At 42.8% G+C, this 72,089-nt stretch overlaps 5 non-coding genes across 5 annotated transcripts; 4 read left to right on the forward strand and 1 right to left on the reverse strand.

Moving 5' to 3' along the window:
* The first annotated feature begins 9,648 nt into the window (after window positions 1-9,648).
* On the forward strand, window positions 9,649-9,720 carry Trnap-agg (transfer RNA proline (anticodon AGG)). The gene has a single exon. It is a non-coding gene; the product is annotated as a tRNA-Pro (tRNA).
* Window positions 9,721-20,921: 11,201 nt separating this feature from the next.
* On the forward strand, window positions 20,922-20,993 carry Trnap-cgg (transfer RNA proline (anticodon CGG)). The gene has a single exon. It is a non-coding gene; the product is annotated as a tRNA-Pro (tRNA).
* Window positions 20,994-42,740: 21,747 nt separating this feature from the next.
* Trnap-agg (transfer RNA proline (anticodon AGG)) lies at window positions 42,741-42,812 on the forward strand. The gene has a single exon. It is a non-coding gene; the product is annotated as a tRNA-Pro (tRNA).
* A 16,320-nt stretch (window positions 42,813-59,132) lies between these two features.
* Trnay-gua (transfer RNA tyrosine (anticodon GUA)) lies at window positions 59,133-59,223 on the reverse strand. The gene is given in 2 exon segments: window positions 59,133-59,168; window positions 59,187-59,223. It is a non-coding gene; the product is annotated as a tRNA-Tyr (tRNA).
* Window positions 59,224-62,889: 3,666 nt separating this feature from the next.
* Trnap-agg (transfer RNA proline (anticodon AGG)) lies at window positions 62,890-62,961 on the forward strand. Its single transcript has one exon. It is a non-coding gene; the product is annotated as a tRNA-Pro (tRNA).
* Window positions 62,962-72,089: the final 9,128 nt, after the last annotated feature.

Here is a 72,089-nt window from a genome sequence, read left to right on the forward strand (position 1 = left end):
GGTGTTGGACGTTCACTAGGGTGTCCCTTACTTTGGCCCAAATTTTCTTTTAAGTTTCTGCTCATCCCCCTAAATGTTTTCTATTCGGTTTGATTTATTCGGCAAAAAAAAAAGTCATCTCAAAGGAATGACATTTACCCGTGCCGACTAGAGCTACAAATTGTAATTTTGGAGGTTTTAGGTTTTGTAGTTTTCAGTCAGTATAAAAGCTGTTCATGGCTGCATGAAATCAAAATTAAACGTATTCTTGCTTGTTAGGATACGTTATCATTCTTGACAATATTTTTGTTTCTGTGTTTCTTTCATGCAATCTGGACACAGTCTACAAAGTTCCTGAACACAACGCAATACAAATTACGGCCAGTTATCCGTTAAAATCTTGCATTAATTTAACACACCTTTCAGCAAAGTCGCTAACAGCTTCCATCACCTTAACTACACCTTTAGCGTCCAAACGTGAAGTGCTGCTCGCCCATGTCGAAAGGCATTCTTGAATAAAAGTACTGTCCATAATCTTCAGGAAAGGGAATAGCTCTGTGCTCTAGCTTGACACGAAGTAGGCTAGTGTTTCTCTGAATTGAAGATGAGACTGATTTAGGAGATGAATTAACGAATTAAAACCAATAATAAATGGTAATCAGAATAATATTGATCTTATCACGAAACGTCAATGCAGTTCTCTACAAAAATGAATATATCTCTTTTCAATTTCTAGATTCTCTCTATGCAAATTTCTTACCACTTTTTAGTTTGTACGTCTTCTTGATCATTAAAGAGCGATAAGAGAAACAACTGTTTTGCTAAATACCACAAACGAAGATTAAAAATTTTTATAGCTGCTTTTGAAATCGTGGAATCTATTCTGCTACAGGGTGGTCCATTGATAGTGACTGGGCCAAATATCTCACGAAATAAGTATCAAACGAAAAAACTACAGAGAACGAAACTCGTCTAGCTTGAAGGGGGAAACCAGATGGCGCTATGGATGGCCCGTTAGATGGCGCTGCCATAGGTCGAACGGATATCAACTGCGTTTTTTTAAATAGGAACCCGCAGTTTTTATTACATATTCGTGTAGTGCGTAAAGAAATAAGAATGTTTTAGTTGGACCACTTTTTTCGCTTTGTGATAGATGGTGCTGCAATAGTCACAAACATATAAGTACGAGGTATCACGTAACATTTCGCCAGTGCGGACGGTATTTGCTTCGAGATACGTTACACGTGTTAAAATGGACAGTTTACCAATTGCGGAAAAGGTCTATATCGTGTTGATGTATGGCTATTGTGATCAGAATGCCCAACGGGCGTGTGCTATGTATGCTGCTCGGTATCCTGGACGACATCATCCAAGTGTCCGGACCGCTCGCCGGATAGTTACGTTATTTAAGGAAACAGAAAGTGTTCAGCCACATGTGGAACGTCAACCACGACCTGCAACAGATGATGATGCCCAAGTAGGTGTTTAAGCTGCTGTCGCGGCTAATCCGCACATTAGTAGCAGACACATTGCGCGAGAATCAGGAATCTCAAAAACGTCGGTGTTGAGAATGCTATATCAACATCGATTGCACCCGTACCATAATTCTATGCACCAGGAATTGCATGGCGACGACTTTGAACGTCGTGTACAGTTCTTCCACTGGGAACAAGAGAAATTACGGGACGATGACAGATTTTTTGCACGCGTTCTATTTAGCGACGAAGAGTCATTCACCAACAGCGGTAACGTAAGCCGGCATAATATGCACTATTGGACAACGGAAAATCCACGATGGCTGCGACAAGTGGAACATCAGCGACCTTGGCGAGTTAATGTATGATGCGGCATTATGGGAGGAAGGATAATTGGCCCCCATTTTATCGATATCAATCTAAATGGTGCAATGTATGCTGATTTCCTACGTAATGTTCTACCGATGTTACTACAAGATGTTTCACTGCATGACAGAATGGCGATGTACTTCCAACATTATAGATGTCGGGCACTTAGCTCGCGTGCGGTTGAAGCGGTATTGAATAGCATATTTCATGACAGGTGGATTGGTCGTCGAAGCACCACACCATGGCCCGCACGTTCATCGGATCTGACGTCCCCGGATTTCTTTCTGTGGGGAAAGTTGAGGGATATTTGCTATCGTGATCCACAGACAACGCCTGACAACATACGTCAGCGCATTGTCAATGCATGTGCGAACATTACGGAAGGCGAACTAGTCGCTGTTGAGAGGAATGTCGTTACACGTATTGCCAAATGCATTGAGGTTGACGGACATCATTTTGAGCATTTATTGCAATAATGTGGTATTTACAGGTAATCACGCTGTAACAGCATGCGTTCTCAGAAATGATAAGTTCACAAAGGTACATGTATCATATTGGAACAACCGAAATAAAAATTCAAACGTACCTACGTTCTGTATTTTTATTTAAAAAAACTACCTGTTACCAACTGTTCGTCTAAAATTGTGAGCCATATGTTTGTGACTACTACAGCGCCATCTATCACAAAGAGAAAAAAGGTGGTCCAAATGGCTCTGAGCACTATGGGACTTAACTGCTGAGGTCATCAGTCAAAAGTGGTTCACTAAAACATTCTTATTTCTTTACGTACTACACAAATATGTAATAAAAACTGGGGGTTCCTACTTAAAAGAATGCAGTTGATATCCGTTTGACCTATGACAGCGCCATCTAGCGGGACAACCATAGCGCCATCTGGCTTCCCCCTTCAAGCTAGACAAGTTTCGTTCTTTGTAGTTTTTTCGTTTGGTGCTTATTTCGTGAGTTATTTGGCCCGGTCACGATCAATGTACCACCTTGTATATGATTTCAGATCTAAAGCGCTGAAGCCATGGCTTGACATGCACACTCGCGATGAAATGGGAGGCATCACTCAATGAATGTTTGTTTTCAATGGTAGTTGAAGTTGTGATCTTAGCAGAAATATTTTTAAGCAATAAATTGATCTTGCCATTCATTTTGCTGGATGCATTGCTCCAAGAGGTTTCTTTTCCACTATGCGCAGAGAAATATTACACAAAACTGTATGAGTTCACATAATCTCCTATCACCATTTGTTTATCAAATTCAGTTGCATAGAGGTCTAACAGCTCCTTTAATTTATGACTGAGTAAAAACAGATCCAGAATATTTGTAGCAAATGTGAAAATCACTGACATCGATACTTTTCCAGTTTTCTCTTAAACATTTAAAAACTAATATTTCAAGACAGCTTGTTTCATCACGTACTTGACATTCAATTAGACTTTTTAAATTAAGTTCATGCATCTGATGAAAGTATGGGAAATACAACAACCCCCTGTCCAGTTGGTGTTGAAGTAAGACATTTGCCGGCCAGTATTTGAGAAGAATTTGTACATTGTCTTCAGTACCCAAATACGTTAATGCATTACAAACGGCGTTCGCTTGCCCTTTACCAGAACCATCCTGTAACTTTGTAATGGCAATGCGTTGTTCACTGTCCCCAATGAAAGGATGACTGGACATAGTTCTCCTTTCGTGACCCAGACATTTAGTGTTGGCAACAGTTAACCATCTCTGTGAACAGTCATAACTGCAGGGATATCAGTTTGAAAGCCGATTTTATTCTTTCGGAGCGCTGTCTTCTCTTCCGTCTGACTCTACGAAGAGAAGATTTATTAATACAATGCTCTTCAGGATTTTGACCTAGTGCCTCTGCTATTACGTGAAGAGTATATACAGAATCGCCTAAGCTCATAAAGCATCTATACAAGGCAGCCTTTAAACTTCTGTAATGAAATCTTTGGTTGATCGCCTTGCAGCATTCTGCAATGAAGTACTCTCAGAACTACGTTTTAAAGATTCACCATCACAGACGTCAATATCATCTGAACTGAATATCATCCGCAAAATCTGATTTTTCGGATGATGAAGAAGAAAGTACAGCACAATATGTAAAAGTAGATGCTGTGGGCTTTCCTTTCCCTTGCCTTCTCTCTTCTTCCAATTTTCGGTGACCCATCCTTTCTTCATCTGCAGTAGTCGATGTACTGCTGCAAGATAGCCTTTGCGCCCAGGCTCTTTCTGGTGAAGTAAAAACATCCTGTCTTTTTCAAAATGACAGTATCGCCATGTGCGATATAAAATAAACTGTAGAAATTATTTGTAAACTTCTGTTCACGATACTTAAACACAGCTTGACACATTTTTGCGCTTTTTTGAAATTTTCTCCATTCCAAATTAAAGTTAATATAGTTTTGTATTGCTTGTACAGTATCGCCATGTGCGATATGAAATAAACTGCAGAAATTATCTGTAAACTTCTGTTCACGATACTTAAAACACAGATTGACACTTTTTTGCGCTTTTTTGAAATTTTCTCGATCCCAGATTAAAGTTATTATAGTTTTGTGAACGGCGCTGAATAGTTCTAGTCGGAATTCTTGATTTATCCACAAGATTATCACTTTCACCAGTGATTAATTTTACTTCCCGTATGCTACATCAGTTGTCTACATGATTGTAATTTGTGTTTAGTTAGTTGATGTTTTTCATCTCTTATTAGAAACGCATGTTCCTTGGCACTGCGTACTTGATGTGGCATCTTAGATATCTACTGGAAAATACGTGCGACGCGATCGGTAACATGCAAACAACTAACTGTACTGGGCGTGCACATACTGGTAAGCCGAGTTGACATCAGCATGATATCTGCGAATAAAGTGAATCATCACATTGCTCATGTAAATTCGCGAGCAATTCGGCAGGGGTTTCAGTGCTTCAATAGTAACAAAATTTTAGAGTCATTCAAATAATACTGGTGACTGAGACCTCTAAAATACTGAAGTCGGAAAGTAAGGGACACCCTAACGTCAACACCTCATCACTGAACGTGGAGGTCGGAGGCTTTCCCGCACATGGCGGTCTGTGGTAGATCTGACACGGAGTACAATGCTAGCGCAGACACCGGTGTGTCGGAGTACACCGTACAGCGCACACTGGTGAACGTGGGATCCCACAGCAGACGACCCCTGCGTGACTGACCCAATGACACGTCAATTACGAAAGTAGTCGGCACGGAATCATTGAGATTAGACAGCAGAATAATGGAAGCGTGTAGCCTAGTCGGCTGAATGCCGCTTCTTGTTACACCAGTTCGATGATTACGTCCTAATATGATATAATTTAAGTGAAAGACTGTTCGAAAGACACCCCGAGCCACGGACGGAGAGCAATGTGGGCAGTACTATCCTACTGGGGATATCCATCTGGACTTCAATGCAGCCTGAGAGCATCATGACAGCTGTGGATTACGTTTTTGCGGATCACCTGCATTCCTTCGTCCCTTATATCTTTCCCGACGTGGATGACGTCTTATAGCAGGATAACTATCCGTGGCACGAGGCCTGAACTGTAATACAGCAGTTTGAGAAACAAGATAGCGAACTCATGCTTCGTTACCAGATTCATATGATTTGAAAGTGATGGGATACAACTGCGTTGCTAGCGGGCACCAGCTCGTAGCCCAAAGCACAGTGACCAGTAATTTACAGGCATTGCGTGACTTATGTGTAGACATCTACTGCATATACCTCCACGCCACACAGACTCGACCGAATATTGCCTACCGAAGGTGAACGAGCACACTATGAAGTATGTAGTCATAGTGTTTTAGCTGATCAGTGCATATGTTCGCAGAGACGAGGGGCGTTCAATAAGTAATCGAATACATTTTTTTCTAAAATAGGTTGGTAACTGGAGTATATGCAAGGCTGGACCCCTGCCATTCCCCTTTCTGGCACAACGGTTACGCCTAGCGGGTTGCCGCTCCGTACTCCCGCAGGCGCTCCTGCTTCGGAGACAAGTCTCGCCAGTACTTCCTATGATTGCATTCGGTGCTGATTATAAAGGATTCTGTTTACAGGCTCAACGCTAACAGACACCACCAGGGACCGCTACCATCGTCCACAGTCAATACGCGCAGCAACAACGGCGGCGCTGCTATCACGAAATATAGAGCCCGCAGATATTCCTATACCGCAGTACACTTAAGGCGTGGGAAAAGTTAAAGCGACCAGTCGCAGTTGCAGCTTCGCTGCAGACCACTCAGGCCGGTTGCCCTCGGCGTCCCATCTGTTGGAGACCAGTTGACTATGCACCACGCCGCATCGCTCCGCTGTGCCGTCCAGGAACCATCAGCAATCTCCCTGGGACCCAGTGCTACTGTGTAGCACAGCAGTGATTCCGTCGGGATCTACGTCACGACATGAGTCACGGTTCACATTATGACAAATTCTTGGTGCAGGCAGTTCATATTGATTAAGACTACGCTTTTCTTATGTGACACTTTACCTTTTGGTGGTGAGATTGCAATAAATACTTATTGCCGAACTAACTGTGAAATCATCCATCACTGGGTGCAATACGAACTGCCGTCCAAACTACGGATGTAAAAGTTTTATTCAGGATTCCAGTACACCATATCATTCTCACTCCTTCGGTTAAAGAACCCTATATTTCAACACAATCTCGATACTAAGCGACGGCCTTATACCACTTTACTGGGAGGGACTGTAAGCCCGTATGGTACCAGTCCACCGGTCGATGACGGATCCAGCGTTTTGCTGCATCAATAACGTCCCCATCATCCATGTACTGCTTCCCTCGGAGTGCATCCTTCATTGGGCCAGACAGATGGAAGTCGATTGGAGGTTGTGAGATGCGGGCTGTAGGGTGGATGAGGAAGAACAGTCCGCTGAAGTTCTCTGAGCTTCTCTTGGGTGCGCAGACTTGTCTGAGGCCTTGCGTTGTCATGGAGAAGAGGAAGTTCGTTCGCATTTTTGTGGCGACAAAGTCGTCTCTTCGATTTCCTGAAGATAGCACAATAGACTTCCGAGTTGATTGTTGCACCATGAAGGAGGACATCAAACAGAATAATCCCTGCAGAGTCCTGGAACACCTCATCCATGATTTTACCAATTGAAGGTGCGAACGTTTTCTTCGGTGAAGATGTGGTGTAGCGCCACTCCATGGCTTGCCATTTTGTTCCGGGTTCGCAGTGATGAACCTATGTTTTCTCACCTGTGACCATGTTCGACGAAAATTTGTCATGCTTAGCCTCGTAACGCGTAAGCAATTCCGCACAGATGATCTTTCTTTGCAGTTTATGTCTTCTGTTAGGTGGTGAGGAACACAGCCGACACATACGTTTGAGAACCCAACTCGTGGGCTAGTCTGTCGGCACTACTAAGAGAGACGTCCAATTGTGCAGCGAGGAGTTTGGTTGTGATCCGTCGATCACCCCGAATGAGAGTGTCCGCACGTTCCAATATTCCAGGCGTCCCAGCTGTGTGTGGTCGTCCGGCGCACGGTAGATCGGACTAGTTGCGATGCCGAAAGACGCCGTGCCCAACAATTCACTGTGGTTTTGTTCACTGCAGGTCTCCTATAGGGGATGAAGCTTGCATATTCCACATTGTCCCACAGCAAATCACGCATTGTTTTCAGTCGCAACTGGCCGAGGTAGAAAATAATACTTATCGAACCTTCCTCACATGACCAACACTCGCATATCGGCTAAGGATGCAAGCCATCCGTAAGTCGTCAGTCTTTGTCAGTATCCTGTTGGTTGATTATATTCCATCCGTACACAAGGCCAATTTGCGCATTATAATGAACATCACGAATGAAGTACGACTGTCATTGAAAGCGGGTATACATGACAGGCAATGTTTTACACTGCTCCTGCCTGTATTGTGAATAGCTGCAAAAACGAAAATTGAAACCGCTTTCCAGGTGCACGCCACTCAAATTCTTACAGAAGATTGTAAGACTTCTTGAGATTACAAATTAACTGTCTTAATCTCTTCTTCCAGAAGTTCTATCCGACCCGTGTCGTACATGTTTTCGCAGAAGATACCTGTTTCTCACAAGGGGCAATACAGTGTTGGATATTGTTATCCATTGGCAGCTTCGAAACAGGAAATTCAGTAACTATAAAAATTGTTTTAGGCAGCGTCGTCTTTTGTGGCGTCATTCTTCACTATAACATACAGACGCCTTGTTCTCGGTGCAAGTATAGCTTTATGCTGTCCCTCACAACACTAAATTTACTTCTCGGTAACGCTCGCAGTTTTAGTAGCATCCGATAGTCAACGGCCTTCACTCTTTGAATACATAGGATCCAATCAGATCACTCAATTTATCCAATGTCCTGTGTCACTGGTTCGTTGATGAGTGACCTCACTGGTACGACACGCAGAGTTGGCGACTCCGCCTTTGTCTTCCCACGAAAGGAGAAGGGGAGTGCCGGCTTCCTGAGCACCACTCTTCGCGCCAATGTCCTGCATTACACTAAAAACGTCTCCGCAGCATCTCATGGAGTAAAATGTAAATGCAGTGTGGCTAGGGCCTCCCGTCGGGTATACCGTTCGCCTGGTGCAAGTCTTTCGAGTTGACGCCACTTCGGCGACTTGCGTGTCGATGGGGATGAAATGGTATTGATAAGGACAACACAACACCCAGTCCCTGAGAGGAGATCTCCGACCCAGCATGGAATCGAACTCGGACCGTTAGGTACGACATTCCGTCGCGCTAACCACTCAGCTACCACGGGCGGACATCTCATGGAGTGAGGTCATGTGACACTGATCCGTCTATTGGGTGGAGACATTCAGCTCGGCGGCCCCTTGCCGCTATTCAGAGAACTATGTTATGGCACGGCACGGGCTTTCACCCTCCCCATTCTCTCACCACCTTACAATGCAAACATAACGCCACACTATACACACACATTACAATACTGTACATGTATCGGTTACACTTAACACACGACACCCATAGGGGAAAAAACGCAAGTCTGTACGAAGAATAGAAAGAAACTTTTCAATTAGGCGGTTAAACCTGTCTCTCGGGGCCTCCCAGCCAGCCATGTCATACAGCTTTACTTAACATACGGTATCGCTAGATGACAAACTACAGAAATTACTGTGATTTTGTATCATATGATAACACACAAAAGTCAGGAGGAAAATAGTAAAGTAGAATTTAATGCTCAATCATTACAGTTGTATTCTTTTAAGACGAACAAATGAGATTCCCGTCCGGATGCTGTATTTTTTGGATTTTCCCCGTATTCCCTAAACCCTAAACAGCTCGAGACAAATGCCAGGGTGGTTCCTCAAAACAAGCTGCGACCAATTCTTCCGCGATACTGGTGCCGGTTTTCATTTCGTCTCAAAACAATGTAAAAAGCGGCGTGACGTCAAACTCTCAAGCTCCTTCCTTCATCTAACTCCTCAGCAGAGCAGAGAAAAATGATGGTCTTGTCGAATACTAGTGCAGCGTTCAATTAAGTTGGCTTTATCTTTACTGTGTGTTGCCAACTCGCTCCTGTTCTGTACATTTGAAGTCATTTTACTTGTTGAAGTCAAGCAATTTAAAATGCGCCACGCAGCTTAGCTGAAATTGCCTGACAAACTTGCCAGACTTGCAACACGTGCGCCCGTCGGGTGCAGATGTACGGCACAGCTGTTGTTCGCTTCGCGTGAGGCTAGCAGAGTGGAACACAGGGACCGCAGCGGGCCACAGAGCGCGCCGGGAACTGCGTGCGTCTGGACCGCCTAGCTCCGTCTCACATGAGTGAAAGGCTTTTTGTCTCACGAGGGGCTCGTTGGTCTAGGGGTATGATTCTCGCTTAGGGTGCGAGAGGTCCCGGGTTCAAATCCCGGACGAGCCCATATTTTGTATTGTGTTCCTCGCCACGTGCAAGTTGAAAACCTGTTGTAGTTCACTACAGCCTTGGGTAGCTTTCATTTACTTATGGTTATTGTGCCTTTACGGTGACGACTGCGAAACTCAAGTACTTGATTTCTAATTCGCGTCTTGATGCAGCTCTCATCTCACTCTTCTTGATTTAGCAGGTGCCAGAAGAAGATCGTAATCACGCTCGCGACTTCCACAACTTGAATGTAGCTAAAGTAGATGACAAATGTCATAAAAACAGCTGTTCATCTACTTTGACAATACTAATTCTTCGTAAAAGTCAAGTTATTTCAAGTGTCAATATTTGTTCTTTGAATGGTGGTACCTGATTACGAACCCCCCCAGAAAATACCAAAACAATACTCTGTTATTACTATTTAAGTTTTGTTCGCCTCAAAAATGGTTCAAATGGCTTTGAGCACTATGGGATTTAACATCTGTGGTCATCAGTCCCCTAGAACTTAGAACTAATTAAACCTAACTAACCTAAGGACATCACACACATCCATGCCCGAGGCAGGATTCGAATCTGCGACCGTAGCGGTCACGCGGTTCCAGACTGAAGCTCCTAGAACCGCACGGCCACACCGGCCGGCTTTGTTCGCCTCCCCCCCCCCCCCCTCCCCTCTCGAATATAACAAATGTCTAAGATTTCAAAAATTACTCTCTATTACTATGACGTTATTAAAAATTTTATCTATACTTTGTTTACATCATTACTTGGCCCATCGTTTGACTAGAACTTCCAATAACTTACAAATCAGATAAATACATTATGTAATAAGCCGTTGCCCAAAAATTGGAGAACTAGCTGTGTCGTGCCATTAACAACTATAATAGCAACAAACTTTCGCAACTTTACACGTTCATAATTTATACGGTATAAAATTGCACTCTCCACAATCAGTACTTCACTTAGCTGTTGTAAACAAAGGTCTGCAGACTACGGCTCTGGGAGTGCGTAAAGGGAGGGAGAGCTGTATCTTCATCTTCATCTTTCTATCGTCTCCACCTATGTTCGCGAAAGTCAGAGGATAATTCATCCTCTGTCTGGCCTACTCTCAACTTGTTATGGTTTACCGGTTCCACCTGAGGAATCACGAACAGTGTCCGGTTTGTTGTTGGCAGCAGTTGTGGTCAGACTTAGAGATCCCGTCTTTCCCTGGCTAGAATGTTTTCCACAGACAGTTGGGCCACAAACGACGTGGGCTAACCCTCAGAAATGCAACATAAAAGTACCCTGTGTTATATGAGGTTTCTAATGTGTCACAATATCTTGCCATTTTCTAGTCTCGTATTCTCTCTGAGAATCAGCTACTAAATTTGGAAATTAATATATCAATATAAATGCTTACTAAAATGGGGGTCCTGACCCTTATGAACACTGCGCCCCCCCCCTCCCCCCAACCCCACCTCTCCCACCATCTTGTATCAGCCCATCGACTATTCTGGTAGACAGCAGCCACTCAGTCACCAGTGTAAGGCTTGCCGAAAAGAGTGCTTATGCATCTGTAGTTCTAGGTTCTAAAAGAACAGTTCTTGCACCTTCTTCGGCGTACTGTCTCACTGAGTTGCTACCACCCGGATTTGGATGACATTTATATCAGAAAAAATGTAAGAACTCTTAGTTATAGCCGGAGTGCACCCTCTTCCGCACTAGGTAATGCAGAACAGGACATTTTGCCCTAGCCAGTCGTCTACAACATTACTATGAAAGAGTGATCTTTAAGAAACATGAGCGCAGTTAGCAGTCTCTCAGCCGTCAGCAGTGAAGTCATCAACTGCGACCAGTTTGCATCACAGGCCTTGCTTTGCCTCTAGTGGCGTCACAGCCCGAGTGACAGACACAGATACCTCTCCGCTGCCGGTTCACGGTGCGAATTCCGGCATGGAATTTTGGTGGAGACTTATTACCCGTCATATGTTGTGCTTTTCACGCAGATTGAATTACGCAGTAGAGGAATAGAGAACGGGGATTAAAAACCACAAAGAGCTTTCAGAAATGTTACATTAAATGAACGGCTTATTTCAATAGTGGTACAAGTCAATTTTTGTTCATTTTGAGATACAGAGTCCTAAAGTTAAATGAGTGCAGAAAAATCTGCAGTTGAGATACCAGAAATATTCGAGTATATTGCTTATTGCTAGAGATGAACCTTTCTTTCTATTTGTTTGGATCATTAATTTCAGCAGCATTGTAGGCAGAAAAGTGGAGATAATGGAGCTGTACCACCATTGAAATAAAATAAATTGAACATCGTACATAAACCTTTAATTCTTTAATTGCAAATAATTTTTATTATAGTTTTAATGTACACCTTCTTATTACATTCAAATGTATAATTGAACTACACAGTCAGATATGTTTCAGGTCAATTGGTTTCTGTAAAACTAAGGATTACATTCTTCTTCTTCATGTTCCAGACCTCTGTCTTCTGTTTGTAGAGCAAGGAAATAACTATTTTTGATAGATGGAATATAAGGGAGCAAACCAAGCATATCCTGCTTTTTCTTTTTCAGCACTTTTCTCATGTGTGGATAAAGTTGTGAAACAGTAATAGTACCATATGCATGTGGTCTCCCTCTACCACGTTTGGGAACAAAGTTTAGGGCGTGGAAGTCAATGTCATCATTCGGTGTTCCCTTGTAGAGCATTTCGTCCGGCTTCTGGCTCTCAAAACGCATCCATTTCATTTTCAGCCAATTACATCGAACATACTCATTTTGCTTCCTTCTTACCACTGCATTTTGTAACTGTTTCAGTGCTAAAAAGTCAGAATGCTTCATTTCTGTCAATACAAATTTATTTTTTCTGCCAGTTTCCCTAATTGTTTCAAAAATATCATATGGGGAAAACAGAAACTATTTCTTATTTAATTGTGTTTCTATCTGGGCAAAATCCCTGTCATTTGTCAGGTATGAGCGACCTGGGAGCAAGAACTTTAAATCAATAATGTTGACATGATACTGAGGAGATTATGTCGCTTTCGTTAGTGTTAGGGCAATGTTTATGTACCTGTTTTGCCCACCATACTTGTCACTGCACGCAACTAAATGTTTTTGAGAAGTGACATACTTTTCAATATGTTTCAATAAACATGTACCAATTTCCTGTGAACCTCTTCATCCAGATGTTTCATCCCAAAAATACATACGGATTTTGCCGTCAGTTAAATTGTGGCATCCAAAATTACACACGTACATGTTTCTTTTGTAGTACGACATCAATGTTGTCAGTTTAGGAAATGCAAGTGATTTTTGCAGATCCAAGGTAAACACGAACATCTGGGAATCTTCCTCTTTACTACATGCTGTGTCTGTAGCCATTGCCGTTCTTGCAGCTTCAGCCCTCCTAAAGTGAAGCTCCTTTTCAGTTTGAAGCTTTCTTTTTTCTTCTGCATTGGTAGCAGCGTCCATTTCAATGCTCCATTTGTCACAAAAAGAGCAAGTGTCTTTACGTGGTGGTCGAAATGACAGGTTGAAGTCTTTGTTAAGGATTTATCGATATATGTTCTCTCTCACAATTTCTTTATTCTGAGATATGCATTTATCTTTGTACAAATCGTACATTTTGGCTATACGCAGCTCACGATTTAGAAACCTTTGGTGGGGATTATCCTTCCATGCATAATGGCTTTCGGACACTGGAAAGCTTTTGATGTATTCCTTTACATCATTAATCAGACCTTCCAGTACATAAAATATGTTCTAATGTTAGCCCGTTCCATCAAGGTGAGGTGTACCTTCTTCCTTGCTTTTTGTTAAAAGCATAGAGAGTCGTCCATTAGAAATGTCAAAAGTATTCAAGAAAAACTTTTTGCATACTATTGCACAGTTTCCGTTCACATATAATCGATATTCATAAATACAGCTTTTCTGAAAACCAGAGCCATCTCTTGGTCGTCGGCGGTTAAGTGAATGATACGTGCGTAAACCATTCAGATAACTATTTTGACGATTAATATCATCCATAGCCCAGAAATTGTCAAATAACATCTTCCTCTTATCCTCTGAAATTTTATTGAAACATTTACGTGCATATTTGCAGTCCACATAGCGAAATGTTTTTGGTGGAATTATTGTACCAGTTACTGTAACGTATAACTGCCCAGTGTTCCTTTTTTTCTTACGAATATGCTATTCATATGTGTCGGTTTTCGTTGCAACCTTCTTGCTTCCAGCACACTTCCTTTTTGTCTGCATATTTGCGGCTGCGCAGTTCGCACAGGCAGCAGTAAAAGTGTCTCCTGTTTCGTCCTTTTTTGCACTTTCTATGGAAGTTTCATCGTCATCAGTACTCGTATATAGATGGAACGTAACACAAGTTATGATTTATACAGCACCAGATGATTGAAAACATACGTATATGTGAAATACCTTAAGATGTACACCCTCATTTTCCATTGTTATTGTCAACATAACCTTCATTCTCGCATATTTCTTTTTTTGGAACAAATTGTCTCTAATGCTGAGAGAAAAGTAAGAAAATTCTTTTTACTTGCAGTCGTTCGAAAATCTGAATCATCAATTGTATCACAGTCACTTGATAATGCTCCCGAACCCATCATCTTCGCAAGAAATAGCAACAAGCTGCAATACATAAAAGCACAGACTTGTACCACTACTGAAATAAATTCCTGCTTGCTTTCTCTAATGCATCAGCATTGAGGTGCACTCTGTTGGCAGCAGGACGAAGCTGGAACTGTCCCACTATGCAAATTAATTAAAAACTGCTTGTATGAGTACGTACGTGAGGATAACTCCAGTTTTTTGAAAAGTGGACTTGTACCACTATTGAAATAAGCCCTTCAAATACAAGTTACTTGCATCATTTTCGAGCTTTTGTCCACTGTGCAGTCTCTAGAGTTTGAATCCACGTCAAAGAAAGAGCTTCTAAATAAGAAAAGCAAAATTCAGGACATAAAACTAGAATCGAAAAGATAGTCACTAAATCTGCAGAATCCCGCCCGACTAGCCGCGCGGTCTAACGGGCTGCTTCCCTAGCGGGAAGGCGTGCCGGTCACCGGCACGAATCCGCCCAGTGGATTAGTGTCGAAGTCCGGTCTGCCGGCCAGCCTGTGGATAGTTTTTAAGGCGGTTTTCCATCTGCCTCGGCGAATGCAGCCTGGTTCCCGTTATTCTGCCTCAGTTACACCGCGTCGGCGATTGCTGCGCAAAGACTGTCTCCACTTACGCTTACACGATAATTACCTTATCACGCAAACATTCGGGGTTTCACTCATCCGGTATGAGACGTTGCCGCGGAAGCCCACTGGGGGCAGAACCGCACAATAACGCTGGGTTCGGTGTGGGGCGGCGGTGGGGTGAGTGGACTGTTGTAGGCTGTTGTGGGGTCGTGTACCACTGAAGCCTACATCGGGACGAAGCCTCTGCGACGTTCCTAGATCCACGGTTCAATACAAAATTAACATATAAATATGCAGAAATCTGTGTTTCCTTTGAAAATAAGAGTAAAGCCTGTCTACTGTTGTTTACTGGGCTTTCGTTCCTCACTTCAGAATAACTGTTTGTCAAAATATTATATTTCTGAAGTGATTTCCTTCACATATTTACGGCATTGTATCTCTCAGAAAAGCGAATATAGTCAACTATTGTTTCCAGAAGCTGTTTAGACATTTTCTCTATGATTTGCGCTGCTTAGCAATGAACTGTCAAACGTAATTGTTTGAAAGAACTTGAATCCTACACTATATCAGGTTGTTGTCTTACAGCACGTATGCACAGATTCGGTAAATATGAGTTAATCTCTCTGCTTAGCCCGTTTGCAGCGAACATCAACAATGTTAGAAAGGATTTATAATTATTGTAAACATTCATGATTTTAATAAACAATGACGTACATAACCTATTACGTGGAAAATAACACTTGAGTAACTCGGAAAGATTTCTACTTTACCTTCAAGTTGATGATCGCGATCCAAATGCTTAGTAAACACTTGTTCATGAGGCGTTTATATACAATTCATTATCAAGTCTCTTGCACAAACTGGCCAAAGAGTGCAGATCTCATTTTGAATGCTCTCACTATTTTCGTCTTCTCAGAGTCGAAGACCTGCGAAACTGACACAAAGTAACATGCAACGAACCTAGTCTAAAGCTATGTCTGAAACTTACCCAGTAACAAATATTTGTAGCCTACAGAAATGCTGAAAACATATACAATAAGTGACTGTTGTTGTATCATGAAGCAACGAATAAAATGTACCATTTGTAAGTTTTATAATATTCTTAGCTTTTTCCATTGCATTAGGAAGCTGACAAAATTTCTTAAGTAACTAAGGGATACTGGGCAGGTTGAAATCTTGAAGTTTTCCATTTTTGTTTTCTTTATTGACCTTAATCTATGAAATTTCCCCTTTGCAACCGTATACGATACATATACATTAGTGACTCTTTTCTTGTTTATTCTTTGATTTAAATAAAACACAGCGCGGTTGTGGCCATGTACATTTGACAAATCTCAGACCGAAATTTATTTTTTGTATCACCTGCATCCGAGGGCAATTATTTAGGAATTGGCAATGCAAATATAAATGAAATGTCGTATGGCTAGACCCTCCCGTCGGGTAGATCGGTCGCCTGGTGCAAGTCTTTTGAGTCGACGCTACTTCGGCGACTTGCGCGTCGATGGGGATGAGATGATGATGATTTGGACAACACAACACCCAGTCCGTGAAAGGAAAAAAATCTTCGACGCAACCGGGAATCAAACCCGGGCCCCTTTGCACGGCATTCCGTCTCGCTGACTATTCAGCTGTCGGGACAGACAGGGATTCAAAAGCTTTCATTGTAGTTGAGAAAGAGAAGCCATATGGAGAAAATGTAACTATCACTAAACTGGAGTGTACAAAGGCGAATGGATATGAGGCTGCGACAACTGAAAACTGCGTACATGAGTAAGATACTTCAAGATGGAAGAGGATTAGATGCTAAGAACAGACTCATAGAATTTGCCTCAAATGAAATTCAAAATTATTATGGCCTCACTATTGTTGAAAATCTCGTTAATGTAGAAGACATGAGAAAAGCTGTATAGCCAGTTTTTTCACCTCTCTTCAACAGATGATACATTCATTCATAGTCTATGATCTCCAAGAAGTCCGCATGGAGCAAATACCACAGAACAGAGCAAAATGGTAAGAAATTTATTCACAAACCAGCTATACTTTTCGTCATAGTGGAGCTCTTGAAGGAAACTTACAAAGATCCGTCAGATGTAAGACTATTGAAGAAGTGTCTTCGTGGCCTAACCCAGGATGCTAACAAGTCCATCAACAGCATAATCTGAGACAGAGTTTGCAAGACAGTATTTGCGTCAATTAGTACACTGCATTTTGGTGTCTATGATGTAGTGGTAACGTTCTCAATGAAAGAAATGTTGCAATGTGTGAAGTCCTGAAAAGACTGCTACAACCTGTCTGTTGTTTCACAGTGGAAGAACTGTTAAATTTAGCTAAGGAAAGACTTGGACCATCAAGAGAGCTCTTAGAAACCTTGAAACAAAGGGAAGACAGTGCAGATGAGCAGGGAGTAGAAAACTGCAAGATGAAATGCAAGAGGCAGCTGACAGCCCATTATACGAAGCAAGGATGCGCTGACAACTTAATGGCTTTTTCCAGTAAATTGTATTTTTTAAGGTTAAAGTGTACTGCTTCTCAGTTCATATTTGTTACAATTCGTTGAAAATTACAGGGTGTACTCACTGGAGTAGTGTGCATATTTTAACAAAGTAAATTTCTTCTTTTGTAAATCTGAGAAAGACGTTAGTGCCTTACATACAGAAAAAGAGTAGACAGATTTATTCTTATATTCACTTTTTACAAAAATGACTATTACCTCTAAGCTAATCAATTCCTTCACAATCCCTCTGTTAAAGTGGTTAGAAACGTGTAACCTACATGTGATTTTTTTTCCAAATTATTATTCTCAATAGTTTCTGAGAAAAGGGAATTTTTTATATGAATAAATTTTACATTGTTTAAGTCTGGAATTTTCCAGCCTGTCCGTAGCCCTTTAATACTTGCATTATCAAATCAGAGTATTGGTTCTTGCAGAGGATCTCGGAGCTGGTACCCAGTTTCAGGAGAGAGAACGTTAAAAGTATTGGCTTTAACCCACTGTTTTTTCCAAGATTACAGTGAGACGACGCGCAGCACCAACACCGACTCAAAGGAAGGCCTCGGCGCTTGTTGGTGACGTCACGTCAGCTAGGCACGGCGAACGCCAGGTCTGTTGCAGGCATACTCATAATGGTGGTGTCTCCCTCCCTGACACAGGAAAATGTGAAACTATTGGCGGTAGTTGACCAACACGCATTGTTCTGAGAGATTTCTGCAATCAATTAATTGTGCAATTCATTACACTTCTTAACAAATAGTGAACTCCCGAACTTAAATTTCCACCTGTTTTAAGGATTGACATAGAAAAACAACTTCATGGTCCAGCAGCAGCAAAATTCGTCCTTCTTTACCTTATTTGTAAATCTGAGGAAGTTACGTTTGTATTGGGTTGCTTTTACAAGAAGCTGTGAACATATTGGTGCTCTTCTTTAGGTATCTTGGTTGACTATGGGGTGAGGAGCACTGAATGTTAATGAAATATCTTGCAATTGTACACGTTGGGGGAGGGGGTGGGGGACAGAAGAAGAGGCAAAAGAGAGATACTTGTCTTATCAAATAAAATTTTTTTATCTTATAAAGTTCCTCCTTTCAGTTGCAAGAGGGGAATATTTATCTTTTCTAATGTGCATATTTAAAAAAGCTTAAGCTCAGCAGTATTTTAGATGTATGAAGCTATTTTGTTTCCTGTTTAGAATTCCTTTCGTTGAAAACGACTGTAATGTAATGACTGGCAACAGTTGGACATTTACACATGTAAATTAGTTCACATTTCCAGTGACGATGTCAAACAGAAATAAGCAAATAAATAAAAGAAACGAGTTCATTGTAAGTGGGTTGGGGTAAGTTTCGATAGCAAAATGGATCAAGTAAATATAGTTACTTGAATGTAAAATTTCCGAAGCTTGCGATGGGGCAAAGCATCTTCTAATATTGATCTACGTTTGTTTCGACAGGATTCAGTAATACAAAACTATGATCTTCATTTTTAGCTTTACGATAGTAAGAAAATCTTTCATCTAAATAAAACTGCAGAATCCAAAACAATACCAAACATTTTGTCCAAAAATAAGAGATTTATAGTGACAAGCACGCCCATGCGTTTCTGCCTGCAACAGAACTGGCGTTCGCCGTGCCTAGCTGACGTGACGTCACCAACAAGCGCTGAGGCCTTCCTTTGAGTCGGTGTTCGCAGCACTCGCCCTGGGACGGTACCGACTTGGTGACGTCACACACGCTACCCATTACAAATAGTTGTAGTGGGCTCCATATGCCGTTGGCTACGATCCAGCTGCCGCGCTGTTGTCAGATGGAGGCATGGGGCGGCCACAGCACATTGACAGGTCCGACTGCCTTCGCCGACTGTCAGCTTCGTTCCTGGAGTGCGGGTAAGACGTTATGTTATAGTACAGATACCTTCGGCCTTCGTTCAGTTTACCCCTCTTTCTACACTTTACTCACCCACTTTTAACGAGTCCAGGCTCTGTTTCCAATGGAAACAATCTTTCGCAGCCCAAACAATTCTTAGTTTTCCCAGATGATCCTGTGGTAATATTGTAAAATAGATAGAACAGTTTCTGAACATTGAATAGGCTCGTCCTTCCCACAGAGCGCCCCATCAGAAAAATTAAGATCTTTCTATCCAGCAAGAATCACTCCGCCTGAGGATTTTACAAATGCCACAAGGAATCTTCGACTCGCTTTTAAACTGTCATCACGTCATTCTTGCTTTCGATCGACGTGCCCAGCCTCATCGCACAATGAAAGTTGGTTATTTTATATGGAGATCAACACTCCCCACTTTAAACGCTAAAAGAGTACTCTCCTCCAGGATACCAACTGAAATAACTTCAATAATATATTTGGAATTACAATAATTCTTAAAATGATGGGTGTTAAACGAGAGCACAATAAGCAATTACAAGTATACCACATTTGTTTGCGTAAAAAGAAAAAAGAAGTTCATTTCTGATCACTAGTTCCTTACTTCAAACAACTCATTTTGGGATTCTCCGTCACCAATTTAATTTTGACCCTGAATGTTTGTTACATCCCATACAGCGTGATTCTGTGATGATCTTACAAAATTCCAGGAATGATTCAGAAAGATAAATGTAGCAATTTGCGAAAATGGACCCTGTTCCGGTAACGACTGAGTCAAAAGTTATAAGCGAAAAGCCGCGCGGGATAGCCGAGCGGTCTCAGGCGTCTTGTCAGGGTCCGCGCCGCTTCCCCCGTCGGAGGTTCGAGTCCTCCTTCGGGCATGTGTGTGTGTGTGTGTGTGTGTGTGTGTGTGTGTGTGTGTGTGTCGTCCTTAGTGTAAGCTAGTTTAGGTTACATTAAGTAATGTGTAAGCTTAGGGACCGATGACAGCAGTTTGGTACCATAAGTCCTGACCACAAATTTGAAATATAAGCGAAAAAGGTTCTTATACCTCTGAAAAGTGATCTTTATACTGCAAGCTATTTGCTATCCACATTTTTGGAGGATGTGGTACAGACTAAAAAATTAAAAACAGTTCAGTAAACATATGCACTATTCTTATTTGCCGCTGGGAAAAACATCCCTCATGCTGAACAAGATCTCACAGCTCTTAAGGTATCTGTTTTAGAGCCATGTTTACCACGCGTCCTTTTCTTGTTCTTGTTCTGGTTCATACTAGTTTCTCCCGAAATAAGGAAAGCAAATCAGAAGAGGTCCACTGCACCAGAGCGATTTTCGCTTGTAACTTTTGACTCGGTCGTTCCCGGACGGAGGCCCCTTACCCCACCTTGATACGTTCAAGGGTGAACGTATCAAGGTCTCCATCATCCCTGAAAATTTGTAACTTCACCACGGAATTACCCGTGTGATACTTTATTACGACAGAGCCATACTCAGGTAAGTTCATACGTCAGCTGTATGAACGGAAGACAACGCAGGCCGTGAGGCGAGGTGAAAGAAAGGAAAGTAATGGCTCAGCAAGTCACGCCCCCGCAGTTTTCTGCGCCGCTAGGTTTTGCGATGTCATTTTCCGTCATCAGGTAAAGTTGAGCCTGGCTCGTTGGTCTAGGGGTATGATTCTCGCTTCGGGTGCGAGAGGTCCCGGGTTCAAATCCCGGACGAGCCCATACATTTTGTACTGTACCTGCATTCTATTGAAAATATTTGCAGAGCTAGGAAAAATTCTCTCTCCCCTATCCCTTTTAACTTGGCATCAGCGATAAATTTTGTCTTTCATTTTCAATATTGACTTAATGAGCCCACCTTGGCGGATCGTAGATGAGCTATAGAACAGATATGTTTCGTTATCTTTCAAACATATGAATATTTTTTTTTCGTATCACTGTTTTGTTTTCATTTATTCTATCCTGCACTTACTTTCTGATGTGGTATGAGTAACTATTGAAAAAGTCTTGCTGATGTGCGATTTGTAATTCTGTTTCACGCTCTATAATTGTGCGTGTGTCTGACAAACAGGAAAGCACTGGCAACCAATTTAACTGCGTACGACATTGACCCGAATTTATTTAATAGCTGTGAAAAGTCCTGTAGTAAAAAGTGCCACCCGATGGTGTCTAGTATATCCACTATTTGATTTTAATACATAAAGGCGTGTACATTTTGCATTTCGTGTCATCGCCACGCATAAGTGTATATGCAAGTAACTGTAGATGAATGCATCTTTCGATAATAGCTTTAGTCTGTCATCAAATTATCTCCATGTAGCTGTAATTTCATTTCTTTAATTTTACTATACATAATAAATCAGTTGAATAAGCTGTATCTTTGTGCTGTTTCAATAAATTCCTTCTTAAAGCTACGTTTACGCTGAGGGATTTGCCGCGGAGATTTGTGACCGGCACATGTAGCCGATGAGATGTGGCACAAACTGCAAGTTCCTGAAACATCATTGCCAGAATTCCGAGAAACACTCTGTTCTGGCACATATGCCTGTATTCGCTCACTGACTGAAAACACGGCACAAATCCCAGATACATTTCCTACTGCGCATGGACAGTTCACAGGCAGACTCGTTGCGTTGCATCTTCGGTACAAGTAATCAATTGTGTGTACAAGGTTAAGTTTTTGTAGTATTCTGTGTCAGTCCTTAAATGTCAATATGCAAAGATGGAATGGACGCTAAATAATACTCTGAAAGTTATTGAAGAATTTCGCGAAAGACATTCGTTGTGGTATCCCACATCCCCTGATTACAAAAACAGAAACTCTGAACGAGATGCAATTCATGGGCTTACGTGTTTATTCGAACTTTCCGATAAGGAGATGGACAGTACATTACATAACCTGAGGTCACAATTCCTCAGGGAATTCAGTAAATGTGTTTCTTCGAAGATATCAGGTTCTGGAAGAGAAGAGATTTACTCATGAAAATGGTATGCCTTCGAATCGTTGCTCTTCCTAAAGGATATAAACAAACCAAGAACGAGATTAATCACGTTTGAGGTAAGTTATAGCATATTTATTTTACATTATTTCTATAAAAAATATTTATTTATATAATATTCAGGAATGTAATTGTGTTGTTTACATTTGTGCGCGGAAAAAGAAAGCGTTTCTATGGATTTGATATTCATCACTGAACTAAGCAAACAAATATTGCCACTCCAATCGTCCTTCGTCAGTGACAAAATATGCAGCAAACTGATTCCTCACTTGCTTCGCGTCTTCGACAGCATTTCTACCCGTTCTTGGCAGCGATGTGAGTGGTGGGTGGTCTCTCCATCTCCCAGGTTTACTCGTTCTATTTTTTCATAATCAAAACTGCCTGGCGGAGAATAAATTACGCGAGCTTCTCCATTTATTCCTAAGAAATTGTGGAGATAAATGCAGCACAAAGCTACAATACTTGCTTTCTGGGGATGGAGGTGAACCGGTTTTCGTAGAACACGAAAGAGTGATGGTAATATGCCAAAGGCATTTTCTACAACTCGTCGGGATCTACTGAGCCTGTAATTATATATTCTTTCGTTGCTGCCTTTGTTATGACTCTCTGGGAAGGGCTTCATGACGTATTGTTGTAATACAAAGGCATCGTCAGCAACAATTACGTATGGTGTAGACACCGTTCTTCCAGACAGAGATTCCGACCCTGGTACATGCAGCACACCTGCTTGAAGGGCTTTGTTGAAGCTTGTACGTTTAAATACACCTGCATCTGATATACGTCCTTGCACTCCCACATCTGCATAAATAAACTGGTAGTCTGCATTTACTAATGCCATTAAAACAATACTGAAAGTGTGTTTGTAGTTATAATAAGTGCTTCCAGCATATGCAGTATTAACTTTTTGTAAGTGTTTACCATCTAAAGCCCCTATGTAGTGAGGAAAGTTCCAGCGAATCTCAAATTCTCGTGCAATTTCCTTCCACTGTGCATCAGAATTCGATACCTAAAAAAATAAACAAAAAATCTGAAGAATGTTTTTTCCGGTTTTTTTGTGAAGAGGATACAACGCTGGAAGAGCAACAGGGTACCTACAGAAAAGAACAGAGTACCTCGAGTACACAATCGGAGCCTTCAAGTCAACCACGGAAGAAGGCTAAGATTATCAGCGATAATCTAAACACAACAGATGCTGCATACGAGGTGCTCAAGCGCACTAACCAGCACATTCTAGGGAAAAAGGACGACATGTTCACGTCGTTTTCAAAATACGTTGAATGTTAACTGAGAGAAATATGGAACAATAAACGTTTAAAAATTTTACAACAGAAGATACAAGATGTGATCTCCGAAGCAAAAATGGAAGAGCTAGAACAATTTGAGTTTACAAGTCAGGTAACTGAAATGAACTTTGAGGGACAGTCCGAATATGTATATATTTTTTCAGCAGAAAACTGAAGTTGTCAAGTAGTAACAGCTTCTTCATTTTAAATTTTCATTTAAATACAAGATAGATAAAGATAACAGTTCCTAACTTAATTTCACCTTGAAGTGCCTTTATTATAGCTCCACACACTTTTGGTATTATTTGACCGATTTTGGATTTGGAAATCCTATGCATGCTATACGAATCTCCAGTAGCTAAAAAGCGTAATGTAACGGCAAGTTGTTCATCAGCAGGTTGCAGCATCTCGAAAATTTGTGTCCTTCAATGTGTAGTATTGGGCAGCCATATTTAGTAATACTTCAAAGTCCGTCGTAGACATACGAGCAAAATTTTTGTAACCCTATACGTCTTGAACTTTTAGGTCACTCATCACTGAACTCTAAGCTCCATGACTGCACCGTTTACTGAGAAAATTACGCATCCACCATCTACGTTCCTTTATCCGATTTTTATTCTCCCGTTTTACAATTAGATTCACAGCGCTAGCGCATAGAAATAAAAGTTCTGCGTCAGACGCCATGTTCCGTGAAACTGACTGGCTACATGCAGCCAGTGAGAACGCTGTACCTGGCTACTTGTGCCGGGCACATCTCCCTGGACTAAGTCGCGATATACTAGTGCCGAGATACTTTTCTCCGCGACTTGTGCCGTGTACAAATCTCCGCGACAAATCCCTCAGTGTAAACGTAGCTTAAAGAATCAACTTTGTTCAGAAAAGTTCGTACCCCGACTGAAAGAGATCGTCATTTGATCCTAAGCGCCCCACAAATTTACCATGGACCAGGAACGCCCCGTCCCCCTCTCCCCTCCCCCCACCATGGAGAGCATTCCTCTAGGCCAGAGGTCTCTAAACATTTTAGCCTAAGGGCCACACTGGCTCTTCCACCAAGTCCCAATGGCCAAGATCTAGCTATAGTCTAAGTTTTCTTGAGGCCTGATAGTCTGCCTAGTAATGCTTAGAACTCCTTGGTACAATTCAGAACATTTCGTGACGCTTACCAATGCTACCAATCTTTATGAATTGCTAAAGAGTGGCACTGAAGAAGTCATCACACAGTGAAAAGCTTATTGTTTGACTTTAAGCTGTGGGCCTGATATCTTTTCATATACAGAATAGGCGAGTGCCCCCCGTACCCCATAGTATTGAAATCTAATTGATATGATTTGTGTTTGCACAAGTACTTACTTACGTATTATGTACCCAATATATTGGTATGTTCCCCATCCCGCGTAAACACGTTTCTGTAGCCCGCATGTTCTCCTTGACAAATTTATGAGTATGTGAGGTATTATAGTGCGAAATGCATACACAACAGAATTGTTCAGTTCTCCGATTGTAGCATAACGACGTGCGGATATATGTGCTTCAATGGCTGCACATAACGAGTTGTCAGGTGTGGTGAGGTCAGGACTTCTTGCTGGTTATTTCAAGGCAACTGATGTTACTAGTGAATCACGACCTATCCACCGTCCTGGAAAGTGTTCATTTAAGAATTCGCGCAGTGCAAGAGTGTAGTGATGAGGCGCTCCGTCTTGCTGAAACCATATGCGTTCTGTGAAGCCCCTTTCCTGAAGCTGAGGTATTAATCGTGTTTGTAACATGTGTAAATAATATGCACCATTCAAAGCGCCTTAAAAGAAGCACAGTCCGAGCAGATGTGATTTCATCGCTTCCCATATCATTACGTGAGGCGGGTTCTTTCTGACCCGACTGTATAATGAGTCTCTTTGGCCCAAACGACAATATTTCCAAGCACATGAGCTGCGATAATGGCACATTCATCTGAAAATATAATTTTGCACGATTCTACATTTGTAAAGTGAGTTAACAAAGTACAATGTTCTAAAATGAGCTCAATCCGATCTGCATCTGATAACTCGTTTACGATCGTCGGTCGAAAATGTCTGACCTGTACGTCTTTTTTCATGTGATCTCGGACTGTTGTCCTCGGTATACCGCATTCCGAAGCACGTTTTCGTTTCGACTTCATAGGAAATGACTCAATCAAAACAGAGACTCCGGCACGTGTCTCTTTTCGTATCTTCTTCCTTCCACACTGCAGCCTGTCTTTAACATTGCCAAATGCAAAAGACGTCTTTTCCAGTTCGGACGTATTGACTTTCACGATGGAGCCTTATTTAATACACGTAGAATGCTTCCGTAATCTGTCTCATTTCTCTGTCCTGTGTATTGTCATTCGTGCACCCACATTCTTGTCACTAAGTGCTATGACCGCTCACGTTTGCCACGGATTCAAATCAAAACACGACTGCGACTGCTACTGTGTAAACACGAATTATAATGATCGATTCCAACAATTGATAAGAAGTAACAAAACTACATATCTGCATAACACTTATTATACAGGGGTAACAGGGGTATGAAAACATCTCGCCCACCCTGTACGTTGCTACAAATTAATGCCCCTCGTAACGCTCTTTCACGATCCCTTGTTGCTTCCGTGCGTCGTTTACCGAAGGCAAATTAATAAAGGATGGCATGATTCCATTATTTGAAGAAATGTGTCCAGAGAAGGATAATTTATTTAAAAATATCAGTTTCTCAGCAAACACTGTGGCTCGAAAAGTAAATAATGTCGCTGAAAATATATTAACTCAGTTGTAGGCGAAAAATCGAGTGGTTCTCTTTGGTTCCGAATTAGCCAAAAGATGTTTCAGATTGAGGTTTTCACTCTACAGCAGAGAGTGCGCTGATATTAAACTTCCTGGTAGATTAAAACTGAGTGCCCGACGGAGACTAGAAGCCGGGACCTTTGCCTTTTGCGGGCAGTGCTCTACGGAAGGTAGGAGACGAGGTACTGGCGTAACTGAAGCTGTGAGGATGGCTCGTAAGTCGTGTTTGGGTAGCTCAGATGGTAGAGCACTTGCCCGCGAAAGGTAAAAGTCCCGAGTTCGAATCTCGGTCCGGAACACAGTTATAAACTGCCAGAAAGTTTCAGTTGTTTCAGATAGTGCAGAAGTGTTAGTTTTCATTTGAAGGACAAATAAAAATTATGAAGCGTATGAGAGCATTTTGACTTTCATAGTACTTATGAAACATGGACCTTGCCATTGGTGGGGAAGCCTACGTGCCTCAGCGATTCAGACAGCCGTACCGTAGGTGCAACCACAACGGAGGGGTATCTGTTGAGAGGCCAGACAAGCGTGTGGTTCCAGAAGAGGGGTGGTAGCCTTTCCAGTAGTTGCAGGGGCAACAGTCTTGTGAGGGTACTGGTGTGTAATATCTGTAAGTGGTTGTTCTTTGGAGGGCGACAATGCCCAGTTGCGCAGAGAGTCGCAAGCAGAGGCAGTTGTGGAGAGGCTGTGGAAGGTGTAGGCTGCGTGAGTCAAAGGCGGTTGCGTAGCGAAGGATTTATCTCTATGTTTAATAGTAGTGGCACACATTTTGAATAATAGTGTGTTTATATTTGTGCATGTGATAAAGGTAATAAATTAAATTCTACCAGTTCTTAATGCGCCTCCATCAGTTAGTACTGCACCCATGCATTTAACAACGAACGAAGTCTCGATATACACTGTCAACTGCAACAAGAGGATTGTAACATAATAATCATTAATTAATCTATATAATCTCCAAGGAGACGGGAGCTTATATTTGGCGACGCGTGTGTCGGACGTTGATTCTTTCGCAATCTTCGGAGAAGACGGCACAACAAACAGTGAGTGATGCAGCTAATTGTGAACGCGGCGCTTCGTTTCTAATTGTTTTCCACGCTGCACAGAAGAAATTAGGAAAGGACCGCTGAATTATGTTAGAGACTGTGATATTTATAATATGATCTTTTAAATTAAGTGTTGGAACTAATTATTAACAGACAGTGTTTTTGTGAACATTGTTAACATGGCGGACACAACGCAAAACAACAGTGAAATTATTAATGAGGAGGGACAAGTTAATGCTTTAGTCAATGTAGAATGTGAGTTTGGACTTGAGAATACCACACTTAACGTAATGAAAGATAGTGGTGTGGTTAGTTTCGATTCAACGACGCCTAGTTCAACACCAGTGAGTAGTCAGCAAACGGGAACGAATGTTAGCACTAACGATTCCATAGTGCGGATGTTGAGAGAAATCAAACAGGAAAGTAGGAACGCCAATGAAGAAATAAATAATTTATCAAATGCAATGGTTAACTCGCGAACTGAGTTCACTAATTCACTTAACCAGAAACATAAGGAGATCCAAAAGGAAAGTGATACCAAACATGAAGAACTTGAAAATAAAATGCAAGATCATAACACAAAAGTTAATGAACAAGGTAAACAATCGAGCACGTTAGTTAACAAAATTCAAGAAGCAGTTAAGGCTCAAAATGATGAAATTTTTAAAATTAAGAGTACATGTAAAGGCAACAAAGAAACAATTGTTAAGTTAGCTCAAGGTATACAGATGCAATGTACTGAACTGAGTACCGAAGTAGGCAAAATTCGCCAAAAGGTAATGTTATCCGAAAATGGTTTGAACAATGTCAATAAAGACCTTTTACGTCAGGAAATCAATGCAGCGTTACGCGAAGTTGATAAAAGTATGGTTAACGTTATTGTAGATAATGGATTGAGCGTACGCAACTTTCAAGATTACGATCCGAAACAAGGTATCCATGCAGTTGCCTTTATTAAGCAATTTAAACACGCGTTTCCAAGACATTATATGGAACGTGCGAAAATTGATACGTACATTAGCCACAGGAAAGGCAATGCACATATCTGGAGCATCAGTGTTTCAGAACATTATTCACAGTACAAAGAATTTTAATCTGCATTCTTGAGTAAATTTTGGTCGCGAGAAAAGCAATGGGAAGTAAAATCAAAGATTCTTACACCGCCGAACTACGCAAGACATTATGGAACAATGCGTGAATATATGCAGAAATTTTGGAACGGCAATGCCTAGCTTGATGATCCGGCCAAGGAAGAGGAATTGATGTTAATTTTGATACAGAAGCTACCTTTCGCGTTACGTGAAAAGTTAGCACTCACTCCAAAATTGAACATGGAGCAGACCTGCCTAATGATCGATAGAATTGATGTACTTAACCATGAACGGGAACAGCGCGAGAGAAATAACGACGATCGTCATTCGTGTGGTAATGGCCCACCGCGACAAGAATTTTTGACTAATGGAAGACCAAGCAGATTTTATAGAAGAGGGGACGGAAAACAAAGAAGAAATGAGTATGACGCACCGAACAGATTTAATTACAATCAGTACTCAGATCAATCATAGTATGAAGAAAACAGAAGACAACAACTATCGCCGGAACAAGAAAGGAGCCCAGTATGTAATCCACAGGAACGTGAACCGGTAAACTAAGTCAAGTTTCGAAGACGACCCGCTCCGAAACTCAAGTTACAAGAAATGGGTCGGATGCAGCGATTAACGCAATCAAGTGTGAACGAGCAGATGATATTAAAGACGATTTGTATCGAGAGGATGAAAATAATGATCAAGTAATCTTAATGCCCCTTGTAGAGGTGGAGGTGTGCGGAATTATTGTGGCTGCACTGCTGGCCTCAGCGAAGGAAGCGAGTGCAATTTCAGAAAATCTGTTTTCACAATTAAATAATCTGGTGGCATTTCCAACATTCCCCGTGAACGGCGTGCGTATTGTCAGTGCTGTAGGTAATAGAAGCAAACCCATTAAAGGTCAAGCTCTATTGAAGTTTAGAATCAATGAAGACGAGTATGAGCAGAGCGTATTAATTGTTGGATCTCTTAATGTCGGATTAGTTCTTGGAATCGATTGGTTGACTGAAATGAGGTGCAGTATTGAATTGTAAAAGGGTTGTCTGCGGACGAGAATAAATCGTGTCGAGAAGAAGATAATGTTTAAAGGATTTATTAATGAAGAAAATAAGGGCGCTGCGTGCGTGAAGTTGAGGCTTAATGCGTTGCCGATGAGAAAAGGAACTGGCGACTTATGATGATTCTGAGGAAGATCCTGCTCTGCGAGACAAGAATAATGATGAAGATGCTCTGACTGGTATTCGAATAAAGATTCAGACGTCAGTGAACTTGACGAAAGCAGAAGAAAGGAAGCAAGCCCACGATAAAATAGTGAAACCTATCACGTACAAGGTTGGAGATCTGATCCTAATTCGGACACACACGAAGTGATCTAGTGTGAATGAGGAGATTAAAAAGTTCAATCATTATTACAAAGGACTATTCAAGATTAGAATTCAGTGGAGGTAGAAGTGATTAAATCTGGCAAATATCATAGCCTACAACATGTTGAGAACATTAAGTTGTATAAGTGTCCTGAACTATCACAAGGAAGTGTCAATTAGTGAACCGTGTTTAGTTATACGAGGGTCAGTCAAAAAGTAATGCCTCCTATTTTTTTTTCTACGTTTAATTGTCAGGAAATTTAAATGCAATTACATAGGTTGAAAACCACAACATTGAGGATCATTTTGTCATTTTTCAATGTAATCTCCGCCCATCTCTACAGTGTTGGTCCATCTTTGAACAAGGGCATGTATCCCAGCACGGTAAAAATCACAGCTCTGCTTCCTAAGCCATTGACGCACGGATGTTTTGACGGCCTCCTCATCTTCAAAATGAATCCCACGATGAGCTTCTTTTAGTGGCCCGAACAGATGGAAGTCTGATGGTGCCAGGTCAGGGCTGTATGGGGGATGAGGCAAAACTTCCCATCCAATTTTGACAATCTCGTCAGAGGTGTGACGACTGGTGTGTGGTCTTGCATTGTCATGCAAAAAAAGAACATCTGCCAGTGATTTTGTTGGGCGAACTCGCTGAAGACGTGCTTTAAGTTTGTTGAGGGTTGTGACGTATTGAACAGAATTTATTGTGCATCCCTGCTCCAAAAAATCAACCAGAATCACACCCTCTGTATCCCAGAAAACTGTTGCCATAACTTTCCCTGCCGATCGCACAGTTTTGAATTTTTTCTTCCTCGGCGAGCTTGTGTGACGCCACTCCATTGACTGCCTCTTTGATTCGGGTTCAAAAAAATGCACCCATGTTTCGTCCCCGGTCACAATTTTTTTCAGAAACTCATCTCCCTCCAAACGGAAGCGCTGCAAGTGTTGGGAGGCTATTGTTTTCCTTGCCTCTTTATTCTGATCGGTTAACATTCTTGGAACCCACCGTGCACAAACTTTTGAGTACCCCAATTGTTTAATAATCGTGATCACACTGCCTTTACTAAGAGAAATAATGCGACACACTTCATCTGCAGTCACCCGACGGTCACCACGAATGATGTCATCAACTTGCTGAATGTTGTGTGGAGTCACTGCACTCACCGGCCTGCCGCTCCGCTTTTCGTCAGTCAACGGTGTTTGCCCTTCAGCTTCCTTACAACGACGAACCCATCGTCTAACAGTGCTGACATCCACTGTCACAACACCATACACCTTCTTCAGTCTTTCATGAATGCGTATTGGCGTTTCACCTTCTGCATTCAAGAATTCAATCACACAACGCTGTCTCAAACGAACATCGATGTCGGCCATCTTACAAACTTCTGCTGTGCTGCCACCTGTTGACACAGAAAGTTACTACTGCAGTGGATTGCAGAAGAAGGTTTGAGGAATGGCGCCAAATTCAAATTTTTCACTTAACTTAATTTCTTTAAGTAGAAAAAAAATGGGAGGCATTACTTTTTGACCGACCCTCGTAAATATGCTATGTTACTGATGGACAAACCTTTGGACAATAGTGCGTAGCTATTGTGAGATGTTGAAGACTGTAGTCGGTAGCTGCAGTGAGTGCATTTTATTCTCTGTGTTTGATATCGTGTGACTCTCTTATGTCCTTGTGACAGGCGCAGCAGTGGACAACGGAGCGACGCTTGTAGCGTGTATTTTGGTTTTCAGGAAGCAGGCAACAGTGCACAGCTTAGCGCGCAGCGCGTTAGTCTTTTACTACCTCACGCTGCCGTAATGTTATTTTATTGTTTTCATGCCTGCCTGCCAATGACCTTCGACGCCCGACGCGCTACAGTTTGGTGGAGGAGGAGGTGGCTGACGTCACGCACAGCTGACTGGCGTCCGGCACTTGTCAACATAACGGGCACGTGCCGCCGATGAAACATACGGCAGAATGCGGCGATTCTTCGTGGTCGTAACAACAGCTTCTAGATCTTGCTGTCTCCGGCGGCGTCGATGTCACTCTTCCCTTGCATCAAACGTCGTAACTGCATGTGACGACCAGCACAACACATAGGACAGTGATAAAAGCAGAGTAACAAGTGCTGTGTTACGTATAGTGTTTGTGAGTCCTCAGCGGCGACGATGCCACTCCCCCTAGTGAAATCGTGTGAAGTTCTGCTCAGCTTATAGGTAGGGCTCCAAAGCAGAGTACCCAATATTTCCTTATGGTGTGAAAAGTGCTCAAGCCAACAAAATGTCTTTTGTTTATAAATGATTCACTCAATGTAACTTGGTTGTAAATGCAAAATATTTCTTTAAAGGTATGTACTGATTTTTGTATAAGCAGTCTGTGTGCTGTGTGCCAATTTACAAATTTCAATTGTTAATTGATAAAATGTTTTATGCCTGTAACTGTAGTTTTGACAGATCCATAGTGTCAATGTTTTTGTGTATATAGGTTTTACATTTGTATTACGTTATTTAAATTAGGCTCATTTATTCAGATTCCATTCCTTAGTGTCAATTATGTTCTTCACTGTGATTCATGTCTGTAATTAAGAGTAACCTTTACTAATATGCTTGATATCTCTAACGAAAGGGAAAATGTGTCAGTCACATTATCTTATCTTTTTTACATTTTTCTTGCTGATTAACAGACATTTAGTAAATTATGTGTAAAGTTCTTGCTGCCATTAAATAATTTTCAAATTGCTATATTCATTGATCACGTTTTATGTGCATGGAGATAAGGTTAATTAACATTAGTTATATTTTGAAAGTAATTTGTTCTCAGGGTCAGATACTTATTGCAACTACTTTGACATGAAATACTAATCAGTGTAATTTTCAAATTTTGATTTTTTTATTGTATAACTTTAGCTAGGACTTCTGAGTCCCCTCAAAAGGTAACCTAGCTCTATTTTTGTTTTGGTGGGGATGTGAGGGTACTGGTTTGTAGTATCTGTAAGTGGTTGTTCTTTGGAGGGCGACAATGCCCAGTGGCGCAGAGTCGCAAGTAGAAGCAGTTGTTGAGAGGCTGTGGAAGATGTAGGCTGTGTGAGCCAAAGGCGGTTGCGTAGCGAAGGATTTATCTCAGTACCAGGCCATTGCATTTGACAATGAACAAAGTCTCGATATACATGGTCAACTACAACAAGAGGATTGTAACATAATAATCACTAATTAACCCATATAATCTCCAAGGCGATGGGAGCTTATAGACTGGATGATTGACTGATCTGGCCTTGTAACACTAACCAAAACGGCCTTGCTGTGCTGGTAATGCGAACGGCTGAAAACAAGCCGAAACTACAGCCGTAGTTTTTCCAGAGGGCATGCAGCTTTACTGTATGGTTAAATGATGAGGGCGCCTTCTTGGGTAAAATATTCGGGAGGTAAAATAGTCCCCCATTCGGATCTCCAGACAGGGACTTTTTCGCAAAGGATGGGGCCCCTCCACGCCCACACCAACGTGGTGACCAAACCAAAAGTTCTACTGTCACCTCCGTAAACATGTTAGTTTTTGAATCAGGCGTCACAGGATGCGGGCTGTGATGTTGTCCATGCGTCTGGGTAAGACTACCCATTAACATGGTCCATCAGGAGATAGAAGTGGTCGAAAACGATTGAAGGGTAGCGGTTGTAAGGGCAGAGGAAAAAAAGTGCCAAGGCAAGAGCCAAGGGAAAAAAACCTCTGCGACAGTAGGACGGGTAGTAAGGGCAGTAGCGGCTTGCTATCTGCGACAGTGCATGCAAGGTGTGGTTGTGTTAGTTCGAGGTATCGTGCATCGTTACCTTTGTCGTTGTTGGAGCTTGTTGGGCGCTTGCTGCAGTTGCTGCGTCCCTGCAACAGTTCAAGGTCGTTGTGGATTAGTGGGCGATCGGTCATAGATCGGCTCACGGACTGTGTAGGGGGGTGTGTGTGGCTGGTTTGCGTGCTGTGTACAGTACGGTTTCCCTGCGGTTGCCTGTTTTTCGGCTAGTCGCACATCTGGGTTTCCAGTAATAACTGTGTTGCAGGGGCTCGCCAGTACTGTCGTGTTAGCGTTCTATAGACCATAGATGTTCAGTTCCTAGCCAGTAATGTCTTTGGTCTGTTATGCTTCCATCTATGGTTGTGGTCGTAGTTACCCAGAGAAAGGATAAACGGGTTGCGCGAGTGTCCCGTGTTATTGTACAGTCGTGTGGAGAGTTTTTGGAATACCTGCAAGATAGTATCTAGCCGGTATTCCTGGTGAAGGTCCGCGATGTGTGTGTAGCGTTAGACAGGGACTACTCAGGACGACGTCTTTATCAGGAGAAACAAAACTGGTGTTCTACGGTTTGGAGCGTGGAATGTCAGATCCCTTAATCGGACAGGTACGTTAGAAAATTTAAAAAGGGAAATGGATACGTTAAAGATAAATATATTGGGAATTAGTGTTCAGTGGCAGGAGGAACAAGACTTCAGGCCAGATGAATACATTGTTGTAAATACAAAATCAAATAGGGGTAATTCAGGAGTAAGTTTGATAATGCATAAAAAATAGGAGCGCGGGTAAGCTACTAGGAATAGCATAGTGAACGCAGTACTGTAGCCAAGATAGACACGAAGCCCACGCCTACCACAGTAGTACAAGTTCATATGCCAACTAGCTCCGCAGATAACGAAGAGATTGAGGAAACATATGATGAGATAAAAGAAATCATTCAGGTAACGAGGGCGAAAATTTAATAGTCATGGGGGACTGGAATTCGATAGTAGGAAAAGGAAGAGAAGGAAAAGTAGTAGGTTAATATGGAATGGGGATAAGAAATAAAAAACGAAGCTGCCTGGTAGAATTATGCACAGAGCATAACTTAATCATTAGCTAACACTTGGTTTAAGAATCATGAAAGAAGATTGTGTATGTGGATGAGGCATCGAGACACTGTAAGCTTTGAGACTGATTATATAACGGTAAGACAGAGATTTAGGAACCAGGTTTAAGTTGTAAGACATTTCCAGGGCCAGATGCGGACTCTGGCCACAGTCTATTGGTTATGAACTGTAGAATAAAACTGAAGAAACTGCAAAAAGATAGGAATTTAAGAAGAAGGGACCTACATAAACTGAAAGAACCAGAAGTTGTAGAGAGTTTCAGAGAGAGCATTTGGGAACGATTGATTAGAACGTAGGAAAGAAATACAGTAGAAGAAGAATGGGTAGCTTTGAGAGATGAAATAGTGAAGGGAGCAGAGGATCAAGTGGGAACAAGGACGAGGGTTAGTAGAAATACTATGGTAACAGAAGAGATATTAAATTTAATTGATGAGGTCATCAGTCCTTAGACTTACACTACTTAAACTAACATTCGCTAAGAACAAAAGAACACCCATGCCCAAGGGAGGACTTGAACGTCTTGAACCTCCGGCAGGAAGGGGCCACGCAATCTGTGACTTGGCACCTCAAACCGCGCGGCCTCTAAGTGCGGTTGTAGTCATTAGACAATGCGAAAGAGCAGAATAGTGCGCTCCACGGAACTCACGGACTTCTAACGTGGTCAGGTGATTGTGGGTCACTAGTGTCATACGACTGTAAGCGAGATTTCCAAACGCCTAAACATTCCTAGGTCCTCTGTTTCCGATGACAGTGAAGTGGAAACGTGAAGGGACACGTACAGCACAAAAGCGTACAGGCCAACCTCATCTACTGACTGACAGAGACCGCCGACGGTTGAGGAGGGTCGTAGTGTGTAATAGGCAGACATCTATCCAGACCATCACACAGAAATTCCAAACTGCATTAGGATCCACTGCAAGTACTATGACAGTTAGGCGAGGGGTGAGAAAACTTGGATTTCATAGTCGGTCGGCTGCTCATAAGCCACACATCAAGCCAGTTAATGCCAAACGACGCCTCGCTTGGTGCAAGGAGCGTAAACATAGCACGATCGAACAGTGCGGAAACGTTGTGTGGAGTGACGAATTACGGTACACAATGTGCGATCCGATGGCAGTGTGTTGGTATGACGAATGCCCGGTGAAACTCATCTGCCAGCGTGCGTAGTGCCAACAGTAAAATTCTGAGGCGGTGGTGTTATGGTATGGTCGTGTTTTTCATGGAGAGGGCTAGCACCCCTTCTTGTTTTACGTGGCACTATAACAACATAGGACTATGTTGATGCTTTTAGCACCTTCTGCTTCCCACTATTGAACAGCAATTCGGGGTTGGCGACTGCATCTTTCAACACGATCGAGCACCTGTTCATAATGCACTACCTGTGTCGGATTTGTTACACGACAATAACATCCCTGTAAAGGACCGGCCTGCACAGAGTCCTGAACTGAATCCTTTAGAACACCTTTGGGATGTTTCGGAACGCCGACTTCATGCCTGGCCCCATGGACCGACATCGATACCTCTCCTCAGTGCGGCACTCCGTGAAGAATGGGCTGCCATTCCCCCCCAAGAAACCTTTCAGCACCTCATTCAGTGTATGCCTGCGGGAGTGGAAGCTATCAAGGCTAAGGGTGGGCCAACACCATATTGAATTCCAGCATTACTGATGGAGGGACCACAGACTTTTAAGGCATTTTCAGCCAGGTGTCCGGATACTTCTGATCACATAGTGTATCACTAGGTGTAAGATAGACACTGCCTACAGGAAAATTAAAGAGACCTTTGGAGAAAAGAGAACACTTGTATGAATATCAAGATCTAAGATGGAAAACCAGTTCTAACTAAAGAAGGTAAAACAGAAAGGCGGAAGGAGTATATAGAGGGTCTATACAAGGGTGATGTACTGGAGGGCAATGTTATGGAAATGGAATAGGTCGTAAATGAAATGGGAGATATAGTATGGCGTGAAGAGTATGACAGATCACTGAAAGACCTGAGTCAAAACAAGGTCCCAGGAGTAGACAACATTCCATTAGAACTACTGACAGCCTTGGGAGAGCCAGTCCTGACAAAACCCTACGATCTGGTGAGCAAGCTGTATGAAACAGCCGAAATACCCCCAGGCTTCAAGAAGAATATAATAATTCCAATCCCAAATAAAGCAGGTGCTGGAAGGTGTGAAAATTACCAAACTATAAGTTCAATAAATCACAGCTGCAAAATACTAACACGAATTCTTTACAGACGAATAGAAAAACTGGCACAAGCTGATCTCTGGGAAGATCAGTTTGGATTAAACAGAAATGTTGGAACACGTGCGGCAATGCTGACCGTACGACTAATCTTGGAAGATAGATTAAGGAGAGCCAAACCTACATTTCTAATATTTGTAGACTTAGAGAAAGCTTTTGACTATGCTCACTGGAACAATCTCTTTCAAATTCTGAAGGTGGCAGGGGTCACACACAGGGAAGGAAAAGCTATTTACAATTTGTAGAGAAACCAGATGCCAATAATAAGAGCCGAGGGGCAAGAAACGGAAGCAGTGGTTAGGAAGGAGTAAGATAGGGTTGTAGCCTCTCCCCAATGTTATCAAATCAGTACAGTGAGCAAGCAGTAAAGGAAACAAAAGAAAAATTCGGAGTAGGAATTAAAATTCATGGAGAAGAAATAAAAACTTTGAGGTTTGCCGATGACACTGTAGTTCTGTCAGAGACAGCACAGGGCCTGAAAGAGCAGTTGAACAGAACGGACAGTGACTTGAAAAGAGGATACAAGATGAACATCAACAAAAGCAAAACGAGGAAATGGAATGTAGTCGAATTAAATCAGGTGATAGTGAGGGTTTTAGATCAGGAAACAAGACACTTAAAGTAGTAGATGAGTTTCGCTATTTGTGGAGCAAAGGAAAAATATATCAAGCATTGATTCAATGCTTTGTCGAGGTTATATAAAACATGTTCCTGCTGTTCATTAATTCCTGCTGTTCATTAACAATTTTCGCATAATCAACAAAAACAGGAAACGCTTCCCTTTCATCATCATGATCTTTCTGTTGAGTTCAAAACAACAGCCATCATTACAGATATTTTTATTTTTGTGCACGTAAGCTATACATGCATCAAAAGTAATCACTCTGGTTAAATAGACGCGCTGAAGTTACGCTATCAATTAATTTTTATTAGTCACAAAATGCAATGTATATTCTGTAAGGATATAAAATATGGATTATGTGCAAAACAAGCAACAAAAAACAAAGAAAAGTTGTCCGCTCCCAGTTTCTCTCTTACACATTCGTTTATGTTTCTTTCCCTACCAATATTGCCAATACTACCGGAAATCCTATCATTTACTAATCATTATGTACTGTATCAAAACTACTGAACCGTAGTTTTGGTAGGGTGCAACTCTAGCTGCACCCAATGCCTCGTGAGATACGGGAAAACTTAATAACCGAATCCCTCACTCTGTGATGTCGCGGTATACATTCGATACGGCATAAACTGGGACCACCCAGAAACTTCTAAACAGGAAGTGAATGTAAGTACTGGATACATTTATTCAAACTCACACAGACACAGACAAATTCACAACTGCAGCCGACACAACTGTCACACAGTAGAGTCATGTTTTGCATTACAGTTGAAAAATGGCTCTGAGCACTATGGGACTTAACATCTGAGGTCATCAGTCCCCTAGAACTTAGAACTACTTAAACCTAACTAACCTAAGGACATCACGCACATCCATGTCCGAGGCAGGAATCGAACCTGCGACCGTAGCGGTCGAGCGGCTCCAGACTGTAGCGCCTAGAACCGCTCGGCCACCCAGGCCGGCTGAATTACAGTGCCTGTGGGCGTTCGCAGCTATTTCTTCAAGAAGGATACGATTCCGATATCCCCATTTGTCATGTACCTCAATTGGTGAACTTTAAGATGTACAGTTCCCCACTTACCAATTTTCTCTAGACGGACCACAATTAATTTTACCCTAAACGGTTTATAGTTATCTACTCATCAACTTTTTTGAATGTGGATTACTCTGGTACATATTTGGAAAACACATTTCATTAGTAACTGTATATGCAGAGTGTATCTTTTTATATCAGTAATCTGAAATAACTTTAGTATAGTAAATAACAACCGCCTTCAGTCATAATATGGATTTTATTTCAATATGGGATGCATTTTGAGCCCTGGGGGCTCATATTCAGATGCTTTGACAGTCTACATTTTCTTTTCTTTACGATTTAGGTCAATTCTAGTCTTGGTAGAATTACATTGTTTTATTATAAAGTGTTACATTTTAAATATAACTGTACGAAAACTAAGACAAAGCGAAAAATAACTTATTGATGTTTCCAGCGGTAGATTCATGGTTTTGAAACATAGTACGAGGAAATGTTTATGTACATATAAACGTTTTCCATTCCAAAGCACACTTGTACACAAGTCAAAACGAGTTAAAGAATTTCAAAAGTATTGATGCTGTATTTCCACAAATACGCACCTGTTACTATTTCAAAGAGGATATAAATCTGTTATACTACTAATTATACAGATATGTCATTTATAAAACAAATATTTCTGAATATGTCAAATTTGACAGTATGCTATTAAATATTTGTTTCATTTAGGGAAAATAAACTTTTAAAATTACTGAAAAGCTATTAAACTCCGTTAATTCAACACGTTTTCAGAAGACTTTTTCTTCTCTAACACTATTTCAAATTGTTCCACTAGATCAAGTTTTTTATCCTGATTTTCTACCTGGAATGTGCATCCTACTCATATTTTCCCGGGCTTTTTATTGTACTAATGTTGCAATTTTACGCTTTTTTCATTTAACCCTTCTTCATAACCTGTCAAATGAAAAGTCACATGTTAAAAATAATTTTATAGGTCACAAAACGTTAGATACAGCTGTAAAAGTGTACAATACCATATTAAGAGGGCATCGATACACAGATTCATCAAAAATTCTAGCGCCCGAAAGTAGTGTGGATTAGTGCTACTGTTTACTGAGTTCCGCTGCCTTAAATAAAACAAGCTGTGGCAGTTAGTGCTTTTAAATATAGCATCTATTAGTATCTGGCATACAGTAATTTTCTACCAAATGAACGAAGCCTACAGACGTAATAAAATGTACAATGGACTAGTGTGGCGGTGTAACCATTTTAACGTATGATACATCATTATAAAAACAAGCACATCTTTATAAAAGTATATAAAAATTAAATAAATGTAAAGTAAGGATGAATTAACATATTGATGATTTTGTTGTTGCAAGGGGTCAAAACGTAAAAATTAAACTGAAGTGTTGGACACTGGTATCACCACCATCTCACAGGCGGTCGACGTTCCCAGAATAAGATTTTCACCCTGCAGTGGTGTGTGCGCTCATATGAAACTTTCTCGCAGATTACAACTGTGTGCTATTTCTCCGCAATATCTTTTTTTTTTCTGGAGTGCTTCTCCTGCAAGTTCCACAGGATAACTTCTCTGAAGTTTGGAAGGTAGGAGGGGAAGTACTGGTGGAAGTAAAGCTGTGATGACGGGTCGTGAATCGTGCTTGGGTAGCTCAGTTGGTAGAGAACTTGCCTGTGAAAAGCAAATATCCCGAGTTCTAGCCTAAGTGGGGCATACAGTTTCAATCTGTCGCAGTTTCAAACTCTGTGTTGTTTTCACACTGTTCCAAGGGCCAGGGCAGCTCCCTTCGTGAAGAAGCTGACTCTTCCGCGATTATAACGCTTTCTGCAGTAACGCTTTCTGCAACGTGCCATAAACACTCATAAGTGATGTTACCAAGTGACGTGCCGAGCTTCTTGTACTTACTGGCCGGCTGTTGTGGCCGAGGGGTTCTAGGCGCCTCAGTCCGGAACCGCGCTGCTGCTACGGTGGCAGGTTCGAATCCTGCCTTGGGCATCGATGTGTGTGCTATCATTCGGTTAGTTAGGTTTAAATAGTTCTAAGTCTAGGGGACTGATGACCTCAGAAGTTAACTCCCATAGTGCTTAGAGCCATTTGAACCATTTGTACTTACGGTGGGTGGTTCTTCAGCCATATGTAGAATTTCCTCCTCACGTCTTAAGGCAGCTGCCCCACACTGAGGCTCACTACCCTCACATATGGGGCCAAGAGATCCTGTGTCTCGTAGTTGTGCACTGAACAAACGCTCTTATGTTCGGAATTCGACGAGTTTGAAATCTCAGACGGTAGATCTCCCTTGCCCTTATCACAAACTGCCTAGCTTCTCCATAAATTAGGTGCATAGTTGTATACCTCCACTTTGCTGGAGCGTGTTTGCGTGCTTTCTGCAAGGCTAACTGTTCTTTAATACATGGGCAGGGGCTATTACAGGCGTGGACGTGAGGAGGCAAAGCGGATATTCTTCACTGCCACCAGGTGTCGGTCACTTCGTGCCCCGGGTACAACCGTGTAAAAAGCATCAGGTCGTAAACTTTGTGATGTATTTATGGAAAAACCCTTCGAGACAGAGAAAAGAATATATAACGTTGTCTACAGCACTCATTTATTATAGATTTGAAGAAATTCTGCTTTTCGTGAATAATGCTTTATTGGCGATTGGTTCCGGTAACAAGTTCCATTTTTAGGTAGGCGTTAAAATACATTAGAATAAAAAAAATCTTAGTCGGGTAGGTTAAAACGTAAAATGTCACAGCCAAGCCAATTGTCTCAGTTAAGGATATTTACATAAAGACTTTTCTGCGCATTTGATGAGTTTTGCCAGAGGAAAACACTGAAATTCATCAAATGTGCAGAAACCATCCGATTTTGATGACAATTTTCTTGACCAAATGTTAGCTTGGATGTGACGATTTACTTGCTGATCTATCGTACAAAGATACTTTATAATAATGTATTTTTACACTGACTTGAAGTGGTACTTGTTGCGGAATTTGTTCGCCAATTAAGTACGACTTGTTAAAATCAGCTTATTGTCTTATTTCTTCAGATATGGATAAATGTTTAAAATTATGAAATTAAAAAAAATTCCAACATCTCGATAGCTTCGCAGCTTCTGTGCGGCATAAATGCAACGTAATAAAAATTATTTTCCTTACGATATTTGGTTTTAACAGATACCAAAATAAACGAGTGCTCTAATCAGACAACGTAGTGTCCAAAAAGGTACACTACATTAATTTTAGCGTGAAGTGACGGGAATGTAAGCGACAGGTTAGTTCTTTTTTTTCCCATCCGAAAACACAGTGAATAAATGTTGTAAATGTGTGCGCGTGTAGCGTTTTGTGGAGCTCCAATTGTAAGAACACCGATGTGTACATTATTGCTACGCTCCTCCCTGTATGCAGGGTGTACACACGACGAAGCGGCCGCCTTCGGCAAGTGTTCGGGTCACTTTCCAGGGCAATAGCTATGTCGCTGCCGATCGCAGGCCTGGAGGCCCACGATGTCTGAGTATACATTCCTTCACGATCCGAAAGATATAATGAAAACATGATGACGAACAGGAAGAAGTAGTACGAAATAAACCAATCAGTTGCTTGGGGCACACACCATAGATTATAAATACTTTTATTGACTAGCACCGAACTAGGTGGCGCAGTGGTTAGCACACTGGACTCGCATTCGGGAGGACGACGGTTCAATCCCGCGTCCGGCCATCCTGATTTAGGTTTTCCGTGATTTCCATAAATCGCTCAAGGCAAATGCCGGGATGGTTCCTCTGAAAGGGCACGGCCGACTTCCTTCCCCGTCCTTCCCTGATCCGACGAGACCGATGACCTCGCAATTTGGTCTCTTCCCACAAACAACCCAACCCCTTCTTGACTGACTTTCATTACTCTCTCATATGGTTACTTCCTGCTTTTCTGAAGTAGGGACGGTCAGACTCAGCACGGTATACCTCAGCAGCGTCGCCCGTCACAACTGAGCGGCCTTCCACACGAACAGCAGCAGTAGCGTGCGGCCTGTTGCACGGAAGTGGGTCACGCTTTACGAGCTTTCTCTGCCACGCACGAACGCTCTTTCATCGTGGCTCGTTGGTCTAGGGGTATGATTCTCGCTTAGGGTGCGAGAGGTCCCGGGTTCAAATCCCGGACGAGCCCGAATTTTTGTACTTGGTTCCTGCCCTTTTAAGAAAAGAAGTAGACAAGCATACTATTCGGTATACTGCACCCAACAAAGCAGACTTTGGCGAAATAAAAGATACGCTACCAAGATTCTAACAACCGGCAGGAGCGAAAATAAATCCACAGAAGACAATTCTGCTACCTATCGGAAGCAAAAGACTGATAGAAAGAAGCGATTGGTACAAAGTGGTAGACGCACACAAGTGTCTCGGGCTCCAGTTGTATGCATGTCCGCTAAAAATGGCCGTGCAGAATTGGAGATCAATACTGCACACTATAAGAGGGCTAGGGAGGACAAATGCCAGCAGAGAGTTGGATTTATACCAGAAAGCCAAGGTGATAAATGAACAGCTCCTATCGAGAGCGTGGTTTCTCGTCAAAATTTGCAGTCCACCAAAAGTCCATAGAAGAGGCAATCCAGTTGTAAGTAGGCTATTTATGTTTTCTTATTGGCAACGTTACGTAGCGCTCTGTATGAAAATCACTGGCCGTGCTGTGTGCAGTCTGTGGCTAGTTTGCATTGTTGTCTGCCATTGTAGTGTTGGGCAGCGGCAGCTGGATGTGAACAGCGCGTAGCGTTGCGCAGTTGGAGGTGAGCCGCCAGCAGTGGTGGATGTGGGGAGAGAGATGGCGGAGTTTTGAAATTTTTAAAACTGGATGTCATGAACTGATATGCATATTATGAGTTTTCAACATTCTTAAAGTAAATACATTGTTTGTTCCCTATTGAAATCTTTCATTTTGCTAACTATGCCTATCAGTAGTTAATGCCTTCAGTAGTTTGAATCTTTTATTTAGCTGGCAGTAGTGGCGCTCGCTGTATTGCAGTAGTTCGAGTAACGAAGATTTTTGTGAGGTAAGTAATTTAGTGATTTGTGAAAGGTATAGTTTAATGTTAGTCAGGGCCATTCTTTTGTAGGGATTTTTGAAAGTCAGATTGCGTTGCGCTAAAAATATTGTGTGTCAGGTTAAGCACAGTCTTGTACTATTATTGTAAGGGGACGTTTCACAGTACCTTCCCTGGCGACACGAAATTTTCAAAGTGCAAAGGAGAAGTTGGACTTACGGTGTGGACGAAGGTGGACTAGGCCTCGTCGATCTCAAACGATAAAGCGCGGCACTGCTGATACATAGCACGAGTGTTATTGCAGAGAACTAGCCAGACGGCGTCACACCTCGCGTAGTAAATGCGTACAGGCCAGGATCTCAGGCAGCGCCAGTTAATGTCGCAGATATCCCGTACAAGCTAAAATAAGTAAAGGATTTTTACTTACAGAGTGGCCATGTACTAGAAACGGCCGTCGACCATCGAACGAGGACAACAAAGAAGTTATAAATAGGACTACGGGGGGAAGCACAGAGAAATAGGATAGAGGGCAAAAAACCAGACATAAATTGGAAACAAAAGTGGAAAAACTTTAACGAAAGCGCACTTCACACGAAGATAACATTCACCTGGAATAAAGTTATAAACGAGACAATACCGAAGACACCAGACTGGCTGCAATAAAGAAATGGTAGCGCTAATAAACAGAACGGTACCAGCTAACATAACACGCATGCTGCTGACCGCACCAGACATAAAACCCTTTCCGAGACAAAAGAAAACAACAACTTCATGGATCCTAGGCCAAACAGTCCATTCAATTATAGACCTCAAACACAAAAACAAAATTGAATACCACACATACCTTTGGGATGAAAACAGAAAAGCGTGGGTGTCCAAAAGCTACCGAACCGAATTCATGAATTTCTTACGGATAGACCTGGAGGCTGCCTTCAGAAAAGCCATCCCTCACGCGTGAGGTGGTCGGCCCGCCCGCTGCAGACAGAGACACAGCTGAGGGAGGGCAGCGGCCAGACGCAGACCGCAACCCCAGCCACGCCCCATCAACTGCTCTCCGCCCACATCGCAGCAACAGTGCCCTAGTGAAGTGCGCAAAAATCACAAATGTGCCCAGTGATTGTGCAAACAAAAGTTATACGCAGTGATATATGCGCACAGTAGTGCTAATCTCAAATCTGTGCCACACTCTGCCATTTGGGGGGACTGATGACCTTCGCTGTTTAGTCCCCCTTAAACATCCCAACAACCACCACCACCACACTCTGCCATTAAACTCGATCCGATGAAAATCAAAATCGTGCCAAACCCATATACACCGTGGGCCTTCATATTTAATTTCATTACTTCTTGTATTAATTAGTGCCCTCGTATTTAAAATTACTTAATTATCCCCCCTTCTTTGTGACATTAATATGTGTTGTGTCTCTTCGCTCCAAGCCTCATGTAAATTTTGCTAAACATAATAACCTTTCACTGTAATAATTTGTACTGTATATCTGCCACTATTGTTGCTGTATTTACTGCCATAACGCAAAATTAACATCTACAACTACATGACTACTCTGCAATTCACATTTAAGTGCTTGGCAGAGGGTTTGTCGTACCACAATCATACTATCTCTCTACCATTCCACTCCCGAACAGCGCGCGGGAAAAACGAACACCTAAACCTTTCTGTTCGAGCTCTGATTTCTCTTATTTTATTTTGATGATCATTCCTACCTATGTAGGTTGGGCTCAACAAAATATTATCGCATTCGGAAGAGAAAGTTGGTGACTGAAATTTCGTAAGTAGATCTCGCCGCGACGAAAAACGTCTTTGCTTTAATGACTTCCATCGCAATTCGCGTATCATATCTGCCACATTCTCTCCCCTACTACGTGATAATACAAAACGAGCTGCCCTTTTATGCACCCTTTCGATGTCCTCCGTCAATCCCACCTGGTAAGGATCCCACACCGCGCAGCAATATTCTAACAGAGGACGAACGAGTGTAGTGTAAGCTGTCTCTTTAGTGGACTTGTTGCATCTTCTAAGTGTCCTGCCAATGAAACGCAACCTTTGGCTCGCCTTCCCCACAATATTATCTATGTGGTCTTTCCAACTGAAGTTGTTCGTAAGTTTAACACCCAGGTTGAATTGACAGCCTTGAGAATTGTATTATCTATCGAGTAATCGAATTCCAACGGATTTCTTTTGGAACTCATTTGGATCACCTCACACTTTTCGTTATTTAGCGTCAACTGCCACCTGCCACACCATACAGTAATCTTTTCTAAATCGCTTTGCAACTGATACTGGTCTTCGGATGACCTTACTAGACGGTAAACTACAGCATCATCTGCGAACAACCTAAGAGAACTGCTCAGATTGTCACCTAGGTCATTTGTATAGATCAGGAACAGCAGAGGTCCCAGGACGCTTCCCTGGGGAACACCTGATATCACTTCAGTTTTACTCGATGATTTGCCGTCTATTACTACGAACTGCGACCTTCCTGACAGGAAATCACGAATCCAGTCGCACAACTGAGACGATACCCCATAGGCCCGCAACTAGATTAGAAGTCGCTTGTGAGGAACGGTGTCAAAAGCTTTCCGGAAATCTTGAAATACTGAATCAACTTGAGATCCCCTGTCGATAACGGCCATTACTTCGTGCGAATAAAGAGCTAGCTGCGTTGCACAAGAACGATGTTTTCTGAAACCATGCGGATTACGTATCAATAGATCGTTCCCTTCGAGGTGATTCATAATGTTTGAATACAGTATACGCTCCAAAACCCTACTGCAAACCGACGTCTACTGCAACAAAATTGACATTGGTTGTAGCGAACTGAATACAAGCAAATAACACGGAGGAACTATGCGATGAACTCTTGACATGAAGCCAAACAAGAAAAGGAAAATGTAAAAGGAAAATTTACTACTTGGAAAAATTGAAACAACAGACGAAATTCATAAATTTTATACCTCATTCTTATCTTTGTACATCGTTGCAAGAAATAAAGTCTCATGACACTGTTTAAAAATAAAAAAACTTCACAATGAATGCCGAAAGCGTTGGGAACCAAGGAATACAGGATTTATTGATACGCTGAAATTCAGGCGATAGGAGACGGAGCACAAACACGTAACGCAGATCCGTTCCGCTGCAACTGCTCTTTCATTGACTTAACGTTCATTTTCTGCTCCAATACACTTACATTGCAATTGTTTGGTTTTTAATGCAAACGGATTCACGAGCTTGTATTCCATTCAGTAGAACAGAACATCCATTCACAAAAATCATTAGGTGCCAGTCCTCACATAAATCTTTTATTTGTTCATATTTCAAAAAATCAAATGGCTCTGAGCACTATGGGACTTAACATCTGAGGCCATCAGTCCCCTAGAACTTATAACTACTTAAACCTAACTAACCTAAGGACATCATACACGTCCATGCCAGAGGCAGGATTCGAACCTGCGACCGTAGCGGTCGTGTGGTTCCAGCCTGAAGCGCCTAGAACCGCTCGGCCACACTGGCCGGCTTGTATTTCATGCACTGCTATTATGCGCTGCCTAGGTTTGTAGACTGGCCCATAATATTCATTGTCCCTGACGCCAGAGAGCAAGAATAGTTTATAATTATATTAATAGACACTTCAAACATATGTAACTATGAAACCTCATCATCCGCAGCTGAGTTACGAATTTTATCACTGAAAGCAGATATGTCCACTGAATAATGTGCATTAGTAGCTACCATTCCCCGGTAGTCTCCTAGGACACCATTTTTACGATCGGGGAAAGCGGTCTCAATAACATATAGGTGGATGCTATACCAGTCTAAGAACTATCTCAAAGTGTTCACTGTGAATCCTAGTTCCACAAGGAAACAAATCACATGCTTCCACCGGACATCACTATTTTCAACACCAAAGCTGACACCCATTCTTCAGGGTCTTTCATGCCTTTAGCAACTAATGGAAGAAGCAATCATAATACTGTCTTATTCGAACTCTTACTCTCGTGAAGCATTTACACGGCACAAGGAGTAATCATGCATTTGTGTACGACAGTCGCTTGATGTATACTGGAGTAGGTTGGTGATAAATATCGAATGGCCACAAAATATGTTTCATTTCATTCTGGAAGCTGCACAGAGTTTGTACTCATGTAATTAGGAAGACTCTCTGTATAACAGTGAAGTGACTGAAGAAGACAGGATATCTGCTTGTGCGACAGGAACAGTCAAGCTGCTCCGTCGTTATACTGCAGGTGTCTCGTTGACTACTCAGCAATGCAACGTTCCGTATCAGGTGCGTCTAGCGTAGTGAATACTCCTACTGAAACCGAATACATCGTATGATGGATCGGTATAATCTGGGAAAATTCGAATCTCCGTCTCTGAAGCCTTCGGAAACAGATCCGGCGATCACAGTGCCACTAGTTGAAGCGAAGCTTGCCAAAAACGGAGATCAATTATACTTCGGTTCGCCACTGCCTCTGATCTCATTTCACGCAGTTGCCTATGGCGACGACGGTATTGTTACTACAGCGCTCTCTTCAGTCAACGACATCCCTGATTAAGCACTGGTGACCGTCACTGATGGGCGTCGTGCGACTTTCTAATGCAGGTAGCAGAGTGGATATTACCAAACATATAAAGTGTGCGTTCTCCCTTCAAGTCGAGTTACTGATGACTCTGTTCAAGATTATCGTTGCAATGAGTTGCTACGATGGACAGTTGCTCTTACCATAGTCCGCAGCTCGTGGTCGTGCGGTAGCGTTCTCGCTTCCCACGCCCGGGTTCCCGGGTTCGATTCCCGGCGGGGTCAGGGATTTTCTGTGCCTCGTGATGACTGGGTGTTGTGTGCTGTCCTTAGGTTAGTTAGGTTTAAGTAGTTCTGTGTTCTAGGGGACTTATCGCCATAGATGTTAAGTCCCATAGTGCTCAGAGCCATTTGAACCATTTTGAAGCCATCTGATTGCGATCAGCTACTCTTATCATAGCAGTCATCATCTGACTGTAATACACCATGTGTTTGTAAACAGCCTCCCTTTATGAGCAGCCTGAAGTGTCTCAAGATATCGCCTTCCAGTCAGATAGGAAATATCCAATATCTCTTACTAACACAAGCAGAAAACAGTATCGCTTGATAATTCGACAGGAGGGTCGCCTAACAGATTATGAGGTTTTGATTAAACTTAAGACGCAAATAACTACACTACTCTCGTAGTGAAATAAGAGTGAAATAAATATGAGGTCGGGATTTCGACAACTTACAAGATCTGCCGTAGGAAATATAACAACAACTTTCCATTTTATTTACTCGTTGTGAGTGTACATTCGTTAGCAGTTCTATACTGCCCCGCTCTCAGTAAAAAAAAAAAAAAAAGGAAATAAGCGTATGGCATTGTTGGCTGGGAGGCACCATCCGGGATAGTTTGGCTGCCAAGTGCATGCCTTATTGCAGTCGACGCCACATTGGGGGACTTGCGTGCTGGTGATGAGGATGCAATGATGGTAAGGACAACACAACACCCAGTCCACCAGCGGAGAAAATCCCCAACCTGGCTGGGAATCGAACCCGGGCCCAGCTGCACGGGAGGAAACCACGTTACCACCCAGCTAACAAGGCGGACAGCTCTCAGTAGGAAGAGGGGGAAACGGATTCCAAACATATAGCCCATTAGGTGTGAACTAAGTTCGTGGTTTTTCTCACTGATGGCGAGGGGAGGAGAAGAAAGGGGAGTTCAAAACCTAGCCCGGTGGCGAGGAACTGAAGCATCTCTCATTAATGTGCGAAATTTTTATACTTTCAGTGCACGAAAGAAAACACGAAAAAGGAAACCTTAAATTTCCAGTAAAATTTTATAAATCGCTATTTAATAACAAGTAATTAGTAAATAAATGGGTTCCGAATAGGACAGCAACCTTGATTCTACGTGTCCGAGCTTTGTTGTACAGCTTAGAACTTGAGAACTTCTACTTGTGTGAACAAGTGGCGTTTACCATAGTGAACATACGCTTTAACGGTGTTAGGGTTCTCTGTTTTGAAGCTGTTGTTTAGAATAAAAAAGTTTATTTGACTGAATTTCTTGGTCTAGGAGTTTCGGTCGGCCTTTGGCTGCGGGGAGTCGCACGCCTTGTTTGCGTCACCTGTTACGATCCTAGCGCGCGTTTCTTTACTTCCGCGAAGCGGCTTGTCTCGTGAGTCCGGCTTCATCGGCCATCATGGCGTTTTCTTACCAACAAGCCAGAATTAAATTAACTCTTCGTTTGGATCACGAACGACAGAAGACGTATGAAGAAAAACGTTTTCCACGGGACGAAATGAGCCTCCCGCCACAAGATGTTCTCGGAATTCATTTTTAGATCCTCAGTACTAAAGTGTACATAAAGCTGGAGAATGACGAGCTGTGCGCCGACGTCGTTCGGCGCCACGCTAACGATCTCAAGTTCCGAAACTCTGACGGACAGATAGGGACTGTAGTGTTTGATCACGCTGGTTTTGACCTCCAAAGCTTGCGGGTTTTCGAACTTCCGGTTGAAATACTTTCGGACGTTGTGGTTACTGCCTTTAAACCTTATGGCAACGTCGTCATTCACAGTGTTGAAACTTGGAAGGCGTTCAAAACATATCGCGTCCTCAACGGCGCCCGTCGGATAAAAACTGAACTGCGGAAACACGTGACTTCCTACTTTGTAACTGCCGGATGCAGGGCTGTCCTCATATACTATGGCCAGCCGAGCACCTGTTCAGGTTGTGCCCAGGAAGGCCATGTCCGTTCTGAATGTCTCCGACGCAGACTGGTTGAGACGCCGCTCTTGCTGCGGCGCCCGCTGTGTTGCCCCTATCTTACGCGTCTGCGGCAGTGCTGCCAGCTGCACCCCCTCTGAATCAATCGGTACCGGCGTCAACTCCCTTCGACGGCGCAATGAACGTTTCGCCTGTCTCTCCTACACTTGTGCCGGAGGCACTACAATTAAACGATGACCGTCAGGGAGCATAAGTTGGTCCCGCCCCCATTGTTGCTGATCATGCAGCTGTACCGACCTCCGCTTTTCTGCCATCTGGCCACGTGTCGGACGGCAACTGATCGCCGTCCAACATGGAACGGCATGTTACGAAGCAACGGTACCCGAGGAAACGGAAGAGACAACGCTGTATCCTTCTGACAGCTACCTCCATCGGACGTCTGCACAGGATGACGACCCTGCTACTGATCGTACGCGTCTTCTGATGCCCTGGTACCTGGCGATGCGACGTTCTCTTCCGCCTCCATCTCCAGTCAGCGCCCACCTCCGGACACAGACCTACCGCCGCCTGCGTCTGATACGATTGCCTTCCTTGCTGTGTCCGACGCTATTTGTAAGCGCTCCTGTGATAGTGTTTCACTGAACCGACCCGGTGAGAAGTTTGTCTCCTGAGCGGACGTCGTCAATGCGGAGACATTCTGGAGGTGTGCAGAGCGATGGAGCCCCTTACTGGGATCGGTTCCCTCCCCCTTCCACAGGGACCTGACAGGGTGTTTTAACCGCCCGTCCTCCTGGCGATGGCAGCTTTCCAGACTTATCGCGTAGCTACGGTCAATGTTAAAATCTTCTCGTACGCCACAAAGTGGCTTTATTCCTCGACATGCTGTGGACGTTGATGTTGCTCTCCTTCAGGAAGTGCACTTTGCAACTTTCTGTGCTCCCAGTGGTTTTACAACACATGTCTCTCATGCTTCCCCTACCGATAGTGCGTTGGAGATCCTCGCTGATGTACTTACCTATCTCCTTGAGCCAGAGGTATGGCTCTCACGTTTAGTGGCCTCCGGATCGTCATTGTCTATGCTCCATCTGGTCGGGTCGCAGCACTAGCGACAGTTCTCCAGCACATCAACCTAGTGGATTCTTGGGAGCATGTTCATGGCGATCATCCGGGGTTTATGCATCTCACTAGTCATTGTTCCAGCCGACCCGATCGTATTTACATCTTCCACGATATTATCAATGTGGGGCAGGATGCTGAAGTCTGGTCCGTTGCGTTGTCTGACCATGAGGCGCCATCAGTCTCTGCCGCCAAAGGGGGTGGCGCGGCCATGGACCACCGACTGCCGGCTCCGCATCGAGACCACATGGACAGCTTGTCATTTTGAACTGTCTTCATGGGTGCTCTGTGCAAAGCCTGCCCTCTGGAAGGTATTGATTGGTTACGGAAGGGAAGTTGCTGGGTGGCGGCGACAGACTCAGGAATTCTATTTCATCATTCTCCGAGAATGTACTATGATGCCGTATCCACCAGAGTGCCAGGCGAAAGTAAATCGTGCCAAGGCACGGCTCACATCCCTCTATCGCCGCCATCTTGAAGGAGCTATAGTCAGGGCCCGCACACACGATGCGCTAGTTGCAAGAGCGCCCATCGATGTATCATGTCATAGGAGAACGACGCCGTAGCCGAAGAATTTGATTAATGTTCTTACTACCGATGATGGGCAGCGTTTTGATATCCAATGGGATATCGGGTCTGGCCTCCACGCACTTTATGTTATGCTGTACTCTGAACAACGTCACCACCCTGTCAACATTACAGCGGTCTCCAGACTCTGTTTGGGTTCGGTTTCCATGGATGCGACAATGGACTGCTTGCTAACGTCACGGAGGACGCATGACGCTATCCAAGCGCGTTCTACGAACAGGTCGCTTGGCCCTGACGGCTTCCCACTGGAGTTTTATCGGACATTTCGTCTCCTTCTGGCGGCAGTGTGGACTGAAATTTGTCAGAACTTTATGTCACGTTTCGTGCCGCTTCCAGACAGCTTACTCGATGGTTTCCTCATTCCCATCCGCGAGCCTCGGGGAACCTCATGGATATGCGATTACCGCCCTTGACGTTACTCAACGACGACACAAAGATCTTTACCCAGCTGTTGGCTGCGCGGCTTAAAGCGACAGCTCGATGCGTGGCTTCCCCAGATCAAACTTCTTTGGGAGGGCCCAATAACTTCCGCACCGCCCTCTGTCGCTGTCGGGACGTAATCGCTCTTGCTCGCCCTCGTCGTATACCTGCACTTGGCAGCTCTTGGATCACCGTTTACGAGCACTCGATCTTCTTTGGCGTCCGTATCCCCCACTGCGCACAGACACTTCCTATTCCGCCGCGTGCTAGCGGTACTGGGTTCATTTGTTTGCAACAGCTTTCTGTTCAAGAAACGGTACGAGACCCTCACCCTCCAGCGTTGCAGGGGCGGTTTAGGTCTGTGACATGTGCCTGACAGGGCAGTAGCCCTTTTAAGTGGCTCTCACATGGCGTTGTGACGCCGTTGTCCTACGTGCCTTACCAGCCTATTGGTGGAGGTCCTTGCTCCACATTCTCTCTTAGAACTTATCCAGCTTTTGGAACTCCTGCCGCCCTTCTTTTACTTCCGGCACTTTTCCCTCGAACTGAGCTACTTCCGTACTGTGGTACTGCCAGCGCACTTTACATCCACGAAGGCTATCTATGGTTTCCTTCTGCAGCACAGCTCACCTAATGTGGTTGAGTGGAAGCATCCCCACTTCGACTGGCGTGCCGTATGGCGATCGGTGTGCGTTCCTTATCTCGACACTGACGTCCAATATTCATGGTACCTTACTGTCAATGGGAAGCAAGAATGATGGTCACGCCTACACAGGATTCACCTCACAGAAACCGCGTTGTGTGTCACCTGTGATGTTTTGGACACAGACGAGCAGCGCCTGGTGTGCGGATCGGCAAAACGTGTCTGGTTACTGGTGCGACAGATATTGTCCCCAATTACCCGTACGACTCCTCATCAGATAACTAATAAACTGCTCCTCTTTCCGGACGCGGGATACTTCCCGCAAGCGAAGACGAACTCTGTGAAGTGGACTTGTGCCCACGCAACTGACTACTTGTTTGCTGATGGCGAGAAAAGCACCCTTGATATTTGGCAGTTCCTTAATGAACGCCATTGTGCAGTTGTCCACAATCCAAAATACAGACAATTTTTCTCCGATTTCCTATGCAGTGTATTCCTTAACCAATCCCAGAACTGGGGTGTTCCTGTTATGAAGAGCAGATCCCCGCCTCTTCCTCCGTAAAACTGTGCGTCCACAGTCTCAGTGAGTCTGACGTCTTGCTGCGCCCTCCTCCTCGCGACGTCGTTTTCCTGCTATTCTCGATGGTATTAATGTAATAAAAAATAAATGAATGAAAATAAAAATTAATAGAAAATAAATAAATAAACGATGGTCATTGCACCTTTAAGCTTTCCTTGGTCCCTGGGTTGCGACACCTGCCCACTTCACACCCACCCTTTCCTTTGGGTGCCGAGAATGTTCCTTACAGAAAAAAAGTTGTGGGATGTTGATTCTCGCATAGGGTGCAAGAGGTTCCGAGTTCAAACCTCAGATGAGTCCGAACTTTTAACCTTGTCCCTGCCCCTTAAGAGAAGTGAACGCCCGTTCGTGTTCCGTAAGCTGCTGCATAACAAGTCACCCTCATTCAGCCAACGGCCTTATTACGGAGGAGAGAGGAACGGATAGAGGTTCAGGGCACTCTCTTAACCTTGGTGTTGGAAAATGGCCCTACAGGCGGAATAATCAGCAATGATCAACGGTATGAGGGTGCAAAACCCAATCGAAACCACTGCGTTAAAACACAGATATTGAGTATCCACAGGACATGTGGCCTGTAATTGAAAAAGTGCCTTAATGATCTGTCCACTGCCAAAAGATTCCGGACTAGCCCCCCCAATTCGCATCTGCAGAAGGGGTCTGCCAAGGGGGAGGTGACCATAAAATAAAGATTGAATAGCGAATGAAAAGATGAAAAGATAACTTTCTACGAGCCGGCGAGGGAAATGTCAGATGTGTGAACGTGGTAGAAAAGCTGCAAAATCTGAAAAGGGAATTGCTAAGGCTCAATCTAGATTTTTTGGATGTCCGTGAAGTGAAATGGAAGAAAGACAAGGATTTCTGATCAGACGAGTATAGGGTAATATCAACAGCCGCGGAAAATGCTATAGCGGGAGTAGGATTCGTCCTGAATAGGAAGGAAGGGCAGAGAGTGAGACACCGTGAATGGTTCACAGATAGGGCTTTTCTCGTTAGAATCGCCAGCGGACCAACAAAGACGACAATAGCTCAGGTATCGTTCCGACGCCGCAAGCCGAGGATGAAGATAGTGAGAAAGCATATGACGATACTGAATGAGTAGTTCAGTATGTAAAAGGTGATGAGAACCTAATATTCGTGAGGGACTGAAGTGCGTTTGTAGGAGAAGCAGTACAAGAAAGGGTTACGGGAGAATATGGGCTTGGGATTAGAAATGAGAGAGGAGAAAGACAAATTGAGTTCTGCAATAAATTTCAGTTAGTAATAGCGAATGTTCTGTTCAAGAATCACAACAGGAGGAGGTATATTTGGAAAGGGATGGAATATTTCAGTCAGATTACATCATGGTCAGGCAGAGATTGTGAAATCAGGTAGTGGATCATATGGTGTACCAAAGAGCATATATACAATCAGATCACAATTTAGTAATGACAGAGAGTAGGCTGAAATTTAAGAGACTAGTCAGTACGAATCAATATGCAAACAAATAGGATACAGAAGTACTAAAGAATGAAGGAAGTTAAAAATGTTCAGGGAAATTCAATAATACAGAAATAGAAGTTACTCTAGAATGAATTAAATGGGAAGTGCAGGGAAGGTAAGACGAAATGGCTGCAGGAAAAGTTTGAAGATATTGAAAAAGAAATGATTATCGGAAGGATAAACGCAGCATACAAAAAAGTCAAAACAACTTTCGGAGACATTAAAAGGAAGGTTGATATCATTAAGACTGCAACAGGAATTCCGCTGCCATATACAAAGAGAAGAGAGCGGATATGTGGAAAGAATACATTCAAAGCCTGTATAAGGGGGAAGATTGTCTGATCTAACAGAAGAAGAAACAGGAGTAGATTTAGAAGACATATGGGATCCAGTATTAGAATCAGAATTTAAAAGAGCCTTGGACGACTTAAGATCAAATAAGGCAAAAGGGACAGATAACATTCCATCAGAATTTCTAAAATCATTGGGGGAAGTAGTAACAAAACAACTATCCACGTTGTTTAGTAGAATGTATGAGTCTGGCGACGTACCATCTGACTTTCGGAAAAGCATCATCCACGGAATTCCAAATACGGCAAGAGTTGGCAAGTACGAGAATTATTGCACACTCAGCTTAAGAGTTCATGCATCCAAGTTGCTTACAAGAATAATATACCAAAGAATGGAAAATAAAATTGAGGATGCGCTAGATGACGGTTAGTTTGGCTTTAGGAAAGGTAAAGGCATGAGAGAGGCATTCTGACGTTGCGGTTAATAATGCAAGCAAGACTAAAGAAAAGAAAAATCAAGACACGTTCATAGGTTTTGTCGACCTGAAAAAAGGGTTCGACAAAGTAAAACGGTGCAAGATGTTCGAAATTCGGAGAAAAATAGGGGTAAGCTATAGAAAGAGACGGAGAGTGGGCGACTGAGAACGTAGTGCTCGTATTAAAAAGAGTGTAAGAAAAGGATGTAGCCTTTCGCCACTACTGTTCAGTCTGTACAGCGAGGAAGCAATGGTGGAAATAAAAGAAAGGTTCAGGAATGGAATTAAAATCCAAGGTGAAAGGATATGAATGATACGATTCTCTTATGATATTTCTATCCTGATTGAAAGTGAAGAAGAATTTCATGATCTGCTGAATGGAATGACCAGGCTAATGAGTACACAGTATGGATTGAGAGTAAGTTGAAGAAAGACAAAGTAGCAGAAATGAGAACAGCGAAAAACAGAACACCAAGATTGACAGTCACGAAGTAGATGAAGTTACGGAATTCTACTGCCTAGGCAGTAAAATAACCAATGACGGACGGACCAAGGAGGACATCAAAAGCAGACTAGCCATGGCAAAAAGGGCATTCCTGGCCAAGAGAAGTCTACTAATATCAAATATCGGTCTTAATTTGAGGAAGAAATTTTTTGACAATGTACGTCTGGAATACAGCATTGTATGTTAGTGAAACATGGACTGTGGGAAAACCTGATCATAAGAGAATCGAAGTATTTGATATGTGGTGCTACTGACGAATGTTGAAAATTAGGTGGACTGATAAGGTAAGGGAAGAGGAGTTTCTCCGCAGAATCAGAGAGGAAAGGAATATGTGGAAAACACTGATCAGGAGAAGGAACAGGATGATAGGATATCTGTTAAGACATGAGGTAATGACATCCACGATACTATAGGGAGCTGTAGAGGGTAAAAACTGCAGAGGAAAACAGATTGGAATACAAACAGCAAGTAATTGAGGACGTAGGTTGGAAGCGCTACTCTGAGATGAAGAGGTTAGCACAGGAGAGGAATTCGTTGCGGGCCACATCAAACCAGTCACAAGACTGAAGAAAGGAAGAAAAGAAAAAAATAATAATTTTCCTCTCCCATCATTCTCGCACGGAGTTAACAAGAACACGCCATTCCGTGGACGTTCGATCGTAGATATAAATCATATCTCATTCTCACGCAGGAAGCATAAACTTGCGATGGAAAATAATTGATGCATCAACTGAGAATGCTACACGTTAAGTTCCACAGAAAATGTGTGGTAGTTATGACCGATGTTTGTTCGCGGGTGAAGTGTACCGGAACATACTCTTTACAGCAGCACACAGCTCCTGTACGTGATTGCCAGTCGTCTTTTATTAATGCTTTAAATTTGTTAAGTACACCAGTAGTTTTTTGTGATTTCTGTTTTATACATCTTTTCCGGTCCTTTCAAGGGTGTGTTTTTATCTCTATTTAGAATTTTTGTGTCAATTACATTATTGAAGGAGTTCAGACGTTAAAAGATTTCTCATTCAAATGGTACGCTAAGACTTACTACACGTATGCTATCCATTCCTGCAGTAGAAAGGTTATCGCTGATGGTACCGTCTATGTGCTTGATTTTCAGATAATTCTGTGATGAAACATTCATGTAATCTTAATATTTTCGTACAACAGACACGCAGATCAAGAGAAGAATCTGTTTGGGTCCCTTACAGTACGTCCTCATTTATTTTCACTTTGTCGAAAAGCCATTCATTTATATCAGATATTGTATCGAAAGCATACTTTCTCAAATTTTCTTTCTTGACATCAGCCATGACGCTACTTACAGTTTTCTCGGATACGGTGACAACGATAAGAAGACGTGTTCAACTTTCAATAAATCCCAGATGTGGAATGTATCGTGTTTCCGTATTCAATTAGTGATGAGATTTTTTCCGTTTTTATGAATCCAGTTCACTCTCTAAAACCTACAATAATCGATTGTACCTTTTGTCAGTGCTGTACAGAAGAAATGCTAGATTATTCTTAACTTCTCATTTTGTCAAGTCATTTCAATAAAATCTGTTTTCTATGGTTTTGCGATTATATCAGCAAGAAAAGCACAAGCGTCTTCTAACCAAACTGCCTGCCTATGGAATATCACCTCAGTTGTGCGACTGGACTCGTGATTTCCTGTCAGAAAGGTCACAGTTCGTAGACGGAAAGTCATCGAGTAATACAGAAGTAATATCCGGCGTTCCACAAGAAAGTGTTATAGGCCTTCTGCTGTTCTTGCTCTATATTAACTACATAGGAGACAATCTGAGTAGCCCTTTTAGATTATTTGCAAATGATGCTGTCATTTGCCAAGTCATTAGATGGCCAAAACGAATTGCAAAATTATTGAGATAAAATACCTGTATGGTGCGAAAAGTGGCAATTTACCCTGAATAAAGAAAAGAGTGAAAACCAAAGACTGCGATTCATTGGCAGAACACTTAAAAGGTGCAATAGGTCTGCTAAAGAGACTGCTTACACTACACTTGTCCGCCTTATTCTGGAGTATTGCTGTGCGGTGTTGGATACCCATCAGGTGGGACTGACAGATGACATCGAAGAAGTACAAAGAAGGGCAGCTCGTTTTGTATTATTGCGGAATGGGGGAGATAGTGCCACTCACATGATACGTGAACTGGAGTGGCAATCACTAAACAAAGGTGTTTTTCGTTGCGACGGTATCTTCTCACGAAATTTCAAACACCAGTTTTCTCCTCCGACTGCGAAAACATACTGTTGTCACACACCTGTATAGGGGGTAATGATCACCACAATAAAATACGAGAAACCAGGGCTCGCACAGAAAAATTTAAGAGCTCGTTTTTCCCGCTAGCCGTTCGAGAGTGGAGCAGTAGAGACACAGTTTGAAGGAGGTTCATTGAACTCTCTGCCAGGCACTTAATTGTGAATAGCAGAGTAATCACGTAGATGTAGAACACACACATAGAACAGCTACCATATGCTGATTCTGTCTTAGTCATACCTTTGTGTTAAAAATATCACAACAGTTTGTGGGATTGAAGTGTAGCTTATTTTGTTAAGAGAATCAAAGTCATGAATGTTTAAAATTTTCCTTCGGGCCGGATTTGAACCAGCGACCTATGGATATCTGCTATTAAGCTCCTCTACAGTCCACCGCTCTACCAACTGAGCTACCGAAGGAATGCGCACCTTTCGCCAGGCCTTGCACCAGATACGCGAAAGTGCCGCCAAGCGCAGACTGGCGGTCAGCGGTAACGTTACGTCATCTCCCATTCGCGCGACGCCTACGAAGCTCTTTTACGTCGGCCACACCATTCGCGTTGGCAGCGTCATTCAGATAGATAACGTGCTACTGATAATTCGTTACACAGTCTGTCATCACATCTCGGCGCTTGTAATTAGAAGCCGTCGTATGCCAATTTTCAAATAGCTCTATCAGAGGACGACATATACCTTCTTTTTTAAGTAGCTTTGACCAGAAAGTTAACTCGTCCGTCACCTAGTGTGTCCGTTTATAACTTCTCCACCTTGTTCGGCATACGCAAAGTTTGATCATGATTATATGAACCCAACTGGTAGGAAAGGCATAGATTCCGATGAAACTTGGTCGAAATGATTTGTTGAAAAACGTACAACAAAAACGCAACAAGTGTTTACACTGCCCTAACAACGAATGACAGCAGATACATGTAATTACAAAGATAATAGTTGGTCCAATTTTTCATTAACGAGAAAACTGCAATTCAATGAAATTTAAATTATATAATGAAATAATACGTTCGCCATCCTAAAGTGGACAATTTATTTCTGAAATCACTGGTTACAATAGGATTTATGTTGACATATTGATCACCAACACGTGTATGGGCGACGTTGGCCATTACTTGAGTGTTTAATTGAGAGCAGTTAAGGGACCAAACAGGGAGGTCATCGCTATTCCGGAATTAGTCACTGAAGAAAGAATGTCCGCTAAAAATGGGCGGATCCAGTCAGGACAGTCAAATTATAATATAAAATACATTAAAAACACACAGAGAAGGCATAAAAGGTGAGAACAAATATAAGAACTTGAAGAAAGGGGTGTTGATGCTGTTACAGAACGAGAAGACTGGAAAAGAGGTCCCTACCATAACCAACCTGCCCGGTTCCAAGACTAAAATGGAACCTTATACCTGGAAATAAAAACCACTTTCATGGAGGAAACTGAGGATCAGTTTAACAGTCCGTGAATCGTCTACTAATATTTAATTTAAGGTATTGGGATAACGATATTTAGCACGAAGGACCGAAAGAAGGGGACATTCCACCAATATGTGGGATACCGTCATTCTAGCTCCATAACCACATTGGGGGGGGGGGGGGGGTTGTTACGTAGGAGGAAACGATGGGTGAGCTTGGTATGGCCAATGTGTAGACGGCATAAAACCGCAGTGGACTCCTCCTGAGAGGAGCGGAAGGAAAAGCGCCAAACTGCAGCAGACTCCTTGATTGTGCAGAATTTATTGTTCTGAGGAGTAGTGCACCAGATGTCATTCCGTTTTTGGGCAAAGAGAGATTTGGCGTAGATCCGCATATCCACTGCTAGATCTATGAACGAAAATGGGGGGTAAGTATCTGCTTCTCTAGCCAAACGGTCAGCCAGTTCAATCCATGGAATACCCACATGACTTGGCACCCAGAGAAAGACAACGGAACAGGCCAAGGGGAGAGAGAAGGTCATGATTCTCAAAGACCAAAGGTTGACGAGAAGAGCATCGGTCTACAGCCTGTAGGTTGCTCATGGAGTCTGAACAAATTTAAAACACTGTGGAGGGAGGTCTGGGGTCGAACTCTGCATGGCAATGCGTACTTCAGGCTGGGCACGTGTATTCGACATTAACAGTTTGGAGATTAGCTCGCAGAGCCCAGTGTGGGCTGCGTCACACCAGAGGGAATCGACCGGACGTGACGTAACGGCTGTTATGTAAGACATCCACTACGCAGCATTACTGCCTGATACTGTTGATGGGGTCTACACATTAATGGCCTGAGTGAGCTGCTAGAAGCCCTCGGAACACAATCCTGTATTGCTGAATAACAAATAACAAACGTATCACTGTTAATGTTTTATTAGCGCTCTCGAGCATAAACAGATCCTCGTCACCTCGGGCTGCTCAGCACAATCCTTAATGACTGTAAAGGCGTCGGACTGGACTTGTATAGTTAGACATTATTTTTGTCATATTATAATTCAGACCTACCATCAGGCTTGCTCTGTTAAGTTATTGCACGAGTTGAAATTCATCTCGATTCCTCGCAAACAGAAGATCATCATCCTAAAGCGAAGGTTCAGATTTTTTCGTTAATAAGGATTCATTTATTTCCAGTTTTAGAATATGAATATTTTTCTGTGGCTGCTTTCAATTTACCATTACCGTGATGAAATGTAACAGAAGCTCAAGCAATAACGTATATATTCTTCAGTATACTAACATATGCTGAATCCAGTGCCTAGTTTTTTAAGTCCTGTTAATGAAGATTTTGATCAAATTAAGTCGAAAGCTTTCTCAGAATCTGTGAGTGACAGGATAAGTGGTAATTTAGACTCACTGTTCCTTTCCGTAGTTTAATTCATCAATTGTAAATGATTCAACGTTGTATATCCACTTGTAAAACCAACTTGCTCCTCTGCTTAAATAAATTTGAATGTTTTAGCCTTATAATAGTGAATATCTTGCACATTACAGCTATTAAAATTACAGTTCTTTGTGATTTTATTGCCTCCTTTCCTATGAAGTAGGGCAACTGCATTCCAGTTTTCGGAATTGGCTTACTCTGCACAATTTCTATAAGTATTAAATCAAATTGGTTATGTATTACTTTTTCTAGCACAGTTCAAATAGCTCTGAGCACTATGGGACATAATATCTAAGGTCAGTCCCCTAGAACCTAGAACTAGTAAACCTAACTAACCTAAGGACATCACACACATACATGCCCGAGACAGGATTCGAATCTGCGACCGTAGCAGTCGCGCGGTTCCAGACTGAAGCACCTAGAACCGCTCGGCCACAACGGACGGCACCGCACTACACATACCGATTACAGTCTTCTGCACGTATCAGATTCACTTAACATACGAATTACATAACAAAAGGTGCCAGTGTGCAGGAAGTATAGGAAAATGCTTTCCAATTAGTCGGTAAAACCTCCATCCAGCAGCTGCCAGCCAACCACGCCACACGACTTTACTTTTTTGTAGCATTCGGTGTCCCTAGGAGACAAACTACAGAAACTTATGTGGATTGGTGTCATTTTAAAAGACATAAACGTCAGGATGAAAATAAGACAATAGAATTTAATGAACACGCGTTTGGCTTCTATTTTTGGACGAGTATCCTCATATTTCTTCAGTCATTCTAATGCGGGCTTTTGTTTCATGTCGAAACTACGCCGAAGGCGATGCGATGTAAACTGTCAATCTCCTTCCTCATCTAACGTTTGAACAGAGAGGAGAAAAGTGCTAGTTTTGTCGGATAATGCTGCAGTTTGCAATTAAATTAGCTTTATCATTACTGTGTGATGCCAACTTGCTTCTCTTCTGTGCTCCTGAAGTCATTTTACTTGCTGAAGTCCAACTATTTCGAATGCGCCACGCAGCTATGAAAGCAGGCAGCCTTGGCTGAAAGCTGCCAGACTTGCAGCACGTGAGCCCCTCCTGTACACGTGTGCGGCACAGCTGCGGATTGCCTCGCGAGAGGCGGCCAGAGTGGAACACTGGAGCCGCAGAGCTCGCGCCGCGTTCTGCGCGCAGCTGGACCGCCTCGCTGCGTCTCATGCAAGAGAAAGGCATTTCCTATCACGAGCGGCTCGTTGATCTAGGGGTATGATTCTCGCTTAGGGTGCGAGAGGTCCCGGGTTCAAATCCTGGACGAGCCCATGTTTTTGTATCATATTCCTAGCTACGTGCAAATTGCAAATCTCATACAGTCTGCTAGACCCATAGATTACTTACTGTGTCTTTACGGTGACGACTGCGAAAAATCAAGTGCTTGATTTCTAATTTGCGTCTTGATGCTAATCTCATCTCACTCTTCTTGATTTAGCAGGTTCCAGAAGAAGACCGTAATGGCGCTAGCGTCTTCCAGTATTTGAATTTAGCCAAAGTAGATGATGAAAATACGATACAAATGCCAAAGGACTGCTATTTATTTTCTTTGACAATAGTAATTTGTCGTTGAAGTCAAGTCATTTCAAGTCTCAATATTTGTCCTCTGAAAGATGGTACCCGATTACAGAGTATGACAAGTTTGGAATATTATGTTGTCCCGTCCGCCTCCCCACCCCATCTCCCCGAAGAAACCTTTGTCTAAGATTTCCAAAACAATATTCGATTATTATTATTTACATTTTGTTCGCCACCTCCCCTCTCAAACATAAGAAATGTTTACGATCTCCAAAATTACACTATCACTTCTTCTTCTTCTTCAGTAGCGCTACAGCCCTTGGTGAGCCTTGGCTTCTTGAACGATCTTCCTCCACACTTCTCAGGTATTTGCTGCTCTTTTCCACCCCCAGACTCCCATACTGGTGACATCCATTATTACGTCGTCAATCCACCTTCTTCTAAGTCCCCTTTTCGCCTAGTTGAATAGATCACAGCGTTCATCATTTTCTTTGGAATTCTTTCCTCTGCCATTCTCTCCAAATGTCCTAGCCATCGTATTCGCTGTGATATCACACACTTTACTATCTCCCTACCTTGTATTAACTCTCGTAGTTCAGCACTGTAGCGTATTCTCCAGCCTTCTTCCTCCGTCATTGGCCCATAGATTTTACGTAGTATTTTCCGCACAATGGTTCTTAGTGAATTTACACTGTATTACCCTATTAAAAAATTATATCCATTGTTCACGTCATTACTTGGTCCATCGTTTTAGTATAACTTACAATAAATTATAAATCTGATAAATACATGATCTAAAAAGCACTTGCACAAAAATTTCAGAACTAGATGTGGCGTGTCATTAACAACTGCAATAGCAACAAACTTTCGCAATTTAACACATTCACAATTATACGGTATAAAATCGAAAGTCCACTCGGCACACTCAGTACTTCACTTAGCTCTAAAACTAAAGGCCGGCCGCGGTGGTCTAGCGGTTCTGGCGCTGCAGTCCGGAACCGCAGGACTGCTACGGTCGCAGGTTCGAATCCTGCCTCGGGCATGGGTGTGTGTGATGTCCTTAGGTTAGTTAGATTTAAGTAGTTCTAAGTTCTAGGGGACTTATGACCTAAGATGTTGAGTCCCCATAGTGCTCAGAGCCATTTGAATCATTCTAAAACTAGCACACGTCTGCAGACTACGGCTCTAGGAGTACATAAATGAAGGGAACGCTGTATCTTCATCTTTCTGTCGTCTCCACCTATGTTCGCGAAAGTACTACTTTCTTTTAGTTCTTTTCTTAGAGGAGCATAATTAATCCTCTGCCTTGGCTACCCTCAACTTGCTATGTTTTACCGGTTCCACCTCAAGACTTACGAACCATCTTCGGTTTGTTGTTGGCAACAGGTGTGGTCACACTTTGAGAGGCCGTTTTTCCTTGGCTGGAATGTTTTCTACAGACACTCAGGCCACAAACCACGTGATCTGACCTTCAGGAACGCAACTGAAAAGCACCCTGTGTTAAACGAAGCTTCTAATGTGTTATAATATCTTCCCATTTTCTAGAATTTTATTCTCTTTAAAAATCAGCTACTAAATTTGGAAATTAATATGGCTATCAATATGAACGCTTTTACTAAAATGGGTGTCATACCCTTATGAACACCCCTGCCCCCTTTTGGCCGTGCCTCGATCATTATGGTAGACAGCGGGCATTCAATTACCAGTGTAAGGCTTGCCGGGAACGGCGCTTTTGCATCTGCAGTTCTAGGTTCCAAAATAAAGCTTCTTACACCTTCTTCATTGTACTCTCCCACTGAGTTGCTACCACCCGATGTTAGTTGCGGCCAGAGTGCACCAACTTACTAGCCAAGTAACGCAAATCAGTCGTTTGTCCTAGCCACTCGACTACCAATGTAGTATGAAATGGAGAGCTTTAAGGTATACGAGCACAATTAGTAACCTTTCAACTGTGAGAAATAAAGTCAACAAAAGCGACCAGTTTCCAAAAGAGGACTCTGCGAAAGGAGGCCTTTGCCTCGGGGCCTACGAGATAAACGGGCCCTGCAAAGAACTTGTGACGTCACACTAACAGGCTTGTCCGTCATCCTTCAGAAATGCTCGACTTCGTGCAAGACCCAAGGAAAATCAATATTTAGTTCAAAAGACACCGACTGAAGGTCTTAAATTTGATGTGCTATCGAGAACTTGCATGCATTTAAACGCGCAGTCAAGGGTTGTTAAATGGGTCTGAAATACACTCATGCTCATAAATTAAGGATAATGCTGATAGATGGTGAAACAACGCTCTGGTGGGTGGTTTGCAGGGTATGACCATGCGGTGCATTTGACCTGCGGTCGTCGCAGGGCGGCGCTGGCAGTAGTCCATATACACAGATGTGTGTTGGTGCTTGTCAGAGTACGGTGCAGCGAGTAAGTGTGCAGACGTTTTCAGACGTGCTAATGGTGACTGTATGTTGAAAATGGCTCAAAGAACACATATTGATGACGTTATGGAGGGGTAGAATACTGGGGCGACCGGAGGCTGGTCAAACACAGCAGGTCGTAGTACGGTCCCTCCATGTGCCACAAAATGTGATCTCACGATTATGGCAACGATTCCAGCAGACAGGAAACGTGTGCAGGCTCTACAGTACAGGACGTCCACCGTGTACAACACCACAAGAAGACTGATATCTTAGCATCAGTGCCCGCAGACGGCCACAGAGTACTGCAGGTAGCCTTGCTCGGGACCTTACCGCAGCCACTGGAACAGTTGTCTCCAGACACGCAGTCTACAAACGACTGAACTGACATGGTTTATTCGCCCGGAGACCTGCAAGCTGCATTCCACTGTCCCCTGGTCACAGGAGAGCCCGTAAATCCTGGTGTCAAGAACACAGTACATTGTCATTGGAACAGTGGTCCCAGGTTATGTTCACGGACGAGTCCAGGTATAGTCTTAACAGTGATTCTTGCCGGTTTTTCATCTGACGTGAACTAGGACCCAGATACCAACCCCTTAATGTTCTTGAAAGTGACAAGTATGGAGGTGGTGGTTTAATGGTGTGGGGTGGGATTATGACTGGTACACGTACACCCCTGCATGTCTTTGACAGAGGAACTGTAACAGGTCAGGTGTATCAGAACATTATCTTACACCAGTATGTCCGCGTTTCAGGAGTGCAGTGGGTCCTACCTACCTCCCACCGAATTGCCATCCTGGAGGAGTACCTTGAAACAGAAGATATCAGGCGAATGGAGTGGCCTCCCTGATCTCCAGGCCTAAACGCCATAGAGCACGTCTGGGATGCTCTCGGTCGGTGTATCGCTGCACATCTTCACACCCCTACGGCACTTCATGAGCTCCGACAGGCACTGGTGCAAGAATGGGAGCCTATACCCCAGCAGCTGCTCCACCATCATTTTCAATGCTCTCCTTATTTGCATCTTCTCAGATCCTAAGAACTGCGAAACTGACAAAAAATAACATGCAAAGAACCTAGTGTAAAGCTATTCCTGAAACTTACCCAGTAACAAATACACTCCTGGAAATTGAAATAAGAACACCGTGAATTCATTGTCCCAGGAAGGGGAAACTTTATTGACACATTCCTGGGGTCAGATACATCACATGATCACACTGACAGAACCACAGGCACATAGACACAGCCAACAGAGCATGCACAATGTCGGCACTAGTACAGTGTATATCCAACTTTCGCAGCAATGCAGGCTGCTATTCTCCCATGGAGACGATCGTAGAGATGCTGGATGTAGTCCTGTGGAACGGCTTGCCATGCCATTTCCACCTGGCGCCTCAGTTGGACCAGCGTCCGTGCTGGACGTGCAGACCGCGTGAGACGACGCTTCATCCAGTCCCAAACATGCTCAATGGGGGACAGATCCGGAGATCTTGCTGGCCAGGGTAGTTGACGTACACCTTCTAGAGCACGTTGGGTGGCACGGGATACATGCGGACGTGCATTGTCCTGTTGGAACAGCAAGTTCCCTTGCCGGTCTAGGAATGGTAGAACGATGGGTTCGATGACGGTTTGGATGTACCGTGCACTATTCAGTGTCCCCTCGACGATCACCAGTGGTGTACGGCCAGTGTAGGAGATCGCTCCCCACACCATGATGCCGGGTGTTGGCCCTGTGTGCCTCGGTCGTATGCAGTCCTGATTGTGGCGCTCACCTGCACGGCGCCAAACACGCATACGACCATCATTGGCACCAAGGCAGAAGCGACTCTCATCGCTGAAGACGACACGTCTCCATTCGTCCATCCATTCACGCCTGTCGCGACACCACTGGAGGCGAGCTGCACGATGTTGGGGCGTGAGCGGAAGACGGCCTAACGGTGTGCGGGACCGTAGCCCAGCTTCATGGAGACGGTTGCGAATGGTCCTCGCCGATACCCCAGGAGCAACAGTGTACCTAATTTGCTGGGAAGTGGCGGTGCGGTCCCCTACGGCACTGCGTAGGATCCTACGGTCTTGGCGTGCATCCGTGCGTCGCTGCGGTCCGGTCCCAGGTCGACGGGCACGTGCACCTTCCGCCGACCACTGGCGACAACATCGATGTACTGTGGAGACCTCACGCCCCACGTGTTGAGCAATTCGGCGGTACGTCCACCCGGCCTCCCGCATGCCCACTATACGCCCTCGCTCAAAGTCCGTCAACTGCACATACGGTTCACGTCCGCGCTGTCGCGGCATGCTACCAGTGTTAAAGACTGCGATGGAGCTCCGTATGCCACGGCAAACTGGCTGACACTGACGGCGGCGGTGCGCAAATGCTGCGCAGCTAGCGCCATTCGACGTCCAAGACCGCGGTTCCTGGTGTGTCCGCTGTGCCGTGCGTGTGATCATTGCTTGTACAGCCCTCTCGCAGTGTCCGGAGCAAGTATGGTGGGTCTGACACACCGGTGTCAATGTGTTCTTTTTTCCATTTCCAGGAGTGTATTTGCGGCATACCGAAATGCTGAAAACACATACAATGAGTGACTACTGTTGGTCGCAGGTAGCAAACAATAAAATGCGTTAAGTGTAAGTTTTCTAATATGTTCAGAGGAAACTAATCTTTTTGCATTGCATTAGGAAGTTGACACCATTTCTCAAGTAACTAGGGGGTTGAGGGTAGTTTGAGCTCTTGAAGTTTTCCATTTTTGTTTTCTTCATTGGTCTTAATCTTTAAAATTTTCCCTTTGCAACAGTATATGACACATATATATTATTGCTTTATTTCTTATTTATTCATTCATTTAACCCTAGGATGCATCGTGCTCAAAACACACATGAATGCATATTCAGGGCCTCCAAGGCCCTGCCCTAATTTAAAATTTTCCTCTTTTCATATAATCATTCTTTGGAGTTAAATTTATTTCTGTCAAATTTATTGTCATATTTAAAGATTCCTAAGATACAGTAACAGGATCTGGTGGGCCTGATTAAGATTTTATTAATTTTTTAAAAAAACACTAAGAGTGAATTTCTATTAGTTACATCCATTTACATACAACCTATACAAATAATTTTATTAATTCACTTATAAGTTGCAGTTTACATTTTATAACATTTACTACAACCAATTTCTTCAATTAAAACATACTCATTATTCACAATATTATGTATATAGGCAATATTTTGACAAAAAGTTATTATTCATTGTTCACATAAAATTGCATTTTTCTTAGTTTTCAACACGTGACAAACAACAAGCAGAAAGAACGCCACTATGTTCCTTACAAATGTTGTTTTTACACTTAGTGCATGTCATAGCAGTTTTCCTGTGTTTATTAGATGGACAATAATTGCATCTTCTTCTTTTTCCTGAAACAGGTAGTTGGTTCGGCAATATGACATCTTTTTGAACACCACATCTTTGCATGGCATCAACGATTTTCTTTGGAAGATTAGGGATCTGAATACGAAGTTCCATTAGTGGTCTTACCATTTCCTCTGCTAAATCTCTTAGAAAAAAACGCCTTTTATCACTTCTTCCACTATAGTATATCAGATGTTGGGCGGAAAATAAAATTTCACTGTTCATTGCTGCGACTTCCATCATATTCATCCATAATGCAAATGGCCATCTTCTTGTTTGTCTCTTGCAAGTGTAATAACGAATTTTCTGGTCCATTTGATCTACTCCACCCTTCGTAGAGTTATAGAACTTTATTATATCTGGTTTCTTTTCTGTATGAGTTTCATCAATGTTTCTGTTGTGATGCATTGTGCTAATGGGAACTACAGACTTTTTCTTTTTGGGAACAAAACTCACCACTATAATGTCACCTCTAAATGCAAACAAAGAGGAATGAATCGCTCTTGAGCCAGATGGTTTCATCTCACTAGGAATTTCTGGTTTATTTTGTTTGATTGTTCCCATCAATGTAATTTGCTTCTGAAGCATCTCTTCTGCCAGCTGCACACTAGTAAAGAAGTTGTCAACAGTAATATTTTTTGATGATCCTTCAACGCTTTTAGCAAGACCTCTCACCACATTCAATTCGAGATTTTTCTGAATAGGTTCATGGGGCTTCCTTCCCATGTAAACAATTCCATCTAAAGCATATGCAGATGTAGCATCACATAACCAAAATATTTTTATGCCATACTTGGTTTAGAGGGCATATACTGGGTGAAGCTGCATCTTCCACGGAACGGAACTAGCTGTTCGTCAACTGTGAGCAAATCATTGGGAATCATTCTATTTCTACACTTGTCAAGAAATAGTTCCCATATATAGCGAACAGCTGCAAGTTTGTCATAGATCGAGCTTCACGGGTACGCCTGTCATCAAATCTAATCATTCTCCTTATACCCTCGAATCTATTTACTGACATGGTGGCCTTATATGTAGGATTTGCCTTTTCATCCAAGAATAATTCTCTAATAGGGACATCCCAACTCTTCTCAACACCAGAAAGCAGTAAAAGACCAAGAAAATCCTCCATTTCAGGAAGCGATACGTTTTTCCACGTTTTGCCACGTAAAGCAGCCACTCTTCTGCAGTTGATGATTTCCTCTAGTATTTCCTTGGAGATGAAATAGTCCCAGGCATCCTTAGGTTTACAGGTTTTCAAACAACAGGCTGGACCAAGTGCCTTCTTTACGATATTACGGACAGGCGTACGAAAAGTTGCAGGAGGATCTAATTTCCAAATCGTTCCATTCCGATTAATGTATGTGTGGTCTTCTATACGTAATATTATCGTAAGGACTGTCATCTGCCTCAATATTCACATCTGCAGGTTCATTGGCTGATTCTTCACTACTTGCATCTTCAAAAATATTTCCTTCCTCGCAAGAATCATCTTCTTCAAACCACTGAGCCACAACACTTTTAAAATTAGCTGCATTTGCACGTACTGACTATCTTGCTTTGCGTGTCAAAGCCATAGCAAAAGGCATGTCTCTCGAACAGCAGCTTGTGCAGCACTAAACGAGTCATACTCGTAACAACATGGGCCTTGCAGCAACAAACAAACTACAGAAACGATCAGGCTGACAAGAGCAGCACAGGATAACAATACTATGCAATAATAAAACATTTGATAGCAAAAAGGTCAATAATACACCGACATCGCCAATATGTGAAAGTAGTGTGTATTATTTTTTAGTTATACTATTACTACTACAGTTACTGCTGCTGTTGGCACTCCTGTTGCTGTAAATACCACTACAGTTACTGTTGAATTAATAACTGCTCCCAAAAAAATGTTGAAGACAATATAGGCTGATGAACATTTATAAATGTGTGAGGGCTTCTGAAACCCTGCTTATGCATTCACGGTGTATGGGTAAACGTATTGAATTATACAAAAAACTTAAAAAGGTATCTCGTTCAGACTTGATAGGAGGAATGTCACAGTGTTACAGAAAGAGTACTGGAAAGCAGTTTGAAATCAAACAAAAATTACAGATACTTTTTTAAAATTGAAGACATACAAGGTGTAAGTTGGCTGTTAAGGTTTTTATATTGGTAACGCCACGTAGCGCTCTGTATGAAAATCACTGGCTGTGCTGTGTGCAGTCTGTGGCTGATTTGCATTGTTGTTGGCTATTGTGGTGTTGGGCAGTTGGCTGTTAACAGCGCGTAGCGTTGCGCAGTTGGAGGTGAGCCGCCAGCAGTGGTGGATGTGGGGAGAGAGATGGCGGAGTTTTGAGAGCGGATGATCTGGACGTGTGTCCATCAGAGACGGTAAATTTGTAAGACTGGATGTCATGAATTGATATATATTATGACTTTTGAACACTATTAATGTAAATACATTGTTCTCTATCAAAATCTTTCATTTGCTAACAATGCCTGTCAGTAGTTAGTGCCTTCAGTTGTTAGAATCTTTTATTTAGCTGGCAGTAGTGGCGCTCGCTGAATTGCAGTAGTTTGAGTAACTAAGATTTTTGTGAGGTAAGTGATTCATGAAAGGTATAGGTTATTGTTAACAGGACCATTCTTTTGTAGGGATTTTTGAAAGTCAGATTGCGTTCTGCTAAAAATATTGTGTGTCAGTTTAAGCACAGTCATTTATAAATTTTTCTAAGCGGACGTTCCAAAGGGCCTCGGAGGAACTGCATATGCATCCTAGGGTTAAATAAAACACTGCGTGGTTGTGACTATGTACACTTGACAGTTCACAGACAGAAATTTTATTTTGTGTGTCACCCGCATCCAAGGGCAATTGTTTAGGGATTGGGGATCCAAAAGCCTTCAGGGGAATTGAGAAAGAGAAGGCAAGGGAGAAAATGTAACAGTCACTAAACTGGAGTGCATAGGTCACATACAAAAGTGAATATGACGCAGTGAGAACTGAAAACTGCATACATGGGCAAGATACCATGGGGTTAGATGTAAGAATAGACTCTTAGACTTTGTCGCAGATAAAAAGCATAAT

Source organism: Schistocerca serialis, chromosome 2 (genome assembly GCF_023864345.2).
Source record: "Schistocerca serialis cubense isolate TAMUIC-IGC-003099 chromosome 2, iqSchSeri2.2, whole genome shotgun sequence".
Classification (NCBI taxonomy): Eukaryota; Metazoa; Arthropoda; class Insecta; order Orthoptera; family Acrididae; genus Schistocerca; species Schistocerca serialis.